General features: G+C 33.8%; 3 pseudogenes; 1 reads left to right on the forward strand and 2 right to left on the reverse strand.

Annotated features, from left to right (window-relative positions):
* Window positions 1-25,968: 25,968 nt before the first annotated feature.
* On the reverse strand, window positions 25,969-26,548 carry LOC120180047 (annotated as a pseudogene).
* Window positions 26,549-28,472: 1,924 nt separating this feature from the next.
* LOC120180075 lies at window positions 28,473-30,819 on the reverse strand (annotated as a pseudogene).
* Window positions 30,820-51,939: 21,120 nt separating this feature from the next.
* On the forward strand, window positions 51,940-53,099 carry LOC120180063 (annotated as a pseudogene).
* The last annotated feature ends 7,849 nt before the right edge of the window (window positions 53,100-60,948 follow it).

The following is a 60,948-nucleotide window of genomic DNA, read 5'->3' on the forward strand; positions in this document are numbered from 1 at the left end:
TGGTTTGTCAAACTATTGTTGTGAAAATACCCCTAAGCGTAAACTATAGTCTTGCCTATTTACTCAAGTATTTACCCCTTTTAGTCAAATGAAACACTCTCCTATCTCTAAGGCGGATTAGAACCTCACCATCCCAAATTAGTTCCGTTGTTCAGTAGATCTACCTAACTCTCTCGATATCAAGCATCTATTCCTAGAAAAATGGCAATCTCTCGAAAGCTCTTAGAAAGTCTCAGAATGTTTTTCTGAGGCATCAGGCAATCTCTCAAAACCTCTTACAGTGTCAAGGAAAAATAATTAAACAATGAACAAAACAACACTTAGCATAAAAAACTGCATTATTCATTAACAAGCAAATAATGTTTCAGCAAAGCAATAACCAACACCAAGTAAAACATTTCATGGTGCCGTGAATATCATCCAAAAATCATTCTTTAAGTACATCCCTTAACATGATATGAAAATAAAGAACAAGGGAAGAAAAACTCCCAAAATAAGAGCAATGTCGTGACATTCTGATCACCACCATGCCTGCTCTAGCGGCCAGCCTCTCGAGGGTCTGACGTTGCACTGATGAAGCCCGCCTATGGAGGGCACCAAGGAAGGTTGAGTGGGGAATGGTGGAAAAGTAGGGAGCTGCAACCACTTACTCCACGCCTAGGGTATATTCTCTCATTGATTGTGCAACACCTTGATGAGAGCATGATTGCACGTGAGGATGAAGCTGGGCAACTGACGTCAGCAATTTTGTTGAGCCACATTAGACTTACAAGATAAATCTTGCCTTGGCAAGAAAATCCGTTCCTCACTGTCATCTTCTTGTGTTCTCTAGCTTGGAGAATTGCTTTGTCTCGGCAATAAATTCTCCTTCGTCATTTCCTGCATCAACACAGCCAACAAACAATCTTACTCTTCAGCAGCATCATTTAAACCAAATAAAGTTTGCCTCGACAAAACTTATTCACCACATGCAAATGTATACTACATGCAACTATATGCAACTAAAATGCACTGACAAATGGCTTTTATGCAAACAATAACTAAGTAAAAAGACTCATAACACTATCTTTTACGGAGTTATCACCTAAGACTCTCAATGCAACATACAATTGGATTTTTCCATTAATTATATGTTATTGAATATCAAAGATATCAATATCAACATATCAAATTTTCATCTCATAATATAATGGGTAGTTTATACCCTAAACATTTCATTGCCACATAATATATATATATATATAGATCATCGTCACTTACCCTTTTAACATACACATCATATTCATCATGAAATAAATATAATTAGTATGTCAACTATAATAAATTTGACTCATTTTGAACATTATAATATCATACAAATAAGAGTAACATGAAAACACAATTCTGACAAATTTCATATACTGGCAGTTTGCTCTACTACAAAGAATTATTATGTACTAATATACACACTTAAAAATTATGACTATACCAATAGAAACTAAACTCGAATAAAAATCTAACCATATAATGAACTTTCTAGTTAAATTTGTACAATAGTGAATTTTCAAAGTAGACTTACAGAAGTTGTTTTGAGCAGAATATGTTGCCCTATTCTACTATCGCCATTCAAAATCATATTTATACTTCCAGAATAAACATCCATTTGTTTATACAAAATTATACTGATATAGGAATCGAATGGTGTAATAATCATATTCTAATCATTTCTATAGAATTTATGGTGATTTTCTAAACTTACTATTCAGGTCACAAGTATAAGCAGATTTCACGAGTTTGCATCCTTAGTTATTGACTAATTATATTAGCTTACACATGGGCATAATGCATGAATCACAAAGTCAAAAAATATTAGAGTCACTTCTTATATAGTAACTTCGTCCTGGCTCATCACAATCCAATGTTTGCACAATAACATAAACAAATAAATGTGCTGATTTTCTAAACTTACTATTCAGGTCAAGTATAAGCAGATTTCACGAGTTTGCATCCTTAGTTTATTGACTAATTATATTAGCTTACCACATGGGCATAATGCATGAATCACAAAGTCAAAAAATATTAGAAGTCACTTCTTACTATAGTAACTTCGTCACTGGCTCATCACAATCCAATGTTTGCACAATAACATAAATACAAATTAAATGTGCAGTCACTTGGTGTCCTTAGCTTGTAAGCCATCCTTAGTAATCCACGTTTCATCCTTAAGCTTATCTTAGCTTTAATATTGTTTGATCTTGAATTTAAGCACACAATCTAAATGAGCATCATTTACACAACATAAAATTCAAGTCACATATTAGAATATTACTAACATGAGCACATACTAGAAAATAAATTCCTAAAAAATCTTTCGATGCTCATTTGATACTAGTTCCATGTCACAAAATCTATGTTGATCTTAATACTTCAAATTGACCATTCAATTTCCTTTTTATTCAAATTCATCAAAAAACTTCACATAACATTTCAACTTGCATTTTAACCGAATTTATGAATTCTTTTGGAATTCCTCAATTTTTCATTTTATTCCAAATGGTCTTTACCATTTACTTCCATCCAAGCCTTCAATTAACATAATTAAATTCCAGCACTTAATTCACACATAGAACAACAATTACTCCATTTTCACTTAATTTCCAAACTTTTCCATATTTGTGACTTAAGTCCTCAAATTTTACCAACTTTCAAATATCCAATCTCATATTCTAACATTAATTTCAACATTCTAACATTAATTTTCAGCATAGTACAATAACTATTGAATAATTAAACATCAACCCCATAACTTTTAAAAATACCGACTAGGACCCCCAACTTTCATAAAGTTACATATGGGTCCCAAAATTTCTAAGGCTGTAGAATCCTTCCTACATCATTTCCAATCCTTATATAATTTTTCATAATTTTCTCACCTTACAAAGCTTAGGCCATATGTCTTAGGGGTAGGTTCTTGATTTTATTTGATTTCAATTTTATTCAAGCATGAAATCAACACTAATCATTATTTCAAAGCTCTACAATTAAAACCCTAAACTAATTTCATCAAATCATAAAATTTCCTTAATTTAGGGTTTAGACCAAAAATCATATATTTCTAGGAGGTTTGATCATCCAACAAGCTTGGAAATGATTCTACAACTTTAATAACCTCAAAATCTCTTCATCAATTCATAAACCCTAACATGAACATAAAGCCTAAAATTTGGGATCTAGGTACTCAAGCAAGATTAACAGCAATAATGGTACCAAATGATAGAGCTCTTCTAATAGAACAATTTTCTATTTCACATTTTAATGAAAAAACCAAGGAAATTGCTTAAAAATGAAAAATAAAATTTTCTCCATACCTTATGAATCTTTCATCCATGGATGATTTTGAAGATGAACTTGTCATGAAATTTCTAGTTAATTTCATGTACATTTGTCATTTATTAAGCTTAAATGAATTTAAAATTCATTTAATGGGAAATGACAATTTTACATTAATGAAACTTGATAATTAATCCATACAAACCACATGTTGGTTATCATCTTCCTAAGTCAAATATGAACAAAATTATACCATGACAACTTTACCCATGCAACTTTTCAAAAATTTCAATTTTTCCACTTTCATCCAACGGTCTAAATTGAACATGGAAATAAATTCTCAAATCCAATGATTCATATTATTTCCATCATTTAAAATGTGGAAATAATATTTGGTAAGTTTAATTTATCATCCTTCAAAATTTTCAAATTTCAACTCGATCCGAATTACGAATTTTTACTAATTTTAACACTTTCTAACTTTTAACACAAACTCCAGATCAAAAAATGATCCTCCAAAAAGTCATTATTGGGGATGAAATATTCATTTATGAATAAAAATCTTTATGGGATAATTACCTTTGGTCCCTAAACTTTTCCTAATTTTACTTTGGTCACTAAACTTTCAAATTTTACATTTAGCAACTAACTAATTTAAGGTATATTCTAGCTTAATTCATGCTATTACTATGAGTTATATCATTTCATAGCTTATGCATATCCATACTTAATTTATATTAAGTTTATGATAGCTCATGATTCATCTTTAGCTTGTCTTAGCTCATTAAGGGGCTGGAAAGAGATGAAGATAGGTGAATGGTAGCTATGGACTTAGTAGCTGAGCTGAGGACTAGAGGCAGCTGGAGCGTACCTGGGATGGTAGCTGAGTAGCTGGAGGGTCTCTAACTAGCTAGCTTGCGTTCCTAATCACCTAAGCACCTAAGAACCCATGACTGAGCATGACATGTTTTCTTAGATTTGGAGCACTACTACATCAAGTTAGTCATGGGATAACATGACACCAAGGGAGAGTTCCTATGCACGGCTACACAAGGGCTTACCATGTACCATCCTTAGACGCCCAAATTCAAATGGAAAGGAGTGACTATTCGACCAAGGCACGACTTCTCATCTATGTGACAACTTGAAGAGGCTTAAGAACTATTCGACCAAGCATCATCAACCCTCATTCTAGCTAAACCATCCCCTATATTCATTCCCTTTGTAATTAAAACATTATGCCTTTATGAAAGAAAACTAATGCTTGCCAAAACACCATGTAAACCATTCGACAAACCTTAGATTTCCTATAAACAGACTAAGTCATTTTCATTTGTAATAATCAACCCTTTGATCGTTAATACAAATGTGAGAGTTATCTCATTTCCTTAGTACTTTTGTGACTTTACGACTTATCAAGTATCCTTACTTGTGGCATCCCCCTCTATTTTCTCCATTGATACTTATGGTTCCTAGATCTCATATCTAGTGGGTTCAAGTCTTTTACCACCCTTGAAGAGTGCATATAAAGTCTGGGGTCTATACTTAATAGTATAGGTTTTTCTTGAGACTTCTTCTAGATATTATCATTCTATCACCACCATCATCGTCCCTTTTCTTTCATAAATCATCACCATGCCTAAATTCACTTAACCAACCCTTTACTTATCATTTCAAGCCCACCTTCATCACCTACATCAACTGTCCAAGCCACTCTAATTTGAAGCCATTCAATTATTGCAGGTGTTTGCTTCCGTCCTAGATCCACAATCAAAAGTAGGTCTCCTATAAATTTGTCAAAAGGGGTCATAATAGGTCCATAAACATGCTGAAAAACACCAAATGCTGAAATCTACCATGAACATGCTTCATAACTCATGAAAGCTAACAAACACACCTAGTGATCTACATGTGGTAGAGTTGAGTTAGAAATGTGTTACCTTGGTGTCCTAACTTTTAAATGTTCAAAGCTCAACCAAGAGTCAATTTTTCCTTCCTTTGTTCTTGGAGCTTTCTCCCACTTCTCTCACTAGACAAAGATGAACCTAAGAAGTACTAACCGGTTAGAGTTTCGAAATATTTTTAAAACATTTCTAAAGGATTAAATCTCTCAAACGAGCTAGTTTTACTTAGGTTTCTAAACCCCCACTAAAACTCATATTTGGTTTCCTGACCAAAACTTGCTATTGAGAGCTTGGATGAAAGCTTGGAATGAGATGATTAAAGCTCTTACCTTGAGGTTGTGTGCAAGATTGAGATAGACTAAAGCTCCTACCTTTTTTTCTTGAAATACTAGGGAACAAGAGAGTTTGAAATGGGGAAGAATAAGACAAAAGTATGAAGAAATTGAGATTTGAAAGAAGATAATCAGACGTGATATCATCAAGTTTTAATTAATTCAGCCTTTGTAACAATTTGTGGTATAATTATTTCCTTGGTCCTCACAATTTTTCAAGACTCAAAACATTTTTTTTATCATCTATTGGGCCAAATCAAAGCGCAAACCAACACCCATTTGGACCAAACTTCCCTACAAGGCTAGAGAACTCATCCATAAACACTCTCAGTTTAACTAAAACCACTAACTCGAGATCCGAGGTGTTACACTAATGTATCATATATCAAATTATCAATTGTCACGTCAGTTTCTCCATAAATATTAATGAAAAATGATTTGATTAACATCATTTAAATAGTTTAAATGATCTGATTAACAAAACTAAAATTTGATTACTAGATTAAAATTTCCTCATAATTAAGAAATTATGAGTATTATTTATCTAAAATTAAAATGTATCTAAACTATCTGTTTTGGTCCATTTTAGTACCTAAACTTTCAATGTTTTCAAAACCATATCTAAAGTTTAGTTTTTGTTTTATTTTAGTATCTCACCATTAAAAACTTAGTTTTCGTTCATTTTAGTACCCCACATTTAAAATTTAACGTATGTTTGAAAACACCCAAAACTTAGGTACTAAAAGGACCAAAAAATAGTTTTAGGTACTAAACACGTTAAATTTTTAACGGTGGGTACTAAAATAAATGAAAACTAAACGTTAGGTATAGTTTTGAAAAAATGAAAGTTTAAGTACAAACACGGATCAAAACTATAGTTAGGTACTAAAAAATATTTACCCTTAAAACAATATTGCATTACTCAACATATTAAAATCATTAATATGGGGTTGAGATACAATTCGGATAACGAGAAGATTAGAATGAAGAAGTATAATAAAGCAAATATGGTGTTACTGAAAAATAATAATTTTTCTTTTATTAGAGCATGTGAACCAAATTTGTGTACCAACTGTGTACATCCTTGTGCCTCCCTCGTTATTAATAGTAAAGATTTGTCATAGCACAAACCAAGCGACTCGTGGTAAAGAAATTGTTGTTATTCCTTGAGTTTCGGGATCAAACATTAAGAATGTCAGGAGTGTTAGCATTCAATATCAAATAATGGAGAATTATATATAAACAAATATTGTCTATACTTACCGGATTAATTAAAAAAATGTTTATCAAGAATAAATGTGGCTTTGGTCCTAACCATATCATGTTCCCTTCAATTATTATTATTTCATAGTATTGAATTTTAAGAGTTATTTATATTCAATATTTTTTTTGTTAAAAATAGGAGGAAGATGGAATTTTAAAATTATTTAAATTCATATTATTATGAAAATCGAATTATATTAGTTAATTGAATAAGTTCAATTAGTGACATATAAATGAAAATATAATTGGTTTGTGAGATGGCACTTACTCAGGATATTAGAGATGTTATGCTTCGATAAGATAAAAACCGATGTGATTGATGTATTATTTGGATTCACGAGAAGGTTGGAAATTTCGGTTAAAAACTCTGAATGTTGGTATGCCTAAATCGAAGCAATGGATTATCTTTCAACTTTGACAAATATGGAGTCTTAAGGTTCCGCCCAAAGGTAAGTGTTTCCTAGGATGCTAAAACTAAATAAGGTGACAACCAAAGATTTTCTAAGAGCCGTGGTATAATGCTGACAAAGAACAAAGCCCTGGTCTGTGGTGCGGGTTGCAAGTGAAAATTCTGATCACTTATTTGTTTCTTGTAGTTATGTGGTTGTTTTCTGGAATTCTTTGTAGGATGTGGCACGTAAATGGGTTTAATGTTCAAACGTAGATGACCTTTTTTACTTTTATTATGGAGTTTGTTGGTCAGTACAAGATGAACAAAATGGTTTGTGAATTTTGTGGCGCTTTATGGAGCCTGTGTGGTTAGTGAGGAATGAATTTGTCTTTCAGAAAAAGGCTAAATTTCAAAGAACTAGTCTTTTGTAAAGATGAGTGCGTTACTTGGGGTAAGGCGTTGAAAGATTTTAATTTTCTTGCTGAGAATGCGCGGGATTGTGTTAGAATAAGAGAAAAGAGTAGACCGAGAGAAGAATTTAGAGATAGATAGAAAAGAATTCATCATTCATTGCCTAATGGAAAATGGATTACACAGCAGTTTTATTAGTTACAGGCTGTATAGAGAATCTAACAATGCCAGCTAGCATTCTCTGTTAACAACTTCCTAACAGATTGATTCTTATCCCTCTTTGGCTATTACAGGCACTGGGCCATCGGTTGGGCCACTCCACTTTGCCTTGGACCTCCTCAGCCCGCTTCAACCCATCAGGTAACTTCAACTCTTTTCTCCTCGTGCTTCAATTCCCTCTTCTAATTCAATTCCCAAATTACTCTCCAAAATCCAACCCTCGTTCCTCTCTTCCCAATTCCTCTTCGCCCTTTGTTCCTCCTCTTCTACTCTGATTTCTTCCTCTTCTCCTCTGAATCTACAATACCACCCCACGAGATGAGCCTTGTCCCCAATGATCAAAAGAAGGAAACTGCCCTTTGAGAACTGAGTAGTCTCCTCAGCCCGCTTCAACCCATCAGGTAACTTCAACTCCTTTTCTCCTCGTGCTTCAATTCCCTCTTCTAATTCAATTCCCAAATTACTCTCCAAAATCCCTAACCCTCGTTCCTCTCTTCCCAATTCCTCTCGCTCCTTTGTTCCTCCTCTTCTACTCTGATTTCTTCCTCTTCTCCTCTGAATCTAACAATACCCCCCCGAGATGAGCCTTGTCCCCAATGATCAAAAGAAGGAAACTGCCCTTTGAGAACTGAGTAGTCCTCCCATGTATCATTCGAGGCATCCAGATTTGTCCATTAACTAAAAGTTGAGTTACTGGTCGATTGTGTCTATTTATTATACGTCGTCCCATAATATTCAAGGGTTTAATACTTAACTCTCCTCCTCATCAACTGCAGGAGGATTTGTGGCAGCAGTGGAAGACTCCCCGATGAACTTCTTCAAGAGACTTACATGGAACACTGGGTGGAGGTTTGAGGAATTTGGTAAGTCTAATCGATAAGCCACCTCTCCAATTTTCTCCAAAATCGTATATGGACCATAATACTTGGCTGTTAACTTGAGGTTTTTTTGCAGAGTAATCGAGGTTTGCCTATAAAGCTGCAACTTCAGGTAAACCCTATCTCCAACAGTAAAAACCCTTTCTGACCTTTTCTTATCTGCCTGTTGTTTCATACAATTACTAGCCACTTCTAACTATTGTTTGACCAATTGTCTAATTTGATCTCTGCTTGTGACAATATTATGTACTCTTTGTAATGTTGTATCAGTAGACTAAACCATAATAGGTGGTTTGTATCCATATAAAGCTTGAAAAGGAGTAAGCTTAATAGAAGTGTGATAAGTGGTATTGTACTACCACTTTACCTGTGATAGCCATTTAGCCCATTTCTTAGGTTGATAGAAACAAAACCCCCTTAAATACTGCTCCAAACATTGATTAACTCGTTCTGTTTGACCATCTGTTTATGGATGGTAAGCAGTGCTGAAAACTGTCTGAGTACCCAACTGCTTCATCAGTTCTTTCCAAAAACTGGTAAAAGTCTTATTTCTGTCGGAAATGGCCATCTTAGGCTGACCATGTAACTTGTAAACATTGTCTAAATATTTAGCAACATTAGCTGCTGAATAGGGATGAGAAAGGGCCAAAAAATGGCTATACTTTGTAAATTTATCCACTATAACCAAGATGCAATTCTCTTGAATGATGTAGGCAGTCCTTCTATGAAATCCATAGTAATGACCTCCTCCCAAGCTTGATTAGGGACAGGAAAGGTTGTAATAAACCAGGCTTAGAAATATGCTCCATTTTTATTTGTTGACAAACTGTATAACCTCTCATAAGTAGCAATCATCTCTTTAAGTTTAGGCCAATAAAAATTAGACCTAACTCTGTAATAAGTAGCATGTACTCCTAAATGACCACCCTGTGGAGAGTCATGTAAGGTTTGAATAATTTTCAACCTAAGACTTCTATAAACTCCAATATGATTTTCCATTGTATCTAAGAACAGCATTAGAAATTTTCCATTTACTGTCTACAGTATGATTTAGCCATAATTGAAATCCACTTCTGAGCTAAAGTATCACCTTGATAAATGTTCTCCACTTCCTGCACCCAAGTAGGAATTAAAACAGTCACCCCTTAAGTAAAACACTGAGATTGATCCTCCCATCTTCTAGATAAAGCATCAGCAACAACATTTAATTTCCCTTTTCTATTTTTATAGTATAGTCCAACCCTAATAGCTTTGTTAATCCCTTTTTCTAAATAGTGGTAGTCAATTTCTGTTCCACCAGAAATTTTAAAGGCTCATGATCAGTTTTAATAACAAAGGGTCCACTCTCCAAATAATGCCTCCATTTAGAAACATCCAAGAGAATAGCAAGATATTCCCTTTCATAAATAGACAATGTTGAATGTCTAAGGCTTAGAGCCTTACTCATATAAGCAATAGGTCTACCTTCCTGTGAAAGAACAACCCTAACACCTCCAGAACTTGCATCTGTTTCCAGATAAAAAATCTTAGAGAAATCAGGCAATGCTAAAACTGGAGCAGAACACATAGCTCTTTTAAGGTTTTCAAAAGCAATGGAAGCATCAGAATTCCAATGAAACCCCTAATTCTTTAAGATTTGTGTTAAAGGTCTGCTAATAATACCATAATGTCTGATAAATCTCCTGTAATACCCTGTCAATCCAGAAATCCCCTCAAAGATTTAATGGTTTTAGGTCTTGGCCAAGTCTGCATTGCTTCAACCTTGCTAGGGTTAGTAGACAGCCCTGCAGCAGAAATTATATGACCTAATACTCCACTTGTTGTTGTCCAAAAAACACTTGGACAATTTTGCAAATTATTTATTAGCTTTTAAAACCTCTAAAACCATTTGCAAATGCCTCATATGATCCTGCATACTACTGTTGTAAACCAAAATGTCATCAAAGAAGACCAAAACAAATTTCCTAAGGAATGAATTAAATAAATCATTCATAAGAGCCTGAAATGTAGCAGGAGATTAGTAAGGCCAAAAGGCATCACCTTAAATTCATAATGGCCTTGGTGTGTTCTGAAGGCTGTCTTATAAATATCCTCTGGTCTGATTCTAATCTACCAGTAACCATACCTCAAATCATTCTTGGAAAAATAGACTGCCCCATGCAACTCATCCAATAAATCTTCCACTATAGGAATAGGAAATTTATCCTTGATTATCATGCTATTTAAATGTCTATAATCCACACAAAATCTCCAAGTGCCATCCTTCTTTTTAATAACAAGGCATTGTAATGCAAAAGGACTTTTGCTAGGCTGAATAACAGAAGAAGAAAGCATACTGCAATCTATTTTTCCACCTCAATCTTCTGATTATGAGGAAACCTGTAGGGTCTTAGATTAATAGGTGTAGCATTAGACTTTAAAGGAATAGCATGATCATGAGTCCTCTGAGGTGGTAATACTTCTGGTTCAACAAAAACAATGTTGTACCTGTCCAATAATTATTGTATTTCATTAGGAATAGGATGAGAATTTCCTAACATAGTCAATAAAACAATGTGGCCCATAATATCTGAATCCCAAGCAGTCATTTTAAGTAAGGTAGCCCAAGAAATCTACTGTAATTCTGATGAAGGATGTTGTCCTTGAATACATATCTTTTCTCCTTGATGGTCAAAACTCAAAGTCATATTATTGAAATCCATCAATATAGGGCTAAACAATTTCATCCAATCAACTCCCAATACCATATCACTACCACCCAATTTAAGCAATCTAAAATCATGTACAAAGTATGTCCCTGCATTTGCCATTCAACCTTGTTGCATCTAGCAGAACTAAATAATTGTTGGCCACTAGCCACAGTGATGGCCAAAGGATGAGGGGTAGTAACTTGTATGCCAGCATCAGCCCACTTTGGAGTCAAAAAACTATGTGTACTTCCACTATCAATTAAGATATTCAATGATCTGCCCTGAATAGACCCTTGAATTCTCAATGTAGTATGTCTAATAGAGCCTGTAATCGCATTTCTAGAAATTTCTAGAGTTTCCTCTTCTGCTTGTGGAGATTGTTCTGAATCAGTAGGAAAAATTTCCAAAGATGGATTTTCACAATCTTCAGTAATCATATTCAATTTCTGTTCTTACATTGGTGACCTGGAATAAATTTATCACCACATTTAAAACAAAGATTATTCTGCCTCCTGTAATCAATAATATTCTGCCTTGGATTCTGTACTGTAGGTTTTGAATTAACTAGCAGTGAAGCAGGTTTAGAACTAATAATGGGGCTTGGGTAGGGTGGGGATTTAAAATTAGGCCTCAACCTTCTATTTTCAAACTCAACAGATAACTCATAAAGTTTTTCATGTTTACATACTTCAGACAAATTCTTAGGATCCAAAGCCTTGACCCTATGTTTGATATCATCTCTTAGCCCACTAATAAAGTGAAACAAAAAATTCCTCAGTTAAAGTGGGGTTTTGTAACAGCATATGAGGCTGTAATTCCTCAAATCTTTCTGGATAATCCTGAACAGACCCTTTTTGAGTCAATTTAGTAAATTCCTCCACAATATCAGAAAAGGTTCTATCAATAAATCTGTGACACATAAGCTTCAAACTCATGCCATGTTACATGGTGTTTTTTCATAATACCCATCAAACCAAATTTCAGCCTTGCCTGTTAAATACATTGTAGCTACTTCCACCCTCTGCTCAATAGGAATATTACAAATAGAAAAAAATTTCAGGCATTTCTGAATCCATCATCTAGGATTAACCCCTTCAAAGAAAGGCAGTTCTAGTTTAGGTCTATGCCACATAGTTCCTGCACTGCTAAATGAACCCCCTGGCTCCCTTTTTTCATCTTCTAATCCAACATAATAGGCCTAGATTCACTGTTTTCACCCATTTGATTCATAGGCTTAGAACTGCTTTTAATGGCTAAACAAGCATCAGGTTTACTCTTTAATATCCCAGGATCATTCGTTTTAAGTAAATCTAGACTTGTCATTCACCACAGTCACCAAAATAAGGCTTTTCTCCTTATTTTTAGAAGTATCATGAGATTGTACCTGGTCTCCAGCAAACTGCTCTGGCTCCCCTGTTCTGCCTGTCAAAATTCTAAGTAGTTCCTCAACATAGCCTTGATTTGTAGCCATTCTAGACTCCAAAGCAGTGATTATATTCTCCTGGTTTTCCCACTATTTAGGTGGATCAGTTTCATCTTGGCCTTTCTTCACTAACGCAGCTAGATCCTCAATTTGTTTTTGAATCCCAGACAAATTAGTTTCTGTCATAGCTTGATTCTTCTTTGGCATACCCACTAAACTTTTCCAGAATCGAGGCTCTGATTACCAATTGTTATAGAATAAGAGAAAAGAGTAGACATGAGAGAAGATTTAGAGAAGATAGATAGTAGAAAAGAAATTTATCATTCATTGCCTAATGAAAAATATGATTACACAACAGTTTTATTTAGTTATAGGCTGTACAGAGAATCTAACAATGCCAGTTGGCATTCTCTGTTAACAAACTTCCTAACATATTGATTCTTATCCCTCTTTGGCTATTACAGGTACTGGGCCATCCGGTTGGGCCACTCCACTTTGCCTTGGACCTCCTCAGCCCGCTTCAACCCATCAGGTAACTTCAACTCCTTTTCTCCTCATGCTTCAATTCCCTCTTCTAATTCAATTCCCAAATTACTCTCCAAAATCCCTAACCCTCGTTCCTCTCTTCCCAATTCCTCTTCGCTCATTCGCTCCTCCTCTTCTACTCTGATTTCTTCCTCTTTCCTCTGACTCTAACAATTATCCGGGGGTATGCGCCGACTCGTGTGAATTTTAATCTAGAATGGAGATTGTAAGCTCATGTCAAATGAAGTTTAGCGTGGACGGTGCAGCTACAAAAGATGCGGCTGGTTGTGGAGGTGTTTTAAGAACAGAAATTGGGCACATGGTAGAAATGTTCTTTGTGTCTGTCTCATGTGTACACTCTGATTTTGCAGAACTGTCAGCCATCAAAGCGGCCATAGAGATATTTTGCGAGACCTGCTGGTGTGGGAAGGCTGAGATGGTTGTAGAATTTGACTCGAAAGTAGTGTTGAACTGGATCCATTCCCCTCTAGTTCGACCTTGGAGGTGGGGTCTTCTTTGAAGAGATTGATAGAGAGTTACACTCAATAGGGAAGGTTAAACTTGTTCATGGTTCTAGGGACTGCAACAATATGGTAAATTTGTCGAATTAAATATATAATTATAGGCACATATTATAATGCATATTGTTATCATAAAATATGATAAATTAAGCGATTAGTTATGTTATAAAGTCATAAGGTATTAGAAGTGTCATGGAAATAAAATGTATATGCTATTAAAGTTATATTTATAATTTGATGAGGGGCGGAGTTATAAGTCCAGACAATAATTGATTCTTAAAATAGCTATATAAAAGGGTTATGATCCCCAAGAAATGGATGCTCTCGTATTTACTCTTATCCTCATCAGAGAGTTTACTGAAGGGAACTCTATCTTCTTGGAAGATCACAACCAAAGAAAGATTTAAGGATTTCAACCTATCAATTAATTCAGGTACGTTTTCGCTAATCTAGTATTTATTTTATTCTTGATGGTTTGACATGATTAGATCCTGAATTTGATTACATATTTATTTATGGTTGGTTCTAACAAGTGGTATCATCTGTTCATATTGAATCATTAAGAATCAAATTTTTTAAGGTTTGTAATTTAGGAGTTTAATCGTAATTAATTATATTACATTTCGGGTATAAATCCTTAATTTTTATGCTTTTCATGCAACAACTTTGCGATTATAGAAAACACCTTTGATGCTTTATAATATTCAATTGTTACGTTGATTGCATATTTTCATGTTATTAACTCCATCGAATTTGGTTTCATAGCTTTTGTGCGTCAACATTTGTAACTAATTCAACTTTGAAATTTGTACATTAATTACGTATTAATAACGTCGATTTGGGTAATTTGCATGAAATTTACAGGCTTGAAATTTGTGCATTTGTTATATTAATTTGATTTACATTGTGGTTAACAGCATCATGTTAGGGAATTTTTTCCCTTTATCTCTTTGATTTCGATTAATATGAGTCTTATGTCTGGTTATTTGTATTTTTGATTTATATGGAATTGTATCATGATAAAATTAAGGTTATAATGAGAGGAGCCATATTTTTTTTTGCTTTGCAACTTCTTAATTAGTTATAATTATAATAATTGATTTTTGTGTCATGATATTTTGAATATAGTATTCGGTTATTCATGTAGTTGGTTTTGATTTCTTGTATCATGTTTTGATTTAATTTGGTGAAATCCTGATTAATAAATTCTTGGGGAATAGTCAAATATTTAGGTTTTTTTATTTCTAATAACGTCATTCAGACAACCATATGTGTTATTTCGAAAATCATGACATGATTAGAAAATTCAGTTTTGATTTTTTGGCTACTATATATATATATATATTCCATTATATTTGATTAAATTTTTTTCTTTGAAAAAGTTTTAATTCACTAGCATGTACTATGACCTTGACTTTTGATTGAATATTGATTATTTTTAATTCGGTTTATCTTTCATAATTTAGGAAGTGATGAATTAAATGCATGTTTAAGGAATTCTTTAGAAACAATCAAATACTTGATTTTTCAATTTTTGATAGCACTATTTATGCAACTTTATTCTGGATTATTTTAGATATTGTAGTGCAATAAAAAATTTCAGTTTTAACCTTTGATTGTTATAGAAATATTAAATTTGAATACTAATATTTTTTGAGATGACTTAGTTAAAGCAATAAGTTGTTTAAGTGGCCCCCGTTATGGAAAATATTTTTTAAATATAAAGGTTATGTACATGTAACTTAGGATATGTTAGTATTGATCGGTAAGGAAGATTAATAGTTGACATAATTGCATGTACAACTTTGATAATAAGCATGTGATAATTATTCAGTTTGATGTGTGAGTAATTAATTGACCAAAAGGAAGATTTTTAATTAATATATTTTTTATTATCAGTGTTTAGTTACTGCATCAGATATCACTTAAGGTGAATATTTTGTCTAAAGATGAAATATTAATGAAATATTTGATATCTTGAAATAAGGTTCAAGTGTATTCAATTTATTATTGTTTTGGTTATCTTTTAAATTTAATTGGGATAAACTAAGAGAAATTGATTGGTTGACAATATTTATATGGACTTATTTAAATTGTTAATACAATATATGTATATATTCAATTCAGTTTGATCAAATTTCAATTTAGGTTTTGGTTATTAGAATATATTGAAACAAATTAATTCATATTTGGCTAGGTCTGGTATTAAGAGATTATATGTTTCTTGTGATTCATGCGCTTATTAATGGACCCAAAGGAAATTAATATTTGGTCAGATTTCAAGCGACACCTGTAGTAATAATATGTACTAATTACAAAGTATTTTTGTGAGCAGTACATTAATCTAAAGATTAGTCTATTATTCAGACATGGCTTATTGTCATGTTTGATTACTACACCAAAAGTATCGTTTACTGTTAATATTACTATCCGAAGACTTGATATTGATGTAGTGTTTGGCATCTTGAGATTGGAATTAGTAATGATTTTGAATTTATTTGTTTACTTAAGATGTGAGCTTTAATTTTGTTTTATGTTTGTTTTGTATTCAGCTAATTATTTATTCAGTGTTATCACAATATCTGCTATTATATATTTTATGCTCATGCATAAGAACTCAAATCTCAAGGAATGAGAAAATGCACTTACATAAAGTTTTGGTTGTAGGAACATAGATTTTGCACTAAAGAAAGAACAATTTCCCTCTCATGGGGATGTCATCCTCAATTGGTATAGGGATTTTGAGAGGTCAAATTTGTTCAAATTGTGTGAGTCTATTGGTCATAAAGCACAACATTTAGAAGCCCATAACGTCACATTATCTAAAAAGATTACTTAGGTCAATGGTTTTCTTGACGAATTTGAGAAACATTTTTTTCAAAAACATAAGGTGTAAATGACATCACTTTTGATTTCTTTGATGTCGATAAAGTATAAGGGAAAGAAATGTGAGGGATAATTTATGGATATGTTTCACATTGCTTCAAAACTTAAGGCACTTAAGATAGAGTTTTCCTGAGAGTTACTTGTTCTTGTGATTTCAGTATCGCTTCCTATAGAGTTTAATCAACTCAAAGGGAGAAATGAACTCTAAATGAGTAAGAGGAAGAAAGGATGAAGCATAATAAGTTTTGACAGTATCACTTGAAAAGTGTATATAAAGAACCAAAATATAGTTGTTAAGGGTCAACTCAAAAGAGACAATAATATGTTACAAAGGTTCTCTTTTGAGATAAGTTAGGACATGTGAGAGAAATAAATTCTCAAACAATAAACAAGTACTTTTTTTATTCTAAGCGATCTATGGGTTATAAGTTTTATGATCTCATAATTAGGAATATTTTTAAGGTGTGATCTAAAACATTATTTTTTAGGAGTTGAGTTTGGGAAGTGGATGTGAACAAAAAGTTGGTATATAATTTGACCAACTTCACTGTGCTTATTTAAAGAGAGAGGTTAACAGTGAAGTCGATTTGTAATCCGACTGACTTGCATTTAGTGTAGCAAATGCAATAGATTGAAAATAAAATAATTGTACAACATTTTCAAAATTAAAAATTTAATACAATCTGGATAATTTCATCCAAAGTCACATTTTCATTTATGATTTAACACCCCAAATTCTAGGCAAGTAATTTTTTGTTTACCCGAGAGAGTTGTTGATGTAGGGTAGAGTGCCCTTTGATTATGGATCTAGTGAATGAGCAAGTACCTGCAAGAATATTGGCACAAATAGAGGGCATGATAGTTTATGTAAGGGTGAAATGGTGGGCTGATTTGTGATGATTGATTGAGAATAATAGCGGAAGTAGTTTGGGCGTGGTGATGAGCTTAAGAAATAAATGGGAATGGTTAGGATAGTATCTTGAACAACTAAGGCAGAAACTAGTTTATAGAATCCTAACACAAGACCTTATAAGTTGAACAAGGGGTGCTAACAAAGGACTTTTACCATTTTGTTATATTAAACCAAAACAACCAGAAGTATCAATGGAAAGGGGGTTGATGTCATAAGAACCTAAGGCCTTGATAAGTCGATAGAAGTCCAAAAAACTTAAGCAAAGAGGAAACCTCTCAAATTGTATTTCAAGTAATGGGAGTGATTGTATGCCTTACAAATGCCAAGGCAATGGCAATTTATAGAAAACCAAAGAAAAGGTCGAATGGTTACAAAAATGATTAGGCTAGGATGAATCCCTTGGTAAATAATTGATGATTTAATGAAGAGTGATTTCTTTAGGCCTAAAAAAGCAATAAATTCGGCTAAGTATGAACAACCTTTGAAAATACATGTTTTTGATGAAGTAACATGACATTTAATGAAGATTCATGCCTTAGGTCGAATTGTTAGGTGTTGGTTCGGCCAATGGAGTGTTTTAGATACATTTGGATGTTGTTTGGCGCCAAAATTGAAGAAGAAAGAGCTTTTGGCCAAATAAGGAGCATCCCTTGGTGTTTGGGTGCGTATTTGCTCTCACATGATGTGCACATGCTTGAATGATGCATGTGACAGCCTACTTGAATGCACATGGGTCTTCATATGATGCTTTGATGAGAATGTAGCCATAGGATATGCATATGCTTGCTTAAGCGACTTAGAGTAGTGATATGGTAACTAGCTAGGTGATTTATAGCTACGTGAACTCAAGCTAGCTAGCTAGGGTCTTGTCAACTGCTCAGCTATTCTCCAACTACCATCCAACTACATTTAGTCCTTAAGTGTCTTAGCTCCTTTCCAGCTAGGTTCAACTCTTCTCTAGCTTCTTTAGATAACTGTAAGTACTCCTTGTGATTCTTTGATCTACCAAAATGTCCTTGAGCTACATACGAGCTACTATGTTTTTCATTTAAGTCCTCTAAGCTACCATAAGGCACCTTGCCTTTGTATACACCTATGTAAATCAATACACAAGCTAAATAAGTGTTATGTGAGCTTGAATGAAACATAATGCATGTTGGAATGTGTGCAATTTTGTTTGTGAGCTTGATATGATCATCTAGAAGCCAAGATGACATGCATATGAGCTAGATAGAAGGCATATGACGTTTATGAACTTCAAGGAAACATGCATGAGTTAGGGAAGTGATGAATGCATGTTGGTGAGCTAATGAAATGATGCATACATGATTAATGAGCTAATGAATACATGTGTGAGCTAAGATAAACACCATATGAACTAGAAAATGGTGCATGAACATAACATGTGCTAAGTAAAGATGTGTATGAATGTTATGCGAAACAAAGTATAAGATGAACATATAATAAGACAATAGACTATGCTTAACATCATATGCATGAAATACACTAAGTATATGATAATGAAATACATACTATTCATGGTATGAAACATAAGGTATGTGATCATCATACTTAACATAATATGACATGAATGGTTGGCATTGTAAAGTAGGATAACATGGCATATGCTAACATAAAGTATATGCAAAGTAACTATTTGATGTATATAAAGTATATAAAAGATAAAGTAAGGTAGGACTCCCTTAGGTTGATCCTTGAAGAAATTCCATGGTGTGATCAAGTAATGAAGAAAGTTGTTTCTGATTTGGATTGCATCAATTGTAGACCCCGTGAAGTTCATAAGTAAAGTTATTAGGCCAAGTGTGGGCTTAATTCAATTAACCATAAAAAGGGTTTAAATAGTAAAAGATGAGGAATTACCAATAGTGTGATTACCCCAAGATAAGTGTAATACCCCAAATTTTGGCGAGTGACTAAATTGTAAGTTTTGAAAGTTTTATGTTCAAAGTATAAATTTTGAAAAGTTCAAGGACCAAAATGTAAGTTTTCAAAAGTTATATTTTGGTTCATAAATAACAAGTTTGTCCTAAAATAATTATTTTCGTGGAAATCAAAATTTTGATTCGGGAATATTAAAAGTAATCGGATCGACCCATAATTTCATGAAATTTGAAGACGCTTAGATAAAGTTAAAAATATTATTTCCATATTGTAGAACAAAATTTAGTATGGACTAGTGGAATTGAAGTTAATTTTTTCTATTTAGTTGAATTTGGGAAAATTAAGTGACTAAATTGTAATATTCCAAAATTTGCAAGGATAAACATGAAAAATCAGAATTTAGATATTTTTATGGATATGCTGAGGTAAGGGATGATGTCATAGAGTGGAAAAGTTATAGTTATGAAGATTCATTAAAGGTAAAATGGTAATTTAATAAAAATGAATTTTTAATTATTTTTTTACCATGTGTAAAGGATGAAAATGAAAAAAAAAACAAGCAAATCAGCCACTCATCTTCAAGCTGTCGTGGTTAAGTTCAATTGATTTTTGGGTTAAGCTATTAATAGAGAAATAATTTACTTGCAATTCCCTATCAATTGGTATAAATAGCTCCTGGAAACAAGTTTTCGGTGGATGAAAAACAAGTTTGTTTTTGGTGAATTAAAGCTTATTTTTATGTTATTAAGGTTGATGATTTATTTTCAAGCTTATGTGATGAATAAATTGATTAGAAATTATATATATATAAGATTCAGTCAAGCTAGAGTTTGGTGGAGGTTGGTTGAATTTTGATTTAATTTGATGATAAGATTATTAGAATAACATGCATTTAATGATTAGGGGATTGAATTCATGCTTGAAATTGAATGAAAATCAAGTCCTTGTGCATTAAGGGTATTCGGCCAAAAAGGGAAAATTAGGGGAAAATATTAAAAAATTTCTTGTGGTATAGAATTGATATTAGATGTATTCTACATACTTTGGAGATCGAATTGGATCAATTTGGGACATTGAGAAAGAAAAAGGCTATTTTGCAAGCTTTAAGTATTGTGGGACATTATAGCATGAATGTGATATTTGAGGTGTTTATTGTGGAATTTTAGTATTGAAATACTGAATTTTATGTTAGAAAGTTGGTTGAAACCGAATTTCAAATTTGGGAGAATTTAAAAGTAGAATTCGAAAGGTCCTATAAGTTTTAGGACTTGATTGTAAGTTTACTAAACGTGGAAGTGTCATTTGGGTAAAATATTCCAAGGCTGGAAATTTTTATTAGTATGCTTATTTCTGAGTTTAAATTTGGAGTTAGGATCAAATTGCAAGTTTATAAAGGTGGACGGTTGAATTTGAAAAGACTAAGAAAGTTTAGGTTGAAATTGCAAGTTTTTGAATGTTAAAGTATTAAGTTGAGTATTTTATTGAGGTGCTGGAAATTTTAATAATTAATATAAAATGATCATAATGATGAAGGATCGCTATGAATCTAATGGAAAAGTTAAGTTGAATTCTAGAAAGAATTCATAATTAGTAGCTTGATTGTGCAATTAGAAAAAGTTGAACGGTTGATGATGAAAATAAATATTTGGAATTGAGTGAGTATTTGAGAAGTTTGAAATTATGATGGAAATATAATTTAGTTTATGTAATGATTTAGTATCGATCACTTTTATAGAATTTACATTTTCGTCGGAATAAGATTATGTTAGTAGAATACTAACATATAATTTCAAATGATATATATATGTGATGTTGTACAGACTACACCAAATCTTCTAATTTTAGCGATTCGAAAGTGAAGGACAAAGTACACGAAAAGAAAAAGAGAACATCATAGAAAAGGTTCAGTAGTTAGGCAAAGGTGAGTGCAGTTTAATTATTTATTTATTCTGATCGAGAAAAACTTACGATAAGTCAACCTCGGATGATTTGTTTTAAAATAAAAGTTTGAATCAAATTATGGAATATTTCCCCAATAATTATCGAAATAATTATGATTTATTTTGGGTATGAATTACCCAATATTTTTTATATGATACTTTCTCAAAAGATATTTGAATGAATTTTCTAAAATAATTTTTAAGAAATGATATGAAATTTTAATGATTTTAGAAATGTTATCTAAATTATTTTAGGGTATGAACTGCCCAAATTATGATTTTTACGATTATGAATAGAATATGAATTTTGAATTGGAAATGTTTATCTTTAATTGAATATAATATGATTCGAAAGTCCATTGTATGATGTATTGAGAGTCGTAAGTACAATTGGCATGCCATGAAGTGGAGTGCTTATGATTAGGATTATGATTTGTTACATTTGTGTACACTATGTGTTGCACTGTTGGTGCAAATAATATGAATGCATTTGGATTGCATATTTTGATTACGATGTTAGCACTTAAGTGCTAATTGCGCACAAGTTTGACTCACGTACCTTGCATTCTCTTACATATGCATTGGGCTAAAAACATGAAAGATAAAAGCTCTGAAAAGTCTTTGATTGAAAATGAAATCTAACAGCGAAAGTTTTGAATGTGTCTGAATGTAAAAGTTTCTGGAATGTGTTTGAGGAACAAGAATCTGAAATGTTGATTACGATTGTTGAAAATTACTATGATTTCATAAAATTTTGTGATTATGATTTTCAGGTTTCTGACGAGCAAAAGCAGTCTGAATAAGTCGGTTTGGAATTTCAACGATTTCATTGAATTTAATTTTAATTTTTTGAATTATTATCCTGATATTTTATTTTATTTTAGCTCACCTTAAATAGTTATATTGCCTCACTAGGTTTTGCTTAACGTGTGATGTTTTTCACGCTAATAAGAACGTGAAGTAAGGAGCCCTTTGATGCATCTTTGCAAAAATCAACTTACCTACAGTATCAATAAGACATCTCAGGTATTAATTCAATTTTAGTGGCATGTATAAGTTATTTGTTTGATAGCTCTGATCGATTTCTATTTAAAATGGTTTGTAATGATAAAGTAGGGTTGACTTATTTTATTTAGCGTAATAATATTCGATAATATGATCGAATAGTATTATATCATAAAATGTTTTAAAGAGGAAAAACTCAATGATCTTAAAGCTAGAAACATTTAGACATTTTCATAAGTGTTGTGAAACAGCGCTACATTGCCTAATTGTTGTCTAAAATCAGTTTTGAACTGAATGATAGTTACTATTTTACGACATTACCCGACTATCAAGACATATATAATTTATTAAACTAAACTTTTAAAATGGATCAAAATTTTAAGGGTTTCTAGTTCAAAGAAAGTAAGAATATTGATGTGACATCTATAACTTGTATCTCGAGTCGTATACAGGTCATCAATGTTACAATGAGAGCTTTTATCTATTTATTCTCCTTCTTCTCTTCATTTTCTTCCCATCTCATTCTCCAATTTCCTCTCCAAGTGCCTAGCTCAAAGTTAAAGAGAAAATGGGGGCTTTCATCCAAATCTTAGAAGAAGGGAGTGTAGCTAAGCAAGAAACTTCATTTCAGGATCCTAGCATCAAGGTAGTGTATTTTTATATCTTTTCTAGTTTTAAAGCTTTCATAAGCATGATTATTTGTTAAGGTTTGAGTATTTGAGCATTTTAGGGTTTATGCGTGATTTCATGATCAGATAACATTTTTAGTGTAAAGCATGTGTTTTTATGACACTTTATGACCTTAAATAACTTCTTAAAGCTTTAACACGTGATTAAGAACCAAACTAATACCATTGGGATGATTTTTGGGAGTTTTTTTAGCTTAAAATGGCATTTTTGGGTTCGCATGTCAATACTGGAAGAACAACATCGATAATGGATGAACTAGGATAAAATATGGGTATTTCTAGCATAAAGGATCAATACTGAAGGGGAGAGTATCAATATTGTTCATATAGTATATATACTGAGGGTACCTGGTATCGATACTAGACTACTCTTTAGCAAACATAAGCCATTTTTAGTATCGATACTCATAGGATATCGATTCTTAACCCTAGGGTATCGATATTGTGAGTACAGTATCGATACTATGCACTTTAGATGGTTAAATTTGACCTTGTTAAGGCCCGTAAGAGTTAAGGATGATCCGTAATGGTGGAACTTACTCAATGAGGGACATAAATGACCAAGGGAGCCTAAAAACACTCGTAGGAGTGGGTTATAATCGAAGTAATCATACTAAGTGTAATACGTCCAATTATCTTCAGTCGAGCACTATCAAATTATTAGGAACAAAGATCATTACAGAGGATGTACTGGCAAGCAATATGATAAGTAAGTTAGATTACGTAATAGCGGAATTATGTACTTCAGGAACGTCAATGAACCAAGAACGTATAAATCGTCCTTCTAATTCAAGTGGTATTGAAGAAAAGTGCAATAAGAGTGACTAGAGTGTCGCTACCCAGTAATGAACTCCGAGCCAGGTATCAGGCTACCTAGTATTACAGCCAGTGAACAACAAACAATAATCGTAGCCTAAAATCATGAAACTTGTAGAGACCTCTTTAAAGATAGAAATGACTAAAATACCCTTAAGTGTTAATTACCAGAATAGAGCATCTTAATAAACTATCAAAAATAACATGCTAATAAACCTTTGCATAACGTTCTACATGAGAGAACAAGCGAGATAATAGCTAGTAAGGGTTTTTACCACACTTTAGTTGTCGCGTTACACTAGTGTGTAGTTAGGCTACCTTAGTTTCCCTAGTGGGGCGTTATCGGTGTTATGTGGCCTTAGAGTTCTCAGATATGCATGTGTATTGCATCAGTCTAATACAGCATATATCCTTAAAGCTTGGCTTGACGGTTGTGTGAGACTAAGCTAATGCTTCAGTGGAGCGAGAATTGTATCGATACTATGTGACACTATGTTCCCCCTCCATGATCTACATGATGGCTATGTAAGACCAAGAGATCATTCATCAGCTTAGTGGGGATTTTACCGATGCTATGTGACACTGAGTTCCCTCAGTTAACTAGTATCTGATGGCTATGTGAGAGCAGATACTAACAGTGTGTGCATTCAGATAATGCACAGCAGTGTCAGTGTTGCATTCAGATAATGCACATACAAAGGTCAATTATACTATTGTTCTTGGATAGAATATTTTTCACCTTAAACATGACCTAATCTTATCGTTCAAAGAATTTGACCCAACTCAAAATCAAAACTTTTAAAAATAAAACAATTCTATAAGATCAAATTGGAATCCATTATTATCTTCTTCTCAAGTTAATATGGAATGCTTGTATATACTTTATTTTGGAAGAATACAACAAAGATGCTTTTGTAGTATTGTTAGGGATAAAGAGGAGCTTATTTGCTCTGTTAAGGAGGTTGTTCAGGCCAAACTTGCTAGCAGAAACAAGATTAATTCAGACCCGCACATTTGTATAGCGTAGGATATAGGAAATTGATTTATTTGTTGAGTCTTGTTGACTTGTAGTGGTTTGTTTTTTCTTTGAATAGAGTACATATATTTTATTTAAAAGCAAATCAAAATTTATCAAATTTAAGTCAACCACGGGGTTGGCGTCGTTCGGAGATGTTGTGCGAGATTCTGATGGTGAGTGGGTGTTTGATTTCTCTAAATGAATTGGTGCATGTTTAGTTTTAGATGCTGAACTGTGGGGAGTCTATATGGGTCTGAAGATTGCATGGAAAAGAAACGTTCGACGTTTGATCGTTGAGACGGATAGTATGGAAGCATTTGGCGTTCTTCAAGGTAGTAAGGATCTCGGGAGTATTTCCACCTTGGTACCACACATTTAAGATTTTCTTAACCGGATTGGCTGCTGCGGTTTCGATTCGTCCCCAGGGAGTGTAAGGTACTCGCTTGGACGAGCTTAGATGATTTCACGTTGCACTGCTTGATGCCGCTGGAGATTTCTGGTTTGATTGCTGATGAATTAGGGGTACATGGCGTGTGTTGCCATCGTTTTTATTCAAATATATATATATATATATATATATATCAAATTTGGATCAAACCCATCTTATGTACTAAAGTAGCACTATTATTAACCTTGTAAAACGACTATATATTACAGCTACACCAATCATGAAAATTTTAATTCCATAAAATATTTTTAGAATTATTTTGGTTTATATAATTTAATCTTATTGCATACTCTAATATAAGATGTTTGTGTTAACAAGATTTGGGTTGGGGTATTATTAATGTTATTTGTTTTCGAAGCTAACGGTAAATGTTTTAGTTATCATCATTTTGATTTATGAATTAAAGCATATATAATTTTAAGTTTTCTTCTTTCTTTTTCTCCTAAAAACTGCGGCATAAGATTCATTTACTTTCCTATGTTTTCTCGAGAAAATGGAATTTTCAGATTTCACAAAGCACAGGGAGATGGAAGTTCATAACTGAAAACATAACTAACACATACATAAACAGAAGAAGTGGAAAAGAATCACAAAGCTCAGCTCCGCTTGACGGGGTCGAAGTTCGACACACCGATGACAGCTCCGACGATGGCAACAGACACAACACCGCCAGCCGCGATGCTAAGCAAGAAGTTCTTGAGCGACGGGGTAACACCATCGGCAGCTTGAGCCACGTCGGGGATCACCATGGACGTCGTCAAAGCAGCAGCCGTCAACCCATTTACCACCTTCTCCCTGAAGAAGAAGAAGAGCCTTGACTTCGAGCTTTCCATTGGACCGCCTGTTCGTCGCCGTCGCCGTAGCCCTCGATAGCTTCACCGGCAGCGGCTTAAACAAAGCGCCGGAACCGAGCCCCTTCTTTTGGGTGGCACCGGTTAACGGCAGAGCCATTGAAACAGCTGAAGTAGAAGCCATTGTTGGATATTGTTTCTTCCCTCTTCACCCTTTGAAAATCAACACTTTTGATGAAAGTTCTGCTGTGAAATAATAACAGATTGGGGCGTGTTAAAAGTACATGGTTTTGAGAGGTGGAAACTTGAGGATAATCATCTCTATCTGTGTTCCTACGTGGCAGCTTGTCGGGCTGTGATCAGTGGATAAGGTTATCTTGTTGGTCCAATCCCCATCAAGTTTGTGATTTGGTAAAGAATTCCCACGGTAGATCTTTGTGGTTCTTAGCCATTTGGTTGATTTGGGGCACCATTGCCAGTTTGACGCTTGATTCTTAAAAATATCATCTCATTATTTATATATTCAATAACATTAAAGATTAAATTTATTGTTTTTATAATTAAAATAAAATTGATATCATATGTAAGGATAAAACAATAAATTTATCATTGAATCTATCAGTGATTTAGTGGTTAAATAGAGACTAATCATTCTTAGAAGTCATAAGTTTAAATAACAATATTTACGAGTGTGTGCGTTGTTATTGAGTAAAAAAAATTCTAAAAATATATTAACTTATTATCATCCTGAATTATTCAAATAAGTTAATTAATTTAATGACCATGTGCTTGTTTTGGATAAAATGTTTGTAAATTAAAAAATAAAACACATAATTAAATGATTTGGAGTATATTTTATCTTTTAAAATTTTTATATTAATTGACGTATTTAGTATCTAAACTATCAGTTTTAGTACATAAATTTTCAATTCTTTCAAAATTATATCTAACGTTTAGTTTTCATTTCATTTTAGTATTATGTTATTAAAAACTTAACGTGTTTAATACTTAAACTATTAGTTTTGGTCCGTTTTAATACTTAAACTTTCGGTTTCTTCAAAATTTGGCATTAGATTTTGGATAAGATACTAAAATGAAACAAAAACTAAAGTTTTTAACAATGGGGTAATGAAATGAAATAAAAACTTAGCTTTACGTATGATTTTAAAAAAATGAAAAAGTGCAATTTACCTAATTTTTGAATCATACAATTAGGGGTGCTTATTGAGTTGAGTATGTCGTGAGCAACTCGAACTCGACTCGGTCAAAACTCGTTAAAAGCTCGACTCGGGTTAACTCGACTCAAGACCTTAACGAGATGAATTGAGCAAATTCCAACTCTACTTGATAAATTCGCGAGAAACTCATTAATTTTTTTATAACTTTTTAATAATTATATTAAAAATTATTTCATTAAAAAGATTACTAGTTTACTAATAGATAATATACAAAAGAGGATAAATTATTAATCTATTATTTTTAATAAATAATTAAAAATACTTAATTATTAATTAATTATTATTATTTTACAACACCAAAAATCAAACTCTAATTATTATTTTAATGTATTTATGAATTGTTATTTTGGTGCTTAGACTTTCAATTTATTTCGTACACTATTTTGATAATTTTTTATTAAATTTATTAATTTATGTTTATATTAAATTCTATATTGTATTAGTAGATTTTACTTATAGTTAAAAAATAAAATAAAAAATTCAATGAACTTAACGAGCAATGAGAAAAGCAAGAGTTTAATGATCTTAATGAACAACAAATCAAGTAACAAAATTTCTTGACGAGTACGAGTCGAGCAAAATTTTAACGAGCTTAACGAGCAACTAGTCAAGCAACAAATTTTCTTAAAGAGCACGAGTCGAGCAAAATTTTAACGAGTAATAAGTCCAGTTAAGAAACAAAAAATTTTAATGAACACGAGTCAAATACTGCTAACTCGCAATCGACTCGCTTGATAATCACCTCTAGATACAATAAATGGGCCATTGGGAAGCTTTTAAAATGCCTCTTAAATGGGTCAATGGTGAGTTTACAACATCAGCAGCAGCAGATGAAAAATGATAGAGAAACCCAAGCATTTCTCTTGTTTTTTTCTGTCCAAACAAACAAATGCAATTCTTTTTATCAGTGGGACGATTCCTTGAGTTCAAATCAAATGCAAATTATTATTATTATTATTTTTTTTGAAAGATCAACAATGCAAATTAGAATGAAGAGAATGAGACCATCATCGAGCAAGTTGATGAACTGCATAAGCAGCTGAACCAACATAGGTGACCTGAACTTCTTGAGGCAAAAGATGGTATTTAATATTCAAAGCTTCGAAAATTCTCTTCAGTTCCAACACCAGCTCCGATCTCCGGCTGCTCTTATCGCCCTAGTTCTGAAAGTTAATGGTGTGTGTCATATAAAGAGCCATTTTCATCATATTCACATTCTCAATGTCCTTCAATTGCACACTATGTCCAGGTCGCCAATGCTGAGGCTTACTCTCCAGGTACTCTTTCATTTTAGCTTTTAACTCTCCGATTTGCTCTATTGACGTCGAAACATCGACTGCGAACTCTATGGAATCACTCATCTCCGGACTCCATTAAAAGTTGCTGATCGGTTTGGTCGCGAGAACCGAATTCGGATAGAATATTTTCTCGTTGTCGTATCGCAGAAACATCGTCTTCTGTTTCCTCCTCTTCCTCGTCCCCTTCCAAAGCATCATCGATTGCATCACCCATCAACTCAGTCGCCATCTCCATATTCTCGTTCTGTCTTTAGAATTCGTGCTTAATTTTCTGCAGGGATGGCAAGTTCATCTGTCTGTTCATCTGTCCCATTGCCTTTGTCACACCATTCATTGCCTCTCCCATTGCTTGTGTTGATTTCAATGTCTGGAAGTTGCACATTACAGAAAATTAGTCGAGCTTTGAACCTTATATAAGCAATTAAAAGTCGTAAATTTACAAGGCTACAATATTGCAATGAAACTCAGATAGCCTTAGAGAATTTTGTAAATCAGTATATACAGTTGATTTATCCTTGTAGAACACTTTGGGGGGGAAATCGCATGAAGTACATACTTGAATTCTACGAGATACACCCTGGAGCTGTGATTTGAGCTTATAAAACTTTTCAATCTGATGTCGTGTCCGGATAAGGTCTTTTGCATCACCTTTACAGCTCCCTGAAATAAAATCTCAAAAACAACATATTTAGAGGACAGCATGCCCGGTGGACATGAAAGACCATTCGTGTCTAATACGAAACAAGACTGCATCAGTCCACTAATTCGAAGCAAAATAAACATACACATGATTCAAGCAACTAAACATCCAAATATACATAACTGACACACATAATATTGGTGCATTTTGTTTAAAGTGAGTACAAGAAATGCACATGAACTCATCATTTCTATCTGCGAAAGTACTAATGATGATCACAGATAAATCAATATACTAGCAAACATGCCATACATAAAATAGAGTGATCTAGCACTGAATTAATCATTTTATGTTCAAAATCACCAATAAAGCAACCTCATTTATACCAAAAGATAAAAGACACTTCTCATTGACGAAAGTACATAAATATGTCAAGCTAATAAGCATCAAACCTATATATAGTTATATTCCAATTTTAAGAGGATACTAATTAGAAATAAGGAAAAGATGTCGAGCAAAAAAAAAAAACTCAGTTGTAAAAAATTGCAAGCAAACAACCATCTGCGCTTGCTTTGCACTTTTCTTCATCTCAGCAATCAGTTTCTTTTCTTGGGTCTTAGACCTTGCCTCTCCCTCTCTATCTCTCTAGTAGATTTATCGAGCATCCGCTTGTTTTCTCGCAGAAGCTCTGAAACCAAAAACCATCAATACTTTCAGATTACTACCCAATATCTCAATACCAAATGACCAACATAATTTAATTCAAAAGATCCAATTTCACATCCTATCAAGGGAAAACACTTGAAAACCGAGACAGTACACAATTCATCTAACTTGTTTGCTTGATCTTTCATACACTAAGGTGAAAAGGCTCAATAAATTGCAAAAATCTTATTGTTAGAAATATGAACAAACAAACAATGGAAAACACAATTAATTGTTCTTAATATCCAGATTCAAATCAGATAAACAAAATAAAACAATCGAATTGCTTTCAAAAGCAGAACTCACAAGTATTTCCAAAATTAAATCTTCAACTCTAATAAAAATTCGAACAGATTCAATTTCCAGAAAAGTATCGGAGAAATAATAATCAACAAACATTATAATCATCAGCACAAATTCAGTAGAAACTTTCTAAATGAACACAAATTCTAATTATTTAAAAACAAATTTGATACCTGCTGGAGTTTATCTCTTGGCAAAGGGGAAACTCATGTTGGATCGATGCTACGAAAACTGTCCTATACCGATTTGCAGGAGGCTACGACGATCCGATCTGATATAAATCCCGTTGGCCACGGCAAGGAAATTGCTGCTTCGAGGTGGTTTGTTTGGTTGTTCGGCCGCGAAAATAACTTCTTCGCTACATTAGGCCGCGCAAGGACAATCGATAACGATTAAGGGGAATTGGGTATGATCAAATCCTCTTCCACACGTGGCTGCATCTGATTGCGAGGGTTCAGTGTTTATCACTAGTCTTCGTTGTATCTTAACATTATCATATGGACTCTATGAAGTTTGGGCTTTCGCTTGGTACGGTATATGACCTCTTGGACGGTACAATAGCTAAACAAAATTTATATTTTTATTAACTTAGAGTAGTTACTTGTAGTATTTATTTAAAAGATTTTTAATTATTTTATAATAAATATTTAAATATTTTATAATTATTTGTGTTCGAATTTGTGATCTCTAAAAATATCAATCATTTATTTAACCACAGAGATCGGTTTGTTCGTGCTAACTAAAAAAGAATTAGGTGTAGCATAAATAAAATATAAGGTTAAATATGATTTTTTAAAAATTAAGTAACCAAAATAAAAATAAAGAAATAAATAAGATACCAAAATAGGTAATTTACCCAAATATTATTTTACCCACGCTGCAAGGTGTAACACTCCTTTCTTACGTAGTAGCTTTTCCTACATTAACAACCCAAAGTGAAGAAAAGCTATGAATTTATTTTATTATTTATTACTTTTACTGATTTCTGAACCTTAAAACAATCAATAAAAACGTGCGCTTGGGGGCATGCTTTGTACAGAGAGGGCAGGCTGTCACGTGCGGCTTTGTCGTCCTCCCTTCTTATCTCAGTACCTCACGCGCGTCTCTGAGGGCTTTGCCAGGCCACCTATATGAAGCGTGCCTTGGACCCGACGCGATGTAACCAGGAGGGCCCATTTGAAATTATTGCTAGCTTAAAACATCACAGTAAAATTTTGCAAATTAACTTCAGTAATTCCCATTATCATTGTACCTTTTGTGCTGGCAAACATAGTGTTCATGTATTGACGCACTCGTATATTCATTATCTGAATTTAAATTATTTATATAATTTCAAATGATAAAATTATTATCAGTTGTAGATTTAAAGTGAATATAGATAAGCATGCTCTATTATCTGAATTAGCATTACTTATCTAGAAGTATACTTGATTATATGAATTTACTCTGGACTAATATATGTTAAAAGCATGTTTGCTTCTAAGGAGATTAGAATCTTAATCATGGAACTTTTATCAGATTAATATGGATTTATTTGATATAAAATTTAAAATTTATATTTTTTTACGTATTCAAATATTTAATAGATAATAAAATTTAATTTATCAAATTCAGATAAATTTATTCTTTTTGAATAAAAGTCACTAATTTTATTAAAACAAAAACACCCAAAATTATAATGAATGTTTACAACTATAACTATAAACATGATTGAGATATTTTTCTATAACGATTAAACAAAAATCAGTCACTTGAGATCAAGGACCAAATAAAGAAAAGGTTAAAAAGTCAATCAAAATACTCAAAAAAAACGATAGATACGAATAGATCTAACTGCATCGGCAAACGAATCACAAAATGAGATGAAAACTATTGAAAGACCACCGACAAATTGCATATCAGATTCGAGTAACGTGAGAAGCTATTCGCAAATGCAACAACGTATCCCGCCAATCTAATGGCCCAAAGCAGGGAAGATCATCAAGATAATAAATAAACATCATCTTGATCAGTAGACACTCATTTTTGTCTTGGTCTACAAAAACATTATATTATATTATATTATATTATATTATATTATATTATATTATATTATATTATATTATATTATATTATATTATATTATTATATTATATTATATTATATTATATTATTAATTCATATATTACAATTATTTTGCAGGCCCCATATTCAACCCCACGTATCTCAACAATTTCATAAAATCCCTAAAAATCCAGTTAGAATCTCTGGTCAATACAACCTCCCAACAACATTTTTTACACTAAATAAACCCCAAACGAGGTTCAACAAGAAGGGAAAAAGATAGCAAGAGAGCTGGAAACTTAAAAATACATAGAGAGAGTGGGGTGGCCTCTCAGTCCCATATTCGATCCCCCACAATGCACGTCCACCACTTGACCATCATCGATAGCTCTCTTCCTTTCTCGTTCTTTTGCTCCTCTTTTACTGATTTGCTCTTCGGTTCATTCACCCTCAGAAAAATATGCATAAGTCTTTCTTCTTTTGAATCAAAATTCGATTACAGTAACAGCAGTGTAGACACCCATTTTTGACTGGGCTTAAAAAATATTATTATTATTATTATTATTATTATTATTATTATTATTATTATTATTATTATTATTATTATTATTAACTATAATACATATATTTCGCAGGCCCAACTAGTGACCCAAATGAGGCCCAATTGTCCGAGCCCAATTACATGAATTCAAGACAAGCCTAGACCCGATTGAAGCTGAACCGACCCGGAATCTAGATCCAACCAACCCGACCCGGCTCACCTAATCCTAAACAATTTGATGCCTCAAAGTGCTCTGCCACCGAATTCCACTAATGCTTGTTTTCTGCCAATGCCAACTCACAAAGAATAAAGATGCATGTGAGAAAGTATGATCACATTGCAAATTGCTATTTTTTATGTAAAAGCTATGTAAGAAAAATGCTATAAAAGCCGAATGAAAATGTAAGAAAGGGGGCGGTTCCTCTCGATTTTTCAGAGGATAATCAACAATAAAATACAGAAAAGTTTCTTTCAACAATCGAAACACATTTTAGCAATAAAAAACATAATTGAATCCTAAGGTATTTCAGTTTGTATTTCGGTTTCTTTAGTTTATTTGTTCAATTCTTGAATGCAACTAATAATAAGAATTTTAGTTTATAATTTTTTTATTAGCTTATGAAAATTCCATGGGTTCTAAAAAAATAGAATTTGAAGAGTGATAGGGACATCTCACCTTACTGCCGATTGGGTTCATCGGAGTAGCAAAGTCGTCTGGGAGGTATTAGGTTAGTTGGGGTTTGTTTTCGTGGTGTTCCTCTCGTTTGGTAAGCCACCGACCGGAGTAGAAAGGCCACCCATATAGGGTGGCCGAGGCGACGTGGGTTCTAATTTATTGGAGTTGGCTGCTGCATCGCGTGTTGAAGAAAAAGAAGTCTAGGGATTCAAAATTAATTCGGGCAGCATGGAGATGGAGAAGGAATAGGCTTTATTTTGTTATTTTTATGGTCAATCGTGTTAAGTTCCCTAGACCATTAGAATGTTTTGCATTTATCTCACTATATCATGGTATAATCTCGCATAGGTCCTCTAAATTTAGGAAACCCATATTATTTTGGTCGCTAAGTTAAGGCTAAATCATTGTTTGGGTTATTGTCTTTAGCCTATGTAACGTTTGGAGCATTAGATCATGGGGAAATTTCTCCCAGGTCCCTGATATTTTTGCAGTGTTTTATTTAGGTCACTAGATTCACATTTTTTTCGATTTAGGCTACATATTATGTTTTATTTTATTTTTGGTCATTTCTATTTTTTATGGTATTTTATTTATGATGCCCAATTTGCATTTATTTTAATTTAGACCCCATACCATCAGTTATTTTATTATTTGATTCTGATATCATGTTTTATTTATTTATTTTAGTTTTTGATGTAGTCACTGTTATTTTAATTTTTGCATTTGATCATTGTTTTATTTTTTTCCAATGTTTGTTTTATTTTTTTACTTTATTTATGATTTTTTAAGGATAATTCTAATTAATCAAAAGGTAAATAACTATGATCGAATTTTTAAATTTTAATTTTAATTTTAATTTTCACAATTAAGACAACCGACAAATTAAATGGTACCGAAAGGGCAGTTCAAGGGTGTTAATCCTTCATTGACTGTAACCGACTCCCGAGCCCGACATATTTCTGGTAAAACGCAGATTAGGTAAGATGGTATCCGATCAACCTAAATATTTTTTAAATGATCGGTGGCGACTCTAATATTTTATGTAAGTCGAAGCCAAATTTCGGGCCCACCCGAAAGACGGTCGCGACAGCTTGGCGACTCCACTAAGGACAAGTAAGTGAGTCAGACCGAAATTAATTTTCGGTTGTCTTTTTGAGCAAAAATTGTAAGTTTAAATTTTAATTTATTTATTCGATTCTAATTATTTACCTTTGATTATTTTTCAAGTAAATAGTTGTACTGACGTTTTTTTCAATTATTTCAAATCTTTAACTTTTCCCATTATCATTGTACCTTTTGTGCTGGCAAACATATGTACTAGTGTTCATGTATTGACGCACTCGTATATTCATTATCTGAATTTAAATTATTTATATAACTTCAAATGATAAAATTATTATCAGTTGTAGATTTAAAGTGAATATAGATAAGCATGCTCTATTATCTGAATTAGCATTACTTATCTAGAAGTATACTTGATTATATGAATTTACTCTGGACTAATATGTTAAAAGCATGTTTGCTTCTAAGGAGATTAGAATCTTAATCATGGAACTTTTATCGAATCTTAATCATGGAACTTTTATCAGATTAATATGGATTTATTTGATATAAAATTTAAAATTTATATTTTTTTACGTATTCAAATATTTAATAGATAATAAAATTTAATTTATCAAATTCAGATAAATTTATTCTTTTTGAATAAAAGTCACTAATTTTATTAAAACAAAAACACCCAAAATTATAATGAATGTTTACAACTATAACTATAAACTAAACACATGATTGAGATATTTTTTTATAACGATTAAACAAAAATTAGTCACTTGAGATCAAGGACCAAATAAAGAAAAGGTTAAAAAGTCAATCAAAATACTCAAAAAAACGATAGATACGAATAGATCTAACTGCATCGGCAAACGAATCAAAAAATGAGATGAAAACTATTGAAAGACCACCGACAAATTGCATATCAGATTCGAGTGACGTGAGAAACTATTCGCAAATGCAACAACGTATCCCGCCAATCTAATGGCCCAAAGCAAGGAAGATCATCAAGATAATAAATAAACATCATCTTGATCAGTCAAGGTTGTACACACCCATTTTTATCTTGGTCTACAAAAACATTATATTATATTATATTATATTATATTATATTATTATTTTATTTTTATTAATTCATATATTACAATTATTTTGCAGGCCTCATACTCAACCCCACGTATCTCAACAATTTCATAAAATCCCTAAAAATCCAGTTAGAATCTTGGTCAATACAACCTCCCAACAACATTTTTTACACTAAATAAACCCCAAACGAGATTCAACAATAAGAGAAAAAGATAGCAAGAGAGCTGGAAAATTAAAAATACATAGAGAGAGTGGGGCGGCCTCTCGGTCCCATGTTCGATCCCCCATAATGCACGTCAACCACTTGACCATCATCGATAGCTCTCTTCCTTTCTCGTTCTTTTGCTCCTCTTTTACTGATTTGCTCTTCGGTTCATTCACCCTCAGAAAAATATGCATAAGTCTTTCTTCTTTTGAATCAAAATTCGATTACAGTAACAGTAGTGTAGACACCCATTTTTGACCGGACTTAAAAAATATTATATTATTATTATTATTATTAACTATATTACATATATTTTGCAGGCCCAATTAGTGACCCAAATGAGGCCCAATTGTCCGAGCTCAATTGTTCGAGCCCAATTACATGAATTCAAGACAAGCCTAGACCCGATTAAAGCTGAACCGACCCGGAATCCAGATCCAACCAACCCGATCCGGCTCACCTAATCCTAAACAATTTGATGCCTCAAAGTGCTCTACCACCGAATGCCACTAATGCTTGTTTTCTGCCAATGTCAACTCACAAAGAATAAAGATGCATGTGAAAAAGTATGATCACATTGCAAATTGCTATTTTTTATGTAAAAGCTATGTAAGAAAAATGTTATAAAAGCCGAATGAAAATGTAAGAAAGGGGGCGGTTCCTCTCGATTTTTCAGAGGAAAATCAACAATAAAATACAAAAAAGTTTCTTTCAACAATCGAAACACATTTTAACAATAAAAAACATAATTGAATCCTAAGGTATTTCAGTTTGTATTTCGGTTTCTTTAGTTTATTTGTTCAATTCTTGAATGCAACTAATAATAAGAATTTTAGTTTATAATTTTTTTCTTAGCTTATGAAAATTCCATGGGTTCTAAAAAATAGAATTTGAAGAGTGATAGGGACATCTCACCTTACTGCCTATTGGGTTCATCGGAGTAGCAAAGTCGTCTGAGAGGTATTAGGTTAGTTGGGGTTGAGTTGGGGTCATCGGAGCACCTCGTATGGTTAGAGGTTTGTTTTCGTGGTGTTCCTCTCATTTGGTAAGCCACCGGCCGGAGTAGAAAGGCCACCCATATAGGGTGGCCGAGGTGACGTGGGTTCCAATTTATTGGAGTTGGTTGCTGCGTCGTGTGTTGAAGAAAAAGAAGGCTAGGGATTCAAAATTAATTCGGGCAGCATGGAGATGGAGAAGGATTAGGCTTTATTTTGTTATTTTTAGGGTCAATCGTGTTAAGGTCCCTAGACTATTAGAATGTTTTGTATTTATGTCACTATATCATGGTATAATCTCGCATAGGTCCTCTAAATTTAGGAAACCCATATTATTTTGGTCGTTAAGTTAAGGCTAAATCATTGTTTGGGTTATTGTCTTTAGCCTAGGTAACGTTTGGAGCATCAGATCATGGGGAAATTTCTCTTAGGTCCCTGATATTTTTGCAGTGTTTTATTTAGGTCACTAGATTCACATTTTTTTTCGATTTAGGCTACATATTATGTTTTATTTTATTTTTGGTCATTTCTATTTTTTATGGTATTTTATTTATGACGGCCGTTTGCATTTATTTTAATTTAGACCCCATACCATCAGTTATTTTATTATTTGATTCTGATATCATGTTTTATTTATTTATTTTAGTTTTTGATGTAGTCACTGTTATTTTAATTTTTGCATTTGATACTTGTTTTATTTTTTTCCAATGTTTGTTTTATTTTTTTTACTTTATTTATGATTTTTTTAAGGATAATTCTAATTAATCAAAAGGTAAATAACTATGATCGAATTTTTAAATTTTAATTTTAATTTTTAATTTTCACAATTAAGACAACCGACAAATTAAATGGTACCAAAAGGGCAATTCAAGGGTGCTAATCCTTCATTGACTGTAACCGACTCCCGAGCCCGACATATTTCTGGTAAAACGCAGATCAGGTAAGATGGTATCCGATCAACCTAAATATTTTTTAAATGATCGGTGGTGACTCTAATATTTTATGTAAGTCGAAACCAAATTTCGGGCCCACCTGAAAGACGGTCGCGACAGTTTGGCGACTCCACTAAGGACAAGTAAGTGAGTCAGACCAAAATTAATTTTCGGTTGTCTTTTTGAGCGAAAATTGTAAGTTTAAATTTTAATTTATTTATTCGATTCCAATTATTTACCTTTGATTATTTTTCAAGTAAATAATTGTACTGACATTTTTTCAATGATTTCAGATCTTTAACTTTTTCCATCTCAGGCTCTATACCCGAGCTCAAAACCCTTTTAAGTGGGGGTGAAAGCGACGCCTTCGTGGGAATTTATTCTCCGTATGGGCCTAGCAAGTAACCTTCGGGATTTATATACCTTATGTCTACATGTGAATTTATTCTATGTATGGGCATAAGGGAATGTATCATCTCAAGTTTAACTTAGTCCACATAAGCTTGTAATGGGCTTAGGACTAAGGGTCTGGCAAGCCCAAGGGGAACCAGCAAGGAGAACTCGAGTACCTTTTTTTAGAACCTAAACCGGGAGACTACAAGGAACTAGAGCCCACCCTAAAACCTCATTCCAAACCCTAGGCTATCTTGAGTTATTTCCTGCTTTACTTTATGTTCAAAGGATGTGAACTAAAAATTTATGCGGGTAGGACTTGTTCAAAATCAACTTACGGGATAGAGATCTTGTCTGGGTATGAATAATAAGCATGTTGGGTAGATATCATATGGGGTAGGACTTTTTATTTTCATTATTTTTTTATTATCCTTATCTCACTAATTTTGTTTTTCTCCTTTCATTTTCCTTTTTTTTTATTATTCTATTTTATCATTTACATTATTCAAAAGGGGTGTTGATCCACTAAAATGTGTTTGTTAAACCTAAATAATTTGCATTAATGGACAAAAGGGTTGTAATACAAGAGGTGAAAAATTACAGAGGTTCGGTTATGGTTAGGGAGACAATCTGCAAGACAATTCAACCAAGAAGACGTGGTACCCGTAATAGAAGAATATGCCACTCTGTTGCATTATAAAGGATTCAGATCAAAAGTTGACCTTTTGAGTTAGTAAAATTTGCAAGGGTAAGACGAGAAAAAGGCTACTAACTTGGAGAGTCCTTTCAAAGATAACAAGAGCAGATTGGCAAAATGACAGCTTAAACTGGAGGCCATTGTTGACGAATTCAAGAAACAAGCAGATAAACTTTGATGAATGGCTTAAATGGTGTCTCCGTCAGAGAACAGGTTCAGCAAAGGATGAAAGCCAGAGATGTAGTCATTCAATACTTCTGGGAACAAGTACAAAAAACGGCTCGTCACTTGCACAGTTTAACCAGAGAAGCTGGAGTGGTTCGACAGGGTATTCAACTGGCGACAGACAAAGGCAGAGGACTAGTCAACCTGTTAGAAGTCGTTCGGGGTCTAGAGTCCTTAGGTGGAGCCATGCAGAACCTCTGTTTGTTAGTAGGTGCCAAAAATAGGTGTACATAAAGGAGGAATGACTCTACACCTTTACTTTTTTCTTTAAATTCATAGAATAAACTTCTTTTGAAAGTTGTGAATTAGATACCATGTGGTTAGGATCAATTTCTCAAAAATAAATCATTTTGGGTAGAAAACATGTCCGAGTATGATTGTTATTTAATGTAAGCATGCTCGGGTTGATATCATGATTGGGTAGTTATTATATTTAAATAACATTTTTTAATTCTATCAGTTATCTTACCTGTAATAACTCGTTTTTTTTCTTTTGTGTCAATTTCACTTTTTTAATATTGCACATCATGAACATGACATAATGCGAAAGTGTTGATCCGCTAGAGGATATTTAAGTAAAAATTTTCATATAGAGATATAGAAGTTTTCAATCAATAAGTCGCGTTGTAACATCCTCCATGTCGGGTAAGTGATTAATTTGCAAAGTTTCAACATTTGGTGATCAAAGTAGAATAATTATATAGTTTTAAAAAAATAAGGTTAGTAAATATGAAATTAAGGTGGGGACCAAATGGTCATTTGTAAGGAATTTTAATTAAAATAAAATATTATGAGGTATATGAGAACCCACGTGTGACATTGGTTCCAGAACTCTCCCATTTCTTCTTCCTTCTTCCTCATTTTCTTCTCTTCAACGTGTGGCTTGCAATTAAGGTAAGAATCTGAACTTGGTAGTTTCTTTGATGTTTTAAGATTGGAAATGGAAGCTTAGATGTTATATAAGCTAAAGGAAAACTTATATGACATTAAAACAACAAGATAAGTGATTTAGAGAATGATTTGGAAAATGAGTTTTTAGATGAAATTTTGATATGGATGAGTTTTTGATGTTTGAATCAGAATTTTGACTTGTCAATAAGCTAATTAAGAAGTAGGAGGGGTTAGAATTCAAATTAGAACATATTGGAATTTGGGTTGGATTCTTAAATGCTATATGGAGAATTAGATTTCTAAGTTTTAGAGGTATTTAATGGATAATAATTAGTTTAAGTAAGTGTATGAGAGCTAAGAGTAGTAAAGGGATTGAAATATGTATGTTTGAGCTGAAATGGGATGATTTCCGAGCTCAAATTAGGAATTCTGGGTTAGGGGAATCGGTACCCATTCAAGGGGAACCGATACCCCTTCAACGAATATGATTTCCAGAATGCTAGAGGGAATCGGTACCCCCAGGGGGGAACCGATACCCCCTCATCGTATATGAAATTCCAGATTGCTTGAGGGAATCGATACCCCTAGGGGGGGAACCGATTCCCCCATGAGAAAAAGAAGAAGAAAGAAAAGAAAGCAAGACTAAACTATTAATTCTTTAAATTAGTAAGCTATTAAAGCTTAATTGCAAGACATAGACATCTGATGATCATCCTAAAAATTATGTTTATGTAGATACCGAGCCTACTCGAGTTCGGGAACAATCTACAAGTAGAATCGATCGAGGAAAAGGCAAAGAAGTATAGGTGAGTGCATATGCATAGCATGAATATAGTAGTATATTCAGTTCTAGACTTGTGATAAGTCTAGATTCCATATTTTGACATATGATTACATTCCATATTATGATACATGACATGAAGTTGTATTAAAGGTATTACATGACATGAATTCATATTATATGTATTACATGACATGAATATGCAGAAAACGTTATATGCACTATGTGATAAAGGTATGTAAATGATATGCCTATGTGTTAAAGGTATGAAAATACTATGGCTACGCGATATGAACTACGGGAAATGTATAAGCCCATGTTATGTAGATGAGAACTATAGGTATAGTTGGCATGCCAAGGGTAGAGGGTATACTCGGTTCTTTAGGACATATGTATATCCTTTGGAACCTGTGTGAAGTCTTGAAAGACACATACTTGATCCATAGTATATGTATATGATTCTTAAGGAATTCTACGTGGTCCTTATGGACATAATTCTACGGGCACTTCGGTGCAATTCTACGGGCACTTCGGTGCAATTCTACGGGCACTTCGGTGCATTTATACGAGCTGTGGTGACAGCATAGTGCACAACCTCACATTACTCAAATACCTTAGGTTCTCAATATGCTATCATGGGCCAATAAACTTATTAATACAGAATAATGAATGTTACAGTCATACGCTTACAGGTATGGATATTGATGAAGTATATTACATGGATTAGTTACATGTTTGCATATCATCTCATATGATCCTGATAATTTCATTAAATTACATTGCCTTGTTAGTATTATTGCCTCACTAAGTCGATGACTTAGCGTGTGAGTGTTTCACACGTAGGATCCGAGGAAATTAGACGAGACAGGTGAAGCAGCTTGACAGTATTACTCCTGCAACCATCAGATCAGAAGCAACTTATCAGTAGGTCATTTTGTTATGTAAATAGCAGTTGGCATGTAATTAAAGGGTTAAGTTGTGTATGCTCTGAATATTTTTGTAAACCTACATTACAGTATGTATATTATTGTATTTTCTTAATATAAGTTCAAATATTTTACTATTATTTATTAAGAGTTATGTTTTAAAGTCAATGTAGTATCTCTGACTCATATCCGGGTCGGGTATGGGTTGGGGGTGTTACATTTAATGGTATCAGAGCTATGGTTTAGCCGATTCTAGGCATAAACCAGAGTCTATGGAGTCTTTAAATGGAATACATGCCAACAAATAGTGAGAACTTCTGATCTGGTATAGTATGAGTATGCTGTTTTGCTAATAGGATAATGTGGTTATTCTTATTAGATGTCCGGACATAATAGCTCCCGAAGTGAAGCGGGAGAAGATAGGCATGCTGAAAGCAGTAATTCACCTGCCCTGGCCAGGCACGGTGAAGAACAGGCATCTCAAGGAGTGCCTGTGCAAGATCAAGATACGTTCTTCAGAACGTTAGACGCTATTCTGACGCGTCTTCAACCTCCTGCTCCACTAACTCCCAGAATTAATGTAGCAAAAGAATTGAGAAGTTTAGGAGCTCCCGAATTTAAGGGAGAAGCTGAGGAAGGTCCGGTGTCAGCGGATCTTTGGTTGAATGATTTGAAAATCATGTTAGATGGTCTCCACTGTTCCGAAGTGGAGAAATTAGATGGAGCTGTGTCTTTACTAAGGGGTCAGGCGAGGATATGGTGGACGAATGTCACCATGAGGATGTCAACCGACCAGTTGACTTGGTCTTTGTTTTTAGAAGAATTTAAAAGCAAGTATATTGGAGATCAGTTTATCCGCCAAATGAAGCAGGAATTTATGAATTTGAAGCAGATGAGCCGCTCGGTATATGAGTACGAATGTGAGTTTAATAAGCTGAGCAGGTTTGCAGCCGAGCTTGTGCCTACTGAGAAAGATGCTTGCGAATGGTTCGTGGAGGGCTTGCGCCCTAGGCTTAAGGAAATGTTGATAGTATTAAACCTGTCCTCGTTCCAGGAGGTGATCAATCGTGCAAAAGCTCTTGAAAGGGCTCAGAATGAAAGATTTGGGGACTCGAGAGTTCAGACATCAAAGAGGACGACTACTTATTCTGGTTCAACACCAACAAAAAGGGGAAGAGACTCAGGATTTCGATCACAAGCTAGATCAGAATCAGTTGCATCGTCTGCTAGGGGAGCAAGTCAGGCAAGACCTAGACAGACGCAGTCAGTGGAATCTAGTGCTGGGAGACCTACTCCGGGTCAAGGGAGACAGTGTCAGCAGTGTGGGAAAAACCATTATGGAACTTGTCGTATGGCAGCTGGGACTTGTTTCCGATGTGGAGAGGCCGGACATTTTGTCCGTGATTGTCCATTGATTATTGGTGAGCCGGCACCATCTGGAGGAGCTGGTTCTTTCTCACAAAGAGGACGAGGAAGAGGCAGAGGAAGGAACCCGTCTGAATTCTCTGCTCAACCTGAAGTTCGATCCACTGCTCGAGTATACAACCTAAAGACAAGTGAAGACCGTGATGACCCCGATATTATAGCAGGTACTTTTCAGTTGTATGATAAATTAGTATTGGTACTGATTGATCCGGGTTCTAATAATTCTTATATTACAAGTAAGTTAGTAAAGGAGTTGGGGATTCCCTTAGAAGCTACGAGTAATGAGATTATAGTAACGACTCCGTTAGGCCAAAGTGCCAGGGTGAATAAAGTTTGTATGGGGTGTCCCATAAAGATTCAGGGAATTGAATTCCCTGCTAATCTGATGGAATTACCCTTTGATGAGTTTGAAGTGATTCTGGGAATGGATTGGTTGTTTCGGTATTATGGAGATGTTAGCTGCAGATTGAAAAAGGTAACTCTGAAAAGTCCAGAAGGAATAGAGATAAGTGTGAGCAGTGAAAAGTTTAATCCTTTAGCAAATGTAATATCAGTGATGTCTGCCAAGAAATTATTGCTACAAGGATGTCAGGGTTTTCTTGCAAATGTGATTGATTCAAGAGCTCAAGAGAAAAGGTTAGAGGAAATTCCAATAGTTCGAGAGTTCCCTGATGTTTTTCCTGCTGAATTGCCAGGATTACCTCCGGATAGAGAGGTAGAATTTCAAATTGAAATAATGCCGGGAACAGCTCCGATGGCAATGGCACCTTATCGAATGGCTCCGAAAGAATTGCAAGAGTTAAAGAGTCAATTACAAGAATTGCTAGAGAAGGGATTTATTCAACCAAGTGTATCGCCTTGGGGAGCTCCGGTGTTATTTGTTAAAAAGAAGGATGGATCAATGCGTCTTTGCATTGACTATCGACAGCTCAATAAGGTGACCATCAAGAACAAGTATCCCCTTCCGCGCATTGATGATTTGTTTGATCAACTAAAAGGAGCTTCGGTATTTTCGAAGATCGATCTACGTTCGGGTTATCATCAATTGAAGATCCAGGAGAAAGATATTCCGAAGACAGCTTTCAGAACGAGATATGGTCATTATGAATTCATCGTAATGCCATTCGGAGTAACGAATGCACCTGCTGCTTTCATGGATCTTATGAACAGGATTTTTCAGCCCTATCTGGACCAGTTTGTCGTTGTCTTTATTGATGACATACTGGTATACTCGAAATCCCATGAAGAGCATAGCACACATTTGAGGATCGTCTTGCAAATTTTAAGAGATAAAAAGTTGTATGCCAAATTGTCCAAATGCGAGTTCTGGTTAAAGAAAGTAATTTTCCTGGGGCATGTGATCTCGGCAGTTGGGATTAGAGTAGACCCTCAGAAAGTTAAAGCTATAATGGATTGGGAAGTTCCTAAGAATGTGTCTGAAGTTCGGAGTTTTCTTGGACTTGCCGGTTACTATCGAAGATTCGTTAAGAATTTTTCTATGATTGTGCTGCCTCTAACAAAGCTAATGAGAAAGAACGTACCATTTGTTTGGACTTCTGAATGTCAAGAAAGTTTCGAAGCTTTAAAGAGAATTCTGACGGAAACTCCGATATTGGTTCAACCAGAATCTGGCAAGAATTTTGTAATATATAGTGACGCATCCCATAACGGGTTGGGGTGTGTACTAATGCAAGAAGGAAAAGTGGTAGCGTACGCATCGAGACAGTTGAAACCACATGAAAGGAATTACCCCACTCATGATCTAGAAATGGCTGCTGTAGTATTCGCTCTCAGGATTTGGCGTCATTATCTTTATGGGGAACGTTGCTACTTATATACGGATCATAAGAGCTTGAAGTACCTGATGACTCAAAAAGAATTGAATTTGAGGCAACGTAGATGGGTAGAGTTCTTAAAGGATTACGATGTGATAATTGACTATCATCCCGGAAAGGCTAATGTAGTAGCAGATGCTCTGAGTAGAAAGACGTTTGCAGCTTTACGAGCTATGGATGCAAGATTATCTTTAACGGGAGATGGTGGTCTTTGTGCAGAATTAACCCTTAAACCAGCATGGTTGGAACGAATAGGAGAATTGCAAGGTAAAGATGAAATGTGTTTGAAAAGAATTGAGCAAGTAAAGAACAAAGAGATTAAAGGCTTTGAGATTAAGTCAGATGGAAATCTATATTGTAAAGGAAGAATTGTAATACCCGACAATGAAGACTTGAAGAAAGAAATATTAACAGAGGCTCATTGCAGTCCGTTAACGATGCACCCGGGTGGAACCAAGATGTATATGGATTTGAAGGATCGATTTTGGTGGTCAGGGATGAAGCGAAGCATTACAGAATTTGTGTCTAAGTGTTTGATATGTCAACAAGTCAAAGCCGAGCATCAAGTTCCATCAGGATTATTGCAACCGCTTTTCATTCCTCAATGGAAGTGGGAAAATGTTACGATGGATTTTGTTTCGGGGTTACCCTTGACTCCGAACAAAAGAGAATCAATCTGGGTAATTGTTGATCGATTAACTAAGTCAGCGCATTTTCTCCCTGTTAGAACGGATTTCTCTATGGAAAAGTATGCAGAGCTGTATATTAGAGAAGTTATTAGATTGCATGGAGTACCTGTTTCTATAGTCTCTGATCGGGACCCTCGATTCACTTCTAGATTCTGGAAATCTTTGCATGGAGCGTTGGGGACTCGTTTAAACTTTAGTACGGCTTTTCATCCTCAGACTGATGGGCAATCAGAGAGAACTATTCAGATATTGGAAGATATGTTGAGAGCATGCGTAATGGAATTTAAAGGATCATGGGAAAAGTATTTACCGCTGGCAGAGTTCGCTTACAACAATAGTTATCAGTCTAGTATAAAGATGGCCCCATATGAAGCATTATATGGAAGAAATGTCGTACTCCATTAAATTGGTATGAACTCAAAGACCGAAGTGTTCTTGGTCCGGATTTAATTCAAGATGTAGAACAGAAAGTTCGAGAAATTCAGCATAACCTCAAAGTGGCCTCTGATCGGCAAAAGTCCTATTCGGATCTTAAAAGGAAAGAAATTGAATTTCAAGTTGGAGATAAGGTGTTTTTAAAAGTGTCTCCATGGAAGAAGGTGTTGAGATTTGGTCGGAAAGGAAAATTGAGTCCTCGGTTTATTGGACCATACGAGATTATAAAGAGAGTAGGACCGGTAGCCTATCAGTTAGTTTTACCACCTGAGATGGAAAAGATACATGATGTCTTTCACGTTTCAATGCTTCGAAGATATAGATCTGACCCTTCTCATATCGTGACACCAGAAGAGATTAAGGTTCGTCCTGACTTGACTTATGAGGAAGAACCGATTCAAATTTTAGCCCATGAAGTTAAGCAATTGAGGAACAAGACCATTCCTTTGGTCAAAGTGTTGTGGAGAAATCACAGAGTAGAAGAAGCAACGTGGGAGCGTGAAGAGGATATGCGACATCAATACCCTCATTTGTTCGTGCAATGAAAATTCGAGGACGAATTTTCGTTAGGGGGAGAGATTTGTAACATCCTCCATGTCGGGTAAGTGATTAATTTGCAAAGTTTCAACATTTGGTGATCAAAGTAGAATAATTATATAGTTTTAAAAAAATAAGGTTAGTAAATATGAAATTAAGGTGGGGACCAAATGGTCATTTGTAAGGAATTTTAATTAAAATAAAATATTATGAGGTATATGAGAACCCACGTGTGACATTGGTTCCAGAACTCTCCCATTTCTTCTTCCTTCTTCCTCATTTTCTTCTCTTCAACGTGTGGCTTGCAATTAAGGTAAGAATCTGAACTTGGTAGTTTCTTTGATGTTTTAAGATTGGAAATGGAAGCTTAGATGTTATATAAGCTAAAGGAAAACTTATATGACATTAAAACAACAAGATAAGTGATTTAGAGAATGATTTGGAAAATGAGTTTTTAGATGAAATTTTGATATGGATGAGTTTTTGATGTTTGAATCAGAATTTTGACTTGTCAATAAGCTAATTAAGAAGTAGGAGGGGTTAGAATTCAAATTAGAACATATTGGAATTTGGGTTGGATTCTTAAATGCTATATGGAGAATTAGATTTCTAAGTTTTAGAGGTATTTAATGGATAATAATTAGTTTAAGTAAGTGTATGAGAGCTAAGAGTAGTAAAGGGATTGAAATATGTATGTTTGAGCTGAAATGGGATGATTTCCGAGCTCAAATTAGGAATTCTGGGTTAGGGGAATCGGTACCCATTCAAGGGGAACCGATACCCCTTCAACGAATATGATTTCCAGAATGCTAGAGGGGAATCGGTACCCCCAGGGGGGAACCGATACCCCCTCATCGTATATGAAATTCCAGATTGCTTGAGGGGAATCGATACCCCTAGGGGGGGGAACCGATTCCCCCATGAGAAAAAGAAGAAGAAAGAAAAGAAAGCAAGACTAAACTATTAATTCTTTAAATTAGTAAGCTATTAAAGCTTAATTGCAAGACATAGACATCTGATGATCATCCTAAAAATTATGTTTATGTAGATACCGAGCCTACTCGAGTTCGGGAACAATCTACAAGTAGAATCGATCGAGGAAAAGGAAAAGAAGTATAGGTGAGTGCATATGCATAGCATGAATATAGTAGTATATTCAGTTCTAGACTTGTGATAAGTCTAGATTCCATATTTTGACATATGATTACATTCCATATTATGATACATGACATGAAGTTGTATTAAAGGTATTACATGACATGAATTCATATTATATGTATTACATGACATGAATATGCAGAAAACGTTATATGCACTATGTGATAAAGGTATGTAAATGATATGCCTATGTGTTAAAGGTATGAAAATACTATGGCTACGCGATATGAACTACGGGAAATGTATAAGCCCATGTTATGTAGATGAGAACTATAGGTATAGTTGGCATGCCAAGGGTAGAGGGTATACTCGGTTCTTTAGGACATATGTATATCCTTTGGAACCTGTGTGAAGTCTTGAAAGACACATACTTGATCCATAGTATATGTATATGATTCTTAAGGAATTCTACGTGGTCCTTATGGACATAATTCTACGGGCACTTCGGTGCAATTCTACGGGCACTTCGGTGCAATTCTACGGGCACTTCGGTGCATTTATACGAGCTGTGGTGACAGCATAGTGCACAACCTCACATTACTCAAATACCTTAGGTTCTCAATATGCTATCATGGGCCAATAAACTTATTAATACAGAATAATGAATGTTACAGTCATACGCTTACAGGTATGGATATTGATGAAGTATATTACATGGATTAGTTACATGTTTGCATATCATCTCATATGATCCTGATAATTTCATTAAATTACATTGCCTTGTTAGTATTATTGCCTCACTAAGTCGATGACTTAGCGTGTGAGTGTTTCACACGTAGGATCCGAGGAAATTAGACGAGACAGGTGAAGCAGCTTGACAGTATTACTCCTGCAACCATCAGATCAGAAGCAACTTATCAGTAGGTCATTTTGTTATGTAAATAGCAGTTGGCATGTAATTAAAGGGTTAAGTTGTGTATGCTCTGAATATTTTTGTAAACCTACATTACAGTATGTATATTATTGTATTTTCTTAATATAAGTTCAAATATTTTACTATTATTTATTAAGAGTTATGTTTTAAAGTCAATGTAGTATCTCTGACTCATATCCGGGTCGGGTATGGGTTGGGGGTGTTACACGCGTACACAGACATGTACTTATGTCTAAAAGAATTTCAGAGAGTACAAGAAAGAAACTTGCTCGAAGATGATGCAACATTCGAGACTGGAAAGATGATCTACTGATTTGAAAAGTAATCCAGTAGTAGAGTCTTATCTACGATTGTTCCATTGCTAATCACCAAGGAGTGACGCGTGATTCTAGCATTGCAGGGGCATTAACTAAGTTAGGTTTTAGCGCTTAAGGGATATAATTTTCGAGGATGAAGTTTCGAGATGAAATATCGACCCATTTCAAACTCAGCGTCTAAGCGAAAACATGTCTGTAAAATGAATTATCTTGTAATGTGAAGACTTTTATCTCTAATGAAAATTATTCTATGATGTTCATCGTTGGGATAAACATTTTTTGCATCTGCATTTACATATTGACATTCTGCACTGTATTTATGTAAACATTTTCACATGAATCATTCATGAAAACATGGGGATCAATTCATGGAGAATTCAATGGAAGTGGCCTTAATCACGTGACATAATGGAAGCAATTCCAAAAAATTAAAGGAAGAATTGCAAGAGAACTTACAGAGAATGCAATGAGATTGGAAAATTGGTTGGGCTCAATAAGGAAAAAGGCAAAAAAAAACATGTCTTTTCATCCATGGAAACCTCTGAACGTGTGATGATACGTGCTCCAGAGCTAACTATTTCACCTGAGAAGCTTCCCAAAGGCCAAAACAGGCTCCATATCCTGAAGGCTATGATGTTGGTGCCATATGTAGCTATCACATAGGAAGCTCAGGACGTTCCACTGAGAATTGTGGGATATTGAAGCTAAAGGTCCAGAATCTGATTGAATCGGGGGCATAGACATTCAAAGAATGATGGGGCATTCCAATGCTAATCAAGAAGATATCTTTGCATCTACCAGGAAATGTTTTGCAATTGCATTAAGAGCATTGTTTTGTTTGAACTCGTCTTTTTATTCTGTCTTTAATATTTGTTAAATATTTTTTAATCTTTTAATGATTGAATTTATGCTACTTTCTAAGCTTGAATAATTGAACGAGTTTTAATCTTGTAGTTCTTCAAACATCGAATGAATTACAGATTCTTTTAGTTTTGCAAGAATTATAGATTTTTGACATATGGCAAGATTAGACCTTTCTTATACCATCCAAAACCAAAAATAAAACCTCCCGATTCTTTACCCGGAATAATTCATGGTCACTACCAAAAGACTAAATTTTGACATTACCTTTCTTCGAGACTTTGAAATATTGCATTTATCTTTTTTGAGACACAAAAGGTCATACCCTTACCTTTCCCTGAGCCAATAAAGTCACACCATCATCTTCCTAGACGCAAAGCCGACATTTTTCTACCACTAAAACTTGAAGGCATTGAGTACAAGATGTTCATTTGAACGTGAACCTTCCTATAAGAAAATCATCTTGAATCAACTTAAGACATGATAAACAATTAATTACATCATTATTAATTATCATGTGAATAAAATTAATCCTGAAAATCTATTCCCCTGGGGATACCTCTCCTGCAAGGAATTTTGTGTATGAAATGATGAATGACTATCTTTCATTATCCCTTCATAAAAGGAGAAAATATATATCCCTTGTGTCCCCATTTGAGCCTGAATTATGTTTTCTTCTGATTCAACCTTAACCAAGGATCATTCTCCACACTGGGGGGGAAGGTGAAGGAAATCTGCTCGTATGAGTGAAGACCATCAGGCTAGATAAGATATCGAAATGTGAACCAAATATAAAGTGCAAAGATCAAATCAAAACAATGATAAAAAAAGAAGAATGAAAGAAAACCAAGAAAGAAAACATATCAAGTATTTCAATATGAGTGACTTGTTGAACCTCAAACAATAAGATTGATTAAGTACAATCGATTCAAAGATCCATAATCAATTCACCAAAAGATCATAGAACATTAATAAAATAAAAGACATACGAGCAGAATCAAATTGAGCAAGACAAGGCTTAAGGCATCCGAATGAATTGATCATTGGTTCAATTACCTCAAACATTTGTTTGGGCCTATTTATCCCTTTCTTTCATAACCGTGAACCATAGCCTACATTACGTGCCTAAAAAATCCCTTCTAATCATACATGGATTTTTAAACATAAGATACTATCTTCAGGTTTCATCCCGCACATCAGGATTAATCTTTATTTTACAAAAGGTTTTCTAAAATCTTTAATGTATGATAGAGAAAAAATGACAAAGGGGGGTTTAAGACGTAAAATTTTGAATAACGTCTTGAAACCAAAGGAGGATTCGAGTTGAAAACCTGAAAAGGTGGCTCGAATATGAAGATTGTGCAGCTGTTGTACAAGAGGAGATCTCACAAATCCCTTGACAAGACATCGCACAACCCAAATATGCTCATGAGATATGAGAACCGGAGAAAACTTTCAGTAGATGAGCATAGAAGTTACTCCTTCAGATCAGTGAACATCAAAGAAACAAGAATGCCAAACCTTTAACCAAAGACAATAACCCAAGACACCTCATTCATTTCCTTACTTAACCCTACCTCCAAGATATCATTAATCTTGACACTTGTCAAATAGCTATAATTTTTTTGAAGGATTAAAAGTGTAATTAATTCTTTGATATCCAATGAACTATTGTTTTATGATTTGTTTCAATTAAGAAACCTAGAAACGGGCAATATCTTTTCAAAAATTTTGATTATACATTTTTCAAAATTCTTTTAATTGATATTTTTCAAATTTTCAAAATAAAAAGAAGAAGAAAAACATTTTCAAACAACACAATCTCTCTGGAGTGGGTCTTCATAAATGACACATGTCTCACAAACATAAAAGCTCAATCTTAGAATCAATACTGGAGCAAGAAATATAAATGTTTGGGCATTTTTTGAGGCAGAAAGGCATGAAGGCCGAAAATGGTGAAACAGAGACAGTGGAGCTCGTTGTATATGATTGTTTTGTCCATTATCACAACATACAATTGCATTATTCTAGTGATTTCCCATGTATTAATGTTGGCAAGCCAAAACGTCCCACTTATATTCCAATTGATCTTTTTTCTTTGATGCCCTTGCAACGCTATAAAAAATCTCTGAACATCATACAAAGAGCTTCCCTAGTTGAAAAATCTAGGTAGAATCCACAATAAAAGATGAATAAGTTGTAGAATGTTTTACGAACCAGTAATTATGGCATTGAACCAATGATTCAATCCTATGGGGTTTCTAAATTCAAATTTCACTCAAGTGGAAGGTTGTGTTCTTTATGTACCAAGGTTAAAAGTGACAAAGTTTTCTTATCGCGGAATGAGCAATGAAATCTTAACAACAAGCAACTAGTGGAGCCAAATAAGATTGAACGATGGGTTGTCGTTAACTCCTCAACACGATGTGATACAGATAGCCTCATTCAACATTCAATTTAGATAAATCCTTTATTCAAGGTGAGTCAAGAACCCAATCAGAGAAAACACTACTATCTTGTTGAAAGAATTTGAAGAAATGATCAAGGAAACCCAATATGAACTTCCTGAAGCTCCACAGTTCCTCCTTTTTGTTTTACCTGATAAGAAAAATTCTGATATTTATGAATCTTGCCAAGTTTGGCATAGTGACACAGTGTATGGCTCCAACTAGGGTCAATTATCAATACCTTATGAATTTGCCTCTAAATATCAATGCAAAGCTTGGAGGACTGAATTCAATGTTAACAATTGAGCCAACACCTTCAATTCCAGTTGTTACTAAGGTTCCAACCATCATCCTTGGTATAGATGTGTCTCGTGGTTCTCTAGGGAAGTCTGATATTCCATCAATTGCTGCGGTGGTCAACTCCAGGCAGTGGTCTTTGATTTCCCGCTACAGGGCAGCTGTGCGTACACAATTTCCAAAGCTTGAAATGATAGATCCTCTTTTTAAAACATCTAGCATGGATGATGATAGTATCATGAGGGAAGCTCTATTGGATTTCTACACAAATTCAGACAAAAAAAAGCCAATTTTTATCAAGGGCAAAAAATTGTTAGGGAAATAAGGAATTAACACAAACCAAGAATTGCAAGGATGCACGCTGGTGAAAATAAAGAGTGAAGACAACCGAATCAGAGATAGAATGAAGATTGATCATGCAACCATTCCCATCGCATATCAATAAAATATACATCAATATAAACATACACATCACATAAATTTGTACATTTGCATCATACATTCATCATCGCATGCAATAAAAAATGTTTTTCCTTCTAGTAAGGATGTTTTATAATCATTTTTGAGAAACTAGTTTCGTCTTCCTTAAGATTGTTCATCCAAAAATCATCAATCTAGTCTTACATAAGACTGTTTTTCCCTGAAATCCTTATTTCATTCTTAAAAGACATTTTTATCTTCTCATGAGGATAAATTCAAAATGTCATTTTTATCAAAATAAAAATCAAATAAAATACATGAAATAAACTTAATCTTGACATTCATAAAAACATCCAAGATAGTCAGTTATAAATTCATCATTTTTATATTAATCTTTCAGGAAATAAAAGTTTGGTGATGACTAGACGTCCGCAACACGAAGGAACAATGTCATCCACAGATTTGACATCCTGAAGTGAACGATCAGATCTTCCAAAGGCAACTAGATCTCCTCAACATGCAGGAGCAGACTGTCCGTCACCTTAGAGATTGTTTCTCCCGAAACAAAGTTTTGTCTTGTTTGAGACAATTTTTCCTGAAACAACATTGATCTCACTTGAGATTGTTTTCTCTAAAAACAAATTTCGTCTCGCTTGAGACAATTTTCCCCTTGTAACATCCGCATTACCGGGTTAGTGACCAAATTGTAAAGTTTCAGAATTTGGTGACTAAAGTAGGATAATTGAATAGTTCAATGACTTCTTGGAAATATGATGAAGGTTATTCAGTAATTATTAAAGGAAATAAAGGGTAAAATGGTCATTTGATCATTTAAGAAAAAAAAAGGGAATTATATACACGTGGAGAGGGAGAGAATTCTCCAGAATTCTCTTCTCCTTTCTTCTTCTTCTTCACGTGGAAGCCAAGAGCAAAGGTAAGTTTGATTTAGCTTATGATTTCTTGAAAGTTTTAAGTTGGATTTGAGTCTTTGAGGGTTATATAAGCTTAAGGAAAGCTTATATAAGCTCAAAACACCAAAGAGATAGAATTAGAAAGGAATTTCTATTAAGGGTTTATAAATGAACTTTTGTTATAGAAAGGTTTTTGAAGTTCTAAAGTTGGATTTGACTTGTCATCAGCTTAATTAAGAAGTATTAAGTGTTAGAATTGGATTTAGAACATATAGAAAATTTGGTATGATTCTTGAATCTCATAAAGATAGGATTTTAGGTTAAAGATGATTTACATGGATATAAGTTGGTTCAAGTTATAGTAGTTGAGTTTAATGTCAAAATAGGGGCTTAAAATAGAAGAATTAAGGGAAGAGTTGATGATTTACGTGCTAAAATGTCAGTTCTGGGCAATGTGCATCGATGCACATTCATTGTGCACCGATGCATCGATGATAAATACCAGAAATTGTTTAAGGTGCATCGATGCACATGCAGTGCATCGATGCATGAATTTAAATAGAAAACATCGAATAAGATTTATGCATCGATGCATAAGGAGTGCATCGATTCATCCCCATTAAATACAAACATCGAATAGGATTTATGCATCGATGCATGGTGTAGTGCATCGATGCATACCTTCATTAAAAGATGAAATTGGCTTTTCTTTGAGACTAAGGAGTGATAGTTTCGAATATATCAATCAGTATACTGATAAGTATTGATGTATTATTATATAGATATAGAATGAAAGCTTATTCCGGAACAAACTAAGGATTAGGATTGATTCAAACAACGAGGCCCAGGTGAGTGCATATTCAATAGTATATGATGTGCGATGGGAATAAGACTTGTGATGAGTCTATTTCCTGAAGTGTTACACATGAATGCATGATTAAAGGCATGAATTGAATATGCATGTATGTATGCTTGATTATATGGATTGATCTGTTCTTTTATGTGTTAGGTGAGAAAGTATAAGTAATTACATAAGAAAGGTTATGAATTATATGAGATATAAACTATGTGATCATAGTAAAATATAATTATTATTATATGCTTAAGTGAAAATGCAACATATGATATATGTTAGTCGACATGACATGCATGGTTACATGAAAGAAAGCTATGTGACTACATGTATATATGAAAGAAGCTATAAGCTTATATGCACATGTGATATACGTGATATGAATTACATGAAATGATTTACATGAATACATGTATATATATAATACATGTGATATGATATAAGATATATGGTTACACATACATGTGATATGTGACAGAAGAGAAAGAACAAGTGATACGAAATGTATAAATAAATGCCCATAGTATATGATATGAGAGCTATAGGTATAGTTGGCATGCCAAGAGTCGAGGGTTTTACCTATGTCTTTCGAGACATATGGACAGTATACCTATGTTCTAAGGAACATATGGACAGTTTACCTAGGTTCTTTGGGACCTATGGACAGTTGCCGAGGTTCTTTATGACCTCTGGATAGTTACCGGGGTCTGTGTGACCTCTGGATAGGTCCTTCGGGACATTTATACGAGCTGTGGTGACAGCATTAGTGCACAACCTCAATGTACTCACATACCTCTATTCTCAATAATATACATGGGCAATGAAATTGAAAGACAAATGAAAGTGAAAGTGATAAAAGAAGGTAAGTTGCTTGTGTGCATGACCTGATTGTATATTGTTATCATACCATAGATTCATGCATATTGATATGTAGTGATTCAATGATATGAATGCACATACATGAATTATATGTGTTATATGATGAGTATATGGTAAGTGGAAAGGATTATTGATAGTGTTTGTATGTATGTCTTTTATTTATATGAAATGATATATGGTTATATTATATGTTTTATATGCCTCACTAAGTCTTCGACTTAGCGTGTGATTGTTTCACACGTAGGTTTCGAGAAGAGTAAAGAGTGATGCGGAGCAAGACAGGTCAGTTTTCCTTACCAAAAGATCAGATCAGAAATATTTGACAAAGTATGTATTTGGTTATGTATAAAGTGTTGGCATGTAATAAGTCATCAAGTACGAGCACTCTGATAAAGTCTGTATTTTGTTTTAAATAAAGTTTTAAATTTCCCGGGATTTTTCTTAAGAGTCAAGGTTTGAAAAGTCAATGTGACACTTCGGACTCGTATCCGGGTCGGATACGGGTTGGGGTGTTACATTTAATGGTATCAGAGCTATGGTTTAGCCGATTCTCGGCATAAACCGAAGTCCAAAGTGTCATAAAAGGTGTACATGCCAACATAGATTGAAAAAAAAATTCTGATCTGATAGTGTAAGGAATATGTTGTCTTGCTAATAGAATAAGAATAATTTAATACAGTAGAAATCTGATCGTGATAATTTTGAAGTAAGTGAAAGGTGATATTCCTGATTGTGATAGCTATTCACCTGCCCTGGCCAGGCAGGATGAAGAGCGGACACCTCAGGAAATGCCTAGTAAGATCAAAAGTTGATTTCAGAAAGCTGAAATCATATCGGAATAATGATAGAAAGTTTTCATCGTTTGGAATCGGAAAAAAAAACGATGTAGAGTAGTTTGCTATTATGTGGATAAGATAGAATATGGTGAACAGGTGTCACCATAAGAATGTTAAAAAGATCTAATGACGTGATGAGTACGTATAGAAGAACTCAAGGATAAGTGCATCAGTGACAAGCGTATAAGATGTATAAGTCAGAGCTTATGAGTTCGAAATGAAGGGATAACATTGTGTATAAGCCAGAGCGTTTATATGATAAGGGTTTGCAGTTAAGACGGAAAAGTTAGCATTGGCTAACTAGAGTATGTGATAAAAATGTACTGGAATGATAAGATTATAAGATATTGTCAGGATATGATAACCAGATCTGCAATGGATCTGGATATAGTTGCATATTTGGATCATAGTAATGTGGTATAGTAAAGGAAAAGGAAGTAAGAATTTGTATATTTAAGTAAAGCTGAGGATTGATAAGAAGAGTTTGAGAATGTGTATATCGATGATCAGATTATAAGACACATGAAGTCAGAATGTTGAGTTTGAGCAAAAGAAATTTCAGGATGTATGAGAATAGAGGTGAAATTGATAAGTTGAGTAAGCAAATTTTAAGATAATTTCGACTTGAAAGGATGTATGTGTTTGGTTGATTAGGGTTTGTACCCTAGATTGAACATATGTTATTGACTAGCTGTCAGAGTAAAGGTGCTAGAGTTATAAGATTGGAGGAAAGATAAAGTGGAATTAATTGATTAGGATGTGAATTTGAATATGGTTGTATATTCTGAGCAGATAGCTATGATGTAGAAATAGAGATTAGTATTTACATGGAACCTTCAGGAAGAAAAATACAAGTATAAGAAATGATAAAGAAATGAAAAGGATTGGTTTAAAAGATCAGATACGATAAGTATGGAAGTACAGATGACAATTTTGATATAGAAATAAGACAAGTGTGCAAGGTGATGTGAAAAAGATTCTTTAAAGTGTAGGTTGAATCATATTTAAGAAGATTTAAGGTCATATTCTTGGTTAAATGATGATGGAAAATGAATTTGGTTATTATAAAGTATTTAAAGATGAATTTATGATGTTAAGTGATGAAAATTGATGTTACCGTCTATGTGATTAGTGACCTTATATGAAATTTCAGAAATAGTCAAAGGAAAATGCATAAAGAAAGGAGAGAGAAGCCATAAATGGATTAAAGTTACTAGTTACTGTTTATATGATAAGTGTCAGTACATGAATGTATAAAGGAAAAAGGCAACTGAAGAAATAAAGGAATGAGAGATTAAGTGAAAGAGGTAGTATGAGAACATTAGAAGATATGTTCTTATTGATATGTTCAGTGAAAATTCGAGGACGAATTTTTTTAAAAGGAGGGGAGATTTGTAACATCCGCATTACCGGGTTAGTGACCAAATTGTAAAGTTTCAGAATTTGGTGACTAAAGTAGGATAATTGAATAGTTTAATGACTTCTTGGAAATATGATGAAGGTTATTCAGTAATTATTAAAGGAAATAAAGGGTAAAATGGTCATTTGATCATTTAAGAAAAAAAAAGGGGAATTATATACACGTGGAGAGGGAGAGAATTCTCCAGAATTCTCTTCTCCTTTCTTCTTCTTCTTCACGTGGAAGCCAAGAGCAAAGATAAGTTTGATTTAGCTTATGATTTCTTGAAAGTTTTAAGTTAGATTTGAGTCTTTGAGGGTTATATAAGCTTAAGGAAAGCTTATATAAGCTTAAAACACCAAAGAGATAGAATTAGAAAAGAATTTCTATTAAGGGTTTATAAATGAACTTTTGTTATAGAAAGGTTTTTGAAGTTCTAAAGTTGGATTTGACTTGTCATCAGCTTAATTAAGAAGTATTAAGTGTTAGAATTGGATTTAGAACATATAGAAAATTTGGTATGATTCTTGAATCTCATAAAGAAGATAGGATTTTAAGGTTAAAGATGATTTACATGGATATAAGTTGGTTCAAGTTATAGTAGTTGAGTTTAATGTCAAAATAGGGGCTTAAAATAGAAGAATTAAGGGAAGAGTTGATGATTTACGTGCTAAAATGTCAGTTCTGGGCAATGTGCATCGATGCACATTCATTGTGCACCGATGCATCGATGATAAATACTAGAAATTGTTTAAGGTGCATCGATGCACATGCAGTGCATCGATGCATGAATTTAAATAGAAAACATCGAATAGGATTTATGCATCGATGCATAAGGAGTGCATCGATGCATCCCCATTAAATACAAACATCGAATAGGATTTATGCATCGATGCATGGTGTAGTGCATCGATGCATACCTTCATTAAAAGATGAAATTGGCTTTTCTTTGAGACTTAGGAGTGATAGTTTCGAATATATCAATCAGTATACTGATAAGTATTGATGTATTATTATGTAGATATAGAATGAAAGCTTGTTCCGGAACAAACTAAGGATTAGGATTGATTCAAACAACGAGGCCCAGGTGAGTGCATATTCAATAGTATATGATGTGCGATGGGAATAAGACTTGCGATGAGTCTATTTCCTGAAGTGTTACATATGAATGCATGATTAAAGGCATGAATTGAATATGCATGTATGTATGCTTGATTATATGGATTGATCTGTTCTTTTATGTGTTAGGTGAGAAAGTATAAGTAATTACATAAGAAAGGTTATGAATTATATGAGATATAAACTATGTGATCATAGTAAAATATAATTATTATTATATGCTTAAGTGAAAATGCAACATATGATATATGTTAGTTGACATGACATGCATGGTTACATGAAAGAAAGCTATGTGACTACATGTATATGTGAAAGAAGCTATAAGCTTATATGCACATGTGATATACGTGATATGAATTACATGAAATGATTTACATGAATACATGTATATATATAATACATGTGATAAGATATGAGATATATGGTTACACATACATGTGATATGTGACAGAAGAGAAAGAACAAGTGATACGAAATGTATAAATAAATGCCTATAGTATATGATACGAGAGCTATAGGTATAGTTGGCATGCCAAGAGTCGAGGGTTTTACCTATGTCTTTCGAGACATATGGACAGTATACCTATGTTCTAAGGAACATATGGACAGTTTACCTAGGTTCTTTTGGACCTATGGACAGTTGCCGAGGTTCTTTATGACCTCTGGATAGTTACCGGGGTCTGTGTGACCTCTGGATAGGTCCTTCGGGACATTTATACGAGCTGTGGTGATAGCATTAGTGCACAACCTCAATGTACTCACATACCTCTATTCTCAATAATATACATGGGCAATGAAATTGAAAGACAAATGAAAGTGAAAGTGATAAAAGAAAGTAAGTTGCATGTGTGCATGACCTGATTGTATATTGTTATCATACCATAGATTCATGCATATTGATATGTAGTGATTCAATGATATGAATGCACATACATGAATTATATGTGTTATATGATGAATATATGGTAAGTGGAAAGGATTATTGATAGTGTTTGTATATGTATGTCTTTTATTTATATGAAATGATATATGGTTATATTATATGTTTTATATGCCTCACTAAGTCTTCGACTTAGCGTGTGATTGTTTCACACGTAGGTTTCGAGAAGAGTAAAGAGTGATGCGGAGCAAGACAGGTCAGTTTTCCTTACCAAAAGATCAGATCAGAAATATTTGACAAAGTATGTATTTGGTTATGTATAAAGTGTTGGCATGTAATAAGTCATTAAGTACGAGCACTCTGATAAAGTCTGTATTTTGTTTTAAATAAAGTTTTAAATTTCCCGGGATTTTTCTTAAGAGTCAAGGTTTGAAAAGTCAATGTGACACTTCGGACTCGTATCCGGGTCGGATACGGGTTGGGGTGTTACAATTTTCCCCAAATTTTGAAATTGTTTCACTTGAAATAGTTTTCCTAAAAAACTAATTTCGTCTCACTTGAGACAATTTTCCCTTGAAACAAAAAAATTGGAAATTGTTTCACTTAAAACAAAATTGATAACATTTGAGATTATTTTTCGTAAAAACAAATTTCGTCTCGCTTAAGACAGTTTTCCCTTGAAAACAAATTTTTAAATGTTTCACTCGAAACAAAATTTTATCTCGCCTGAGATAACTCCTCTTGAAATAAATTTCCTTCCACTCATTTATTTTCATTCAAATATTTGACAAGAATTCAATATTAGCAAAGACTTCGTTTCACAATTCCATGTCGAAGAAGAAGATTTCATTTCAAGTCAATCATTGGCAACTATGAC

This window comes from Hibiscus syriacus, unplaced genomic scaffold (genome assembly GCF_006381635.1).
Source record: "Hibiscus syriacus cultivar Baekdansim isolate YM2019G1 unplaced genomic scaffold, ASM638163v2 tig00112488_pilon, whole genome shotgun sequence".
NCBI classification, from domain to species: Eukaryota; Viridiplantae; Streptophyta; class Magnoliopsida; order Malvales; family Malvaceae; genus Hibiscus; species Hibiscus syriacus.